Source organism: Oncorhynchus nerka, linkage group LG4, assembly GCF_034236695.1.
Source record: "Oncorhynchus nerka isolate Pitt River linkage group LG4, Oner_Uvic_2.0, whole genome shotgun sequence".
NCBI lineage: Eukaryota > Metazoa > Chordata > Actinopteri > Salmoniformes > Salmonidae > Oncorhynchus > Oncorhynchus nerka.
The window spans coordinates 45,271,317-45,342,672 of NC_088399.1; the positions used below are offsets into that span (position 1 = coordinate 45,271,317).

At 43.0% G+C, this 71,356-nt stretch overlaps 4 protein-coding genes and 1 pseudogene across 7 annotated transcripts in view; 1 reads left to right on the top strand and 4 right to left on the bottom strand.

The window, feature by feature from the left end:
- The window catches only part of LOC115116699 (uncharacterized), a 20,083-nt gene extending 11,215 nt beyond the window's left edge, over positions 1–8,868 (bottom strand). The window contains exons 1-6 of one of the 3 annotated variants that reach the window (XM_065017579.1): positions 8,782–8,857; positions 4,807–5,484; positions 4,149–4,224; positions 3,312–3,552; positions 2,837–3,180; positions 1–2,564 (exon numbers count right to left, since the gene is read on the bottom strand). The exon at positions 1–2,564 is cut by the window's left edge and continues 2,835 nt beyond it. In XM_065017579.1, the coding sequence (XP_064873651.1) occupies positions 1–1,556 (1,556 nt within the window). In that variant the 5' untranslated portion in view covers positions 1,557–2,564; positions 2,837–3,180; positions 3,312–3,552; ... (1 more) ...; positions 4,807–5,484; positions 8,782–8,857. Of the gene's footprint in view, positions 2,565–2,836; positions 3,181–3,311; positions 3,553–4,148; positions 5,485–8,781 lie in introns of all 3 variants that reach the window. The other 2 variants (XM_065017578.1, XM_065017580.1) reach the window with 2 other exon arrangements.
- Positions 8,869–13,291: 4,423 nt separating this feature from the next.
- Positions 13,292–21,732, top strand: LOC115126358 (B-cell CLL/lymphoma 7 protein family member A-like). The gene is made up of 6 exons (XM_029655969.2): positions 13,292–13,460; positions 16,601–16,685; positions 16,898–16,988; positions 18,220–18,369; positions 19,034–19,272; positions 19,696–21,732. Exons 1-6 carry the CDS (start codon positions 13,369–13,371, stop codon positions 19,759–19,761), a joined length of 723 nt encoding a protein of 240 aa, XP_029511829.2. The 5' UTR covers positions 13,292–13,368; the 3' UTR covers positions 19,762–21,732.
- A 2,670-nt stretch (positions 21,733–24,402) lies between these two features.
- On the bottom strand, positions 24,403–52,879 carry LOC115126367 (CAP-Gly domain-containing linker protein 1-like). Its single transcript, XM_029655976.2, has 19 exons — positions 52,777–52,879; positions 52,194–52,681; positions 51,954–52,078; positions 51,492–51,693; positions 51,161–51,358; positions 50,904–51,007; positions 50,603–50,663; positions 45,267–45,371; positions 44,626–44,787; positions 44,280–44,375; positions 43,994–44,051; positions 43,763–43,860; positions 43,138–43,212; positions 35,527–35,633; positions 31,589–31,645; positions 26,227–26,314; positions 25,857–26,075; positions 25,569–25,681; positions 24,403–25,424 (listed from the first exon to the last, which is right to left on the bottom strand). Exons 1-19 carry the CDS (start codon positions 52,862–52,864, stop codon positions 25,190–25,192), a joined length of 2,679 nt encoding a protein of 892 aa, XP_029511836.1. The 5' UTR covers positions 52,865–52,879; the 3' UTR covers positions 24,403–25,189.
- Positions 52,880–61,279: 8,400 nt separating this feature from the next.
- Positions 61,280–64,145, bottom strand: LOC135571411 (hydroxycarboxylic acid receptor 2-like; annotated as a pseudogene).
- Positions 64,146–65,552: 1,407 nt separating this feature from the next.
- Positions 65,553–71,356, bottom strand: part of LOC115126394 (density-regulated protein-like) — a 16,357-nt gene continuing 10,553 nt past the window's right edge. For both annotated transcript variants that reach the window (XM_065017592.1, XM_065017593.1), the window contains exons 5-7: positions 68,224–68,719; positions 67,996–68,076; positions 65,553–65,870 (exon numbers count right to left, since the gene is read on the bottom strand). In XM_065017592.1, the coding sequence (XP_064873664.1) occupies positions 68,709–68,719 (11 nt within the window). In that variant the 3' untranslated portion in view covers positions 65,553–65,870; positions 67,996–68,076; positions 68,224–68,708. The remainder of the gene's footprint in view (positions 65,871–67,995; positions 68,077–68,223; positions 68,720–71,356) is intronic.

The following is a 71,356-nucleotide window of genomic DNA, read 5'->3' on the forward strand; positions in this document are numbered from 1 at the left end:
ACCCTCATTGCTGTCTTACAGAGGATGTCCATCCACTGGGCTTGCCCACTGACCTGAATTGCTGGAAGCTCAACAACCTTCTTATGGCGATGAGCTGGTATTATGTAGCTGTCTGTTTCGTAATGCCTTGCAAGGAAATCTTTGTCGGCATCACCCCCTAATGTCCCAGACACACCAAATATCCCATTCCCTTTCAGGTACTTTTGAAAGTAATGGAAGTTTGAAAGGTAATTAGTCACATTGGACAAAGGAGTGGTTGCCAGCTGGTGTTTCATCTCCAGAAACTGCTGCAGGCCGTCCCCCCAGCGTTTGTTCTTCTCTAACACTCCACTGGCCTGGAAGTCCACTGGGATGATAGCATGGTAGAGATGCTTGTCTCCGACAGCTTCCAACGTCTGATCAATCATGTACTCTCTGCCTTGTGTCATCATGATGGCTTTCAGGGCGTTTTCCACAAAGACTGGTAACTGATTCTCAAGGTACTTCTCAAGGAAAGAGGGGATCACAAGAAACTCTGAGTTTGACTGAGAGCTGCCAGAATATTTGATTTTAGACTTCAGCTCAGAGACTGTTGCCTTAATGAGTTTGTCTTCAGGTATGATCTCGCTGGCTCGTCCATTCTCGAGGAGAAGCATTTTGATTTCCAGGATATCAGGGTTGTTGTGCAACTTTTTCTCCTCAACCAGCACGGCTTTATTGTTTGTCACAGAGTAACAGTCAATGGCCACATCATTCTCCAGTGCTTTCTCCATTATGGTGAGCAGATCACACTGTTGAGTAATTCCAACTTTGGCCAAGAATGTATCAACAGTTATCCTGTTCTCCATTGAATCGTCATTCTCTGTGTTCTCTAGAGCATGCATGAACATATCAAAATCTTCATCTGAATAGATACCCAACTCCACTCCGGCTTCCAAAATGTGAAATTCAGAGAATTCTTTAGATGTCGCTGGACCGATAACAGCTAACTTTGCAGCCTTGTGAAAATGCTGGATTCCAGTTGCCCACTCAATCTCTCCAGTATCTTCCATCTCAATTGGCTGACACATAGATACCATGGCCCATATGCTAGCAAGGACTTGTCCGAGGTGCCTCAGGCCACTTGCCTCGTGGGATAGAAACGTCACCTGAACTCCATTGTCCAAGGTCATGTAGTCCACTTCATCCACAATCACCATGTCGAACCTCCTCTCCCCACGTGTGGTGTCCTTCTCGAATTCCTGCCTCAAAGCGTCTGCTGCAAAGCTGCCAACGGTTCCGTAAACTAATTGTTTCCTGTAAGCCTCCTGTAGCATACTATCCCTGCTTTCAGGGGAGCTTCCCTGTATCTGTGGTGGTGGCACAACAGAGGATGTGACACCAAACATGTCATACAGTTTCTTCCACTCCTCTTGGTCTCGGCGAGCAAGGACTGGAGAACTGGTCACAACGTCAACCTTAGTGCCACGGATGGCCTGGATGGTGGCAAACATAGCCAAGATGCAAGATTTTCCTTCACCTGTGCCGATTTCCAGAAGGATACCTTTTTTCCCTGTTAACTTTGGTAGAAGGAGCATGAGCAGTGATGCCAACTGAGTGAGTCGGGAAAGTAGCCTTCTATTTTCTCAGCAGTGAGCAGTGATTCCAGCGGAGTGATGCTAGGAAAGTAGCCTTCTATGTTCTTACCGTTTTGAGTGTAAATGGTTGAGCAGTCTTGCACAGCAATAGACATCCTTATTAGGACCTCCTTGAGAACAGCAAGGTCAGGGTTAGTAAAATCCAGTGACTTGATCATCTGCTTTGCTTCCTCTATCTTTACCTGATCCAAGTCCTCCTTTGCATGTTTTGGAAGTTCCTCTGTCATATATCCTAGAATTTCCTTCATTATGGACAATATTTTTTCTGGGTACTTTTCATTTTGCATTTCATTCACAATGGTGTCGGCATCCTTGTCTCCTTCTGCCTCAGCATACCATTGTAGAGACTTGACAGGGTCTTTATCTTTCAGGGCAGAGAGAGTAGAGAGAAGATCCAGCTTGTTTGTCTGCACAGTATGAAGGATTGAGGTTGCTAACTCTTGGTTTATGCCTGAAACACCTCGCAAAAAGAGCAGAATTTCTGAAGGTGTCCAGATCATGTTGAAGAGAATTTGACTAAGGAGCCCCTTGTTTTTCTCTGACACCTCTGTGAACACGTCAAGAATGCTCAGAACAAGTTGTTGAGCCACTGTGGGATTTGTGCTGTACAGCTGTTCAAGAAGACGGATGAGAAAGTCATACTTCTGGTCACAGTCAGGTAGTTGGTCCTCTTTACTGTCTGTGTCCGAGTCATTGGTCAACGTTAGATCTGTCACAGCCGTGAGGATGCTAAAACTGCTCAGTGAGCGATTGCTCTCCTTGGCTGATAGCACGATCTATGGTCAACTGACACCAGATCGACAGTTGAGGCTCTCCAAAGTATTTAAAGGTTAGTTCATTCTGAAGATTTTTCATTCGGTTTTCAAGCTTGTCCTCTTGCATGCCTTTGTCTTCAGTGATCTCGTATTTCTTCAGAAGATCTTCAAACTTATTTTTCAAGTCCCCTGGCTAGAATGAAATGGTCCCAACGCAAAAAAATTGCAAAGAAAATGAATATTTTAGTACAGATGCACTAAAAGATGTATGTGTCATACTATAAACACTTTTTCTATTAGTGGTGTTTCCATGTAAATTGGCAACTGTATGTAAATATGAAAAAACGGTATTTTCAGAAATATATAATATGTTTATCATTAAGTTAACACAACATTTATGTGAAACACAAAATCATTCATGCGAAATAAAACCCATTCTACAACCCTTTATTTAATATCTCTTACCTCATCCCTTCTGATTGCTGCAGCGTCATCTTCTATCATCTGGTGTAGTACCTGTGTACGCTGGTGATGGCGCTGTTGTCCTTTTAGTCTCAGCTTCTGTCTCAGCTTTTCTCGTCCCTTTGACACCTTCTTACCCGAAAGTTCGCTCTCCCTTTCGATTTCTTGCTGGATCGTCCTCTCCCTCTCCAGTTGCTCCTGGCGCCTCCTCTCCTCCTGCTGTTGTCTTCGTTGCTCCTCCTGTCTTCGCCGCTCCATCTCCTCCTGCTGTCGCCTTTGTTGCTCCTCCTGTCTTCGCCGCTCCATCTCCTCCTGCTGCTGACGGATACGGTCTTCCTCTTGCTTCCCTGATGGATGAATACAAATGTTGCAAATACTAGTTGCTGATATACGATGTATTGAGGATATATGGTTTATTTAAAAAGGAACATTTCGAACATGATAATGTAGCTCAGCAGATTTGTAAGAATTTACTTACCATAGTTTGGACATGTTGGACTATTAGACTCTGTGTTGCACAACAGCTGAATGAGTGAACGGCCACTGGTTTCTATAATAGTGAATGTTTGACTTCCGTCCTGCTTGTGACTGTTGAACTCATATGAGAAGGAGTTGCTACTGTGATTGTCATATCTTAACTTTAGGTAGCAATGGATCCTCCTAGAGTTGAGTTTTCTTTGTACACTACCCATGCCATGCAACGTGCCACTGCCACCTCCCTGGAAAACAGAAAATCATTACCAGATATACATTTTAAATGTATAAATGTGTAAAGATTCATCTTCAGCGATCCAATTTAATGCTCAACCATTTTTGAGATTTGATCTCAAAATAAAATGTCCAGGTCTGATATTACACTGGTTTTCATTTTGACACAGGGACAATATTGATAAGCGCTCTGGCTTTTACTGCCAACAGCCACTTTCAGGTAGTCCACAATACTTAAAGGTAGTCTATACTCAGCAAAATGGCATTATCATACACACTGGGCGGACTTTATTCATTTTAACAACATCAACAGAGTTCAACTAGTTCAACTAACAACACTGCCATTATTAGTTCAGCTCTTCATAATGTTTACCTTGTGGCATGCCAGCATTGGGAAGAGACAATAATCTAGGTTTATAAATGTCATGATCAGGTATTTCACAGAGCACCTTACAAAATTACATTACTGCCGTTATCAATTACCTTGCCATATTTAAATTCTATTGATTTTGTTGTCTGTAAGAAAGTTTCCCATTCGCAACAGAAGTGTCACAACATTACATTACGTTTTTAACTATCATGATTTTACTGTGACTCAGATACTTACGTCTCCGACAAGTTCGTAGTGCCAAGTGTATGGGGTTTGGTTCCTTATAGACACCGAGGCCCCCATTATTCAAAATCTGAGAATATCAGAGAATATGAGGTAACACTTTAAAATACACAATGCAGACCTATTACTATTCCTACTTATTCATTGTTTATTCATTCTTATTAATAAAAGTTGTATTTATTTATTCATAATTTACCGTGGTTATCGACGGGATTATTTTGAATTTGCAGAGTACAAAAATTATCTTATAGGAAACATGAACTATCTAAATTTGTGTAGCTCCCCGCAGTCTCCGCAAGCATCATTTTTGGGACATAAACATGTCAAACATAAAGTAGCAATAAATGTTTTCTTGAAAATTCTGTTTTCAGATAACTATGATGTGTAATAATGATATACAGTATATCTAATAGCATGACATTTAATATTGCTAATAGTTGTTAACATTTGAACAAACATGACAAGTATGTGTATGTATTGGCCTATTTGATAACTTGTGGTGAAGTCGGCATTAGTGGGACATCAGGTGTAGTGGGACATTTGTGTTTGAGGGTGCTGTACTATAGTAACTTTGCAAGCCAATCACAACAACAATTATTGGGTTGGTTCTGCTTGTGTCCTGTGCATAAAACATTTCTGGTGTCAGCGTTACCTCACTTTAGCGTGTGTGGTCAGGTTTCCTAGATCAGGTGACCTGTTGAAAACAAAAAAACCTGCCATACTATGATACCTTGCGCTAGAATGATAAGTTTGTCATTCTGTCAATTATTATCATTGAACAATCTATCTTTTGGTGTTAAATGAATAGTGATTTGAAACATAATAACCAGTCATGTAAACAGCTTTTATATTTTATGAAAATGAGATTTATATTACTGTCCCACTTCCCGTGAATGGAGTTTGAGTAGTGGAACAGGTACCTTTTTTAACTATGCACAAAATAAACCTTTAATCATTTAAAATGTAATTTCCTTCATTAGATATTCTAAAGTACATTGGAATATGTTGTTGTAGTTGTTCATAATAACTCCAAATCTAGTCTAACTGCTAAATAGGCCAAGCACATAAACCGCATAGGATGAGTGTTATGCAGGTGAGTGAGGACCCAAAAGCGATTTAACAGAAACTTTTAATGTCCAAACAGGGAAAACATAAATCCTCAATCTTTACAGGAGATGTCCAAACAGGGAAAACATAAATCCTCTATCTTTACAGGAGAGTCCCCCTTCTAGTAGTAGAGGAGAATAGCAGGGCTAGCGGCAACAGACTGCTGGTCCCTCCGGGTAGGCGCGGGCCGTAGAGGACAGAGACACCTGCTCACACGCAGCATCTGATGAAGAGGCAGATTACGACAGGACGGGACAAGGGCAAAGCAAACAAGAATCCGACAAGGACAGAAGCAGAAACAGAGAGAGAAATAGAGACTTAATCAGAGGGCAAAAGAGGGGACAGGTGTGAGAGAGTAAACGAGGTCGTTAGGAGAATGAGGAACAGCTGGGAGCAGGAACGGAACGATAGAGAGAGAGAGAGATAGAGAGAGAGAAAGTAACCTAATACGACCAGCAGGGGGAAACGAAGAGAAGAGAAAGCACAGGGACAAGACATAACATGACAATACATGACAATGAGTGGAAGGAATTAAAGGGAAATAAAAAGGGGAGGGAAATAAAGGAAGGACTGGTTGACGGTATTTGCACCGTAATAATTCAATATTAGGCTAAACTGGTTATTGCAGAAGGCAGATTATGCAGTAGTCATGTAGGCCTAAACACCTTACCCTGTTTATCTTAATCAGGGTTAGGGTGAAGGTTAGGGTTACGTGAAGTGTTAGTTAAAAGGGTTAGGATTAGGGGAAGGGTTAGCTAACATGCTAAGTAGTTGCAAAGTAGCTAAAAAGTAGTAAGTAGGCTAGTTGAAAAGTTGCATATTAGCTAAATGTTGTCTGGGATGAAATTCGAACTTGCAACCTTTGGGTTTGCAACAACTTTTGTTTTTACCTTAAGTTAAACCATCTGTCTTATGTAACCATACTAAACATAACATATCATACTAATATCAGTGTCCCGGATTTGACATTGACTATGTTAGGCTAGTCTATGAGACCAGGCTGCCTGTAGAGGTGCTGTCTTTATCAGCACCATACAAGCTGATAGTATTTCAACCACATTAAATTAGCCTCCAAGTCGAACTGAAATATTATCAGAACCATGTTGAGTCGTTTCTATTTCCATAAGACCGGTCCAACTGATAACTTTTTTTTTAGATGTATTGCATTTTATCCCGGTCCCTAAACGTCTTTGATCCGCGAAAGTAGCAGCAATGACAGAGAACTTTACCGATAGAATAGATTGAAGCAATTATTCTATCGATTTGTGACATTATTCTGGTGAGCAAGGGTTTATATAGTCTTCTAGGTTAACACATATTGACAAAAGAGAAGCTGCATGTATCTAATTATAGACAAGTTAACTAACAAATAGTCTCCCAATATGTGGGAAATTATAGAGAGAAACATCTAAATTAGGCATAGATTCGTTCTGCCATCTCTGACTTTAGCCTACGGGCATTTTCTATATTAGTGGGTTAGGGTCGGGCCTCAGATTGTCACTTTATCACATATAGTCAGGCGGTTGCGGATGTGTACAGTTTGCTCACCTGCGCACCACCAATGTAAGCACCTTTATGCGGCGTTCTAGTGGTGTTTAATCTGCGCATGCGCTAGCACCAGCAGAAATGCCTCCCTCTTTCGTGCAAGTGAAGAGTTCGGAACAACTGAAGTAGTTTTCACATGCAAACTTTATATGTCCGAACTCAATCAAATATGCTTCCCAAAAATAACATGTTTTCGGTGGTAGAACGTTTATTTTGATTGGTAATTTTCGGCTGTTATCTGAGCGCCATCAGTTTGCCTGATTTCAGATGTGTCCATGTAAATCGTTCTTCTTGCAATATGCATGTAAACGTTTTATATTTTTTTTATATATTTTTTTTATAACTACTATATTAATCTGACTATCCATGTAACTGTAGCCTACTCACTGACATGTACACTGAACAAAAATATAAATGCAACATGCCACAATTTTAATAATTAGAGTTCAGGAAATCAGGAAATTTAAATGAATTAATTAGGTCCTAATCTACGGATTTCACATGACTGGGAATACAGAGTAAGCAGGCCATGGAAGAACTGGGACATTTTCAGCTTCCAGTAATTGTGTACAGATTCTTGTGACATGGGGCCATGCATTGCCATACTGAAACATGAGGTGATGGCAACTGATGAATGGCACGACAATGGGCCTCAGGATCTTGTCACGGTATCTCGCTGCATTCAAATTACCATCGAGTGTGCTTGTTGTCCATAGTTTAACTGCAACCATTGGGCACTCTGTTCACAATGTTGACATCAGCAAACCGCTTGCCCACACGGCTCCATACATGTGGTCTGCGGTTGTGAGGCCGGTTGGACATACTGCAATGTTGGAAGCGGCTTATGGTAGAGAAATTAACATTAAAATCTCTGGCAACAGCTCTGGTGGACATTCCTGCAGTCAGCATGCCAGTTGCACACTCCTTCAACTTGAGACATCTGTGGCATTGTGTTGTGTGACAAAACTGCACATTTTAGAGTGACCTTTTAATGTCCCCAGCAAAAGGTGCACCTGTGTAGTGATCATGCTGTTAAATCAGGTTCTTGATACGCCACACTTATCTGGTGGATGGATTATCTTGGCAAAGTAGAAATGCTCACTAACAGGGATGTTAACAAACTTGTGGACAAAATTTGAGAGAAATAAGCTTTTTGTGCATGTGGAAAATTTCCGGAATATTGTATTTCAGCTCATGAAACATGGGACCAACACTTTACATGTTGTGTTCATATTTTTGTTCAGTGTAAGAAACTGAGGAAAGAAATGAGGCTGAATTCATGAAAGGGGAATTTGGGGAATAATAGGTGTTTCAGGGTCAAGTAAAAGCTGTGCAGACTCCTTTCGATAGATTTTCACCCAGACTTTGGAATGTCCCCAAATACATTTCCCAATAGCATGGAGATGGTCTAGTAGAAGGTCATTGACACAAAATGGTAAAAACAGTGTGTTATATATAACCGTCGACAAAGTTACTAGTGCCAGGTGAAGTGGGACACTAATGTATTTATAATGAGAAAATAGTGTCCCACTTCATCTACTGAAGTGTCCCACTACAACTTCAAGCCACGCTTTAGCAAAAGTATGGGTCTGATGTTGTTTTAGTGGTTGTACATAATACATGATCAACTTGTTTCATCATAAAAATGAAACTGCATTGTTGGTTAGTTTCTCGTAAGTAAGCATTTCTCTGTAAGGTCTACACCAGTTGTATTCAGCGCATGTGACTATTAACATTTGATTTGAGATAAGACCTTAATGAAATAAACATCACTTCAGTAGGGGTAGACTGATTTTGATTGTGTACATAATCATCTACCAGAAAGTGTCCCACTCATGCATATATCACCCTACACATAAATAGCCCATTGAAAACAATCCCGTTTCATCCAGTTAGTTTTCAACATAAATCAAAGCCTAAAAAATGAGTTGTACTATGTAGAATAGTCTACACAGTGAACAAGATTTGAACTAACCTTTTCCTCTGCTTTCCCTCTTCTCTGTGTTCAGTCAGCGCTCTGAGAAGGTGAAAATAAGGACTAAAAACACCTCTAACACAGTGAACTTTGAGACACTGCACAGCTTCTTATGTACTTTTCTCTGAAGCTGATCTTGACCTGACACAGCCAATAGCCACAGTGGTTTCACTTTCACATTTCAAAGACCAGCCTCCTTGTTTTACTTTACCCATATACTTGAAGAGGAGAGATTACTGTATTTTTTTTTACAGCTGTTTATGCCCTCTTGCTCTCACCATATATAAGTTTAAAGGATAACATTTTATTAGAGGTTGTGAAAGGTATTGCTCAACTGAGACATTCCAACATGGCGTGTGTTGGTTATGAAAGAAAGAGTGAGGAAAAGGTGTGATGAGAGTCTGGTGTAATCAATATGATTTTTAAACAATTAGAGAACCTGTATATCTCACTTTTTAAATTCAAGTCTGCATTTCACTTCTGTGAAAGGGCCTCTTAAACACACAACGTGCTGAAAGTAAACAGAAGTAAACGGTCCAGAAAGACACTTTAGCACTGTGGTGTAACTTTGTGGTGTAAAACACAGGTGACATGTGACCGTGAACATGTGATGTGATGAGGCCTCAAATAAAAAGCTGTTTAAAATAACCCACTCTGTTCAAATAAATGAGTTGTCAGCAGTTGAAACAATAAGAAAGCTCTCTCCCTGCCACCGTTCAATTAAAAAGTTAAGGGACAGGGCTTGATAAATGTAATCACTCAAACTCAAAGACAAAACTATGGATGCAAACAGGCCATATCTAGCTTTTGGGGGGCCTTAAGCAAGATTTGGTTGCCCACATCTCGTAGGCAAAACGTTTTAGTGGCCCCCCTCTTGGCGGCAGAGAATAAATTGTGCAGTAATAAAGTTTATGTCCGCCAATTCCACACATTTTGCCATGGGGTGTAGAGAAAATGTTGCAGTTTTAAAGCACATATTTTGCAATTCTACATATTTTTCATGGGGCAGAGAGAACATGTCGCAGTTTTAAAACTAATTTCATACGATTCTTCTCATTTTGCCATGACTTATGCCATGTTCATATGATATCTGAGTGACTAACAAGATCAATGTGGGCCCCGTAGAGGTCAGGACCCGTGCCTTGTGTGCCCGGTCAGTAACTTGGCCGTGATTACTACAAGGTTTAGATAACCGACTAGACTAACTTACCTAGCAAATATCAATCTGTAAAATGTTACCTGACAAGGGCTAATTGAGTTACTGTCAGTGACTGACTTAATAGGAAAACTGCTGATGCACTACCAAATGTTGAAATTACAAGTTGTGTATTCTACTATCCCCCCCAAACAGTAAGCTGAGACCCTGACTGACTTCCTGGAGAGAAAAAATATATATGTTTGGGTTGGCACTGGATGCAAGGACTGACCATCCATGATGTCAGTTATAGTTAACCCTTTAAAGCCTAATGTTACATACTGTGTATGCAATATTGTGTTTAAATACCTGGTAAAGTGTCTGTACATGATCAATACATAAAAGGAAACCACTCTTCAAGAATAGATTGGAGATTGGCACTGAAAATTTTTTCTAAAGAATCTTCTCCTCCGAATGCATTCGTATGCTGTCAAAAAGGGGAGTTTCTGAAATTCAATGCATACAAAATGCTCATAAGTGATGCAAACCACACATTTGCATTGATTTGTTTTTGTACCAACATGTTGAGCTTTTTATATATATATATATATGTATACAGTGCATTCAGAAATTATTCAGACACCTTGACTTTTTCCACATTTTATTCTAAAATTGATTAAGTTGTTTTTGTTCCACTCATCAACCATTTTCTCAAATGTATAAATCACTGAAATATCAAATTTACACAAGTATTCAGACCCTTTACTCAGTGATTTGTTGAAACACCTTTGGCAGTGATTACAGCCTCAAGTCTTCCTGGGTAGGATGCTACAAGCTTGGCACACCTGTACTTGGGGAGTTTCTCCCATTCTTCTCTGCAGATCCTCTCAAGCTCTGTCAGGTTGGACGGGGTGCGTCGCTGCACAGTTATTTTGAGGTCTCTCCAGAGATGTTCGATTGGGTTTAAGTCCGGGCTCTGGCTGGGTCACTCAAGGACATTCAGAGACTTGCCCTGAAGCCACTCCTGCGTTGTCTTGGCTGTGTACTTAGAGTTGTTGTCCTGTTGGAAGGTGAAGTCTGAGGTCCTGAGCGCTCTAGAGCAGGTTTTCATCAAGGATCTCTCTGTATTTGCTCCGTTCATCTTTCCCTTGATCCTGACTAATCTCCCTGTCCCTGCCGCTGAAAAACATCCCCACAGCATGATGCTGTCACCACTATGCTTCACCGTAGGGATGGTGCCAGGTTTCCTCCAGACGTGACGTTTGGCATTCAAGCCAAAGAGTTCAATCTTGGTTTCATCAGACAAGATCATCTTGTTTCTCATGGTCTGAGAGTCCTTTAGGTGCCTTTTGGCAAACTCCAAGCGGGCTGTCATGTGCCTTTTACTGGGGAGTGGCTTCCGCATGGCCACTCTACCTTAAAGGTCTAATTGGTGGAGTGCTGCAGAGATGGTTGTCCTTCTGGAAGGTTCTCCCATCTCCACAGAGGGACTCTGGAGCTCTACCAGAGTGACCATTGGGTTCTTGGTCACCTCCCTGACCAAGGCCCTTCTCCCTCGATTGCTCAGTTTGGCTTGGCAGCCAGCTCTAGGAAGAGTATTGGTGGTTCCAAAGTTCTACCATTTAAGAATGATGGTGGCCACTGTGTTGTTGGGAACCTTCAATGCTGCAGACTTTTTTTTGTACACTTCCCCAGATCTGTGCCTCGACACAATCCTGTCTCCACACTCTACAGACAATTCCTTTGGCTTTTGCTCTGACATGCATTGTCAACAGGTGTGTGCCTTTCCAAATCATGTCCAATCAATTGAATTGACCACAGGTGGACTCCAATCAAGTTGTAGAAACATCTCAAGGATGATCAATGGAAACAGGATGCACCTGAGCTCAATTTCTAGTCTCATAACAAAGGGTCTGAATACTTATGTAAATAAGTTATTTATGTTTTTGCTTTGTCATTATGGGGTATTGTGTGTAGATTGATGAGAAGAAAAAACTATTTAATACATTTTTGAACAAGGCTGTAACGTTAAAAAAAATGTGGAAAAAGGGAAGGGGTCTGAATACTTTCGGAATGCACTTTTTATGCATTTTATTTTCCATAAATAAAATAAACAGTAAAGTATTTTTTTGTAGATCGTTGACTAAAAAAATGGCAATTAAATCAATTTTAATCCCACGTTGTAACACAAAAAATATGGAATAAGTGTGAATACTTTCTGAAGGCACTGTATACGTTGTATTCTTCAAGATGCAATGGGTACATATCATTAGTTTATAGGTCCAAACATTTGTAGCAACTGCAGATTGCCCCTTTAAACAGTGAGAACCTGCTGAAGTTGACAGCTGTGGTTGTTTGTGTGCTAATGAGGCTGAGGGGAAGTGAGAGGTGAAAAAGGAACACTTCAGCTTTGGGGTGTATGTTGTCATGGAGGTTATGAAAATAAAGTAGCGTAGGACCTTCACATTTGTATGTGCTGTAGACCTGTAGTTGACAGGAGGGTCATTTGTGTTATTATGACCTTATAAGGGAAGTTACAGGAACTTCAGCTGTGTGTTCTTAATGATACTTTGAAGTAAACACGATTGTTTTTCACTTCATGATCTTGATCTCATCTCTGACTTTATTCATTCCTCCATAAAATTCTGGAAATTCTAGCCGTAAAGAGACGTATGACATAGAAAACAAAATCAACATGAAATAAACTTACTGAATAATGGTCCCTATAACTGTGTACTAAGAAATATGTAAAGTCACAAGGATGAAATCACATTTTTTCTTTAAAGTCCAAGACATAAAACTTTACTAAACCCCCAATCTTGATCACCAACCCAACTTCTAACCATTTTTTTTATAACCTTCAATTTCCTTCACATTGTTCTCACTTTTTTACTATTAACTTGATTTACTACTGTGAGAAAACAGTTGCTTTGATTCTGTGAAAAACATAGGCAATTTGTTTCAAAAGGGTGCTCATTGGGTCCAATAGACTGAGAAGAAAATATTGTGCTGCTTATGTATCAAAAACGGTCTAATGGAAAGTCTGCATATAAACCAAGGCACTCATTTGGGATCTATGCAATTTTGTAAAGGATGCCTCAAATAATTGTGGTATTTTTAACCTCGTTTATTATCTAGCCTATGCATAGAAACACGTACATTTCGGCATATACCTATATTGCCACAACATGAGATTTACTTTGTTGTTATACCAAGAGTATTTTTTTTCCGGCAAATAAGTTTTAGGCATAGTTTTCCGCAGTTGAGTTTGTGTCGCTTTGTTCTCCTGTGTGGATCACAGCGGGGAAACAGAGCGACTCTCTGCAGCTGCGGCCTCTACTCGCGCCTCTCCTCTCCACTCGGCGCAGGCGCGCTGGCTCTGTACTGAGCATTTGCATTGTGTCTGAACTGCCGGTGAGCTTTAAAAACATTCTAGCCTACCAACCGCGGCAATGTCGGGCAGGTCGGTCCGAGCGGAGACCCGGAGCAGGGCAAAAGATGACATCAAGCGGGTTATGGCCGCGATTGAGAAAGTACGGAAATGGTAAGAAAGAGGGAAAAAACACTCGTTGTCTAACATGAGGAAAAGCCTTGCTTGTTGGGGGTGGGGGTGAGGGGAGAGAACGAGCGAGAATGCAATTGAAAGACGGCAAATATTTTAAGGGAATTTAGGACCGATTCTCTACTCAGGTGCGCTAGGGCGCACTCTTGGTGTGCGCGACTACGTATCTCTAATCGTCTACAAACCAGATCCCAATGATTTTAGAGAATTTTCCACCAAGGTTTAATGTGGGTCGAACCCAGAAGCCATTTCGTTGCAGTCACATGAAGCCATTCCTTTTTCCTGGCCGTTGTAGTAGCAGAGAGGGAAGAGAGTCGACCGTTTCAGAACACCGACTCGACGCAAATCATTCAAAAATATACTTCGGGACTATAGGCTAGTGCGCTCTAGAGTCGGAGTACTTTTTACACCGTCTGGAGTTTTAAATTAAGCGCTTCGAGTCGCCCTTTAGGTCAAATAGAGATTGCGCGTGAGGGCTGGGAGAGGGACTACTCATGTTTGACTGAACACGCAATGAGTCAGTCTCAGGGTTTTACAAATATAACATTTTCAAAGTTTAGCAATACCACTGGATTACCTTTTTTTATTTATTTAAAAATAATGTTAATGAATTGCTTTCTATCAAGGCACCATTTATTTTCAAAAGTGGATTAGATTGAGTCGTTTACTTTCTGAATAAAAATTGAGATTCTGCGCTAGTGTCTCCATTATTAAGTAAATCTGCTAAACAATTGAAAGCTCGCTGTTAAAAAGCGATAGGGACATATTGAAGGCTATTTGCAAATTACAATCATGAAACCTTCAAGATGGAAATAATTAAAACATTCTAATAGCCTACTAAAGTTTGTTTTCATATTTGTTTCAATTGTGTCTGTACCTGTTGAATCAAAATTATTTCGACTTTCAATTGTAATAGGCCCACATTCGTGTCGAACCACATACTAGTGCACAAATTCAATTACTGTTTTATTATTATTATGCAAAAAGGCCTCATTTGTTTTAACTAGGAGGGATGGGAACCATCAGTTGCGACCTGTCATTCAAGTGGGGTTTTGAGCCCTACATTTTATAACAAAAAAATAAGTCATATTTTTTTGGCATTAATACTTGTCACATATAATTTGCAAGCAATGTAAAATATATATCTTTGAGTTAATAAAGCCGCATACAAACATGGTCTCTTTTTGTTTTGTTTTCTTGATTAAGGCAGCTCCAAAATTCAAGTGTTTCAGCCTAGCTCAGTGCTTTCTGTGATGGCGGGGCAAGCCAGCAGAAAATATGGAGCATTACGCCGTGATTGGCTCAGTGTTCTGTCACTAATGGGGACACTACGTCACCGCCAAGTCTAAGGGTAGAGCTCTAAAATTCTAGCCCCTTGGGTGCAGCCATAGAGTTACATTAGAAGTGCCCAGCCAAGAAGGCTCAATGTCATTGGCCACAGATAAAATGATGTCAAATCACGTTATATCTACAGTAACTTTGGACTGATCATGTCAACATCATACTTTCAAAATCTTAGCTAGCAGTCATCATCATGAATCAAGTCGACAATCTACTGGCAAATCCTATTTAATCCCTGTCATATGAAGAGAAATAATGAAGAGAAATTATAGATAAAATGTATCGGTGCTCATCGGCCATTGGACATAAACATTACACAACAAGTTGGAATTCGCAAATTCAACAATGAGTGGTTTGGAAGGAATCCGTGGCTAACTGCAAGCATTGCAAATCAATCATTAGCCTGCTATTCAGTGGATTGGCTCTGTGGTCCCAAGTCTAAGATTAAGGGTCTCTTTTCCTAGTTTAAAATTATAAACATTCAACATTGCTGTCAATGAAGCATGATTTGTGCTGCGCTCAAAACAACTGTTAACTCAGAACTGCAAAATCTGACTTTAGTGAGTTCAAGACAACTGGGAACTCGGAAAAAATTAGCTAAAACTAGTCAAATACATTTTAAACTTTCATCCAACTCGGAATTGTAAATCGGGAACTCGGGCCTCTTTCTAGAGCTACGACCTGAAGATCACTGATGTCATCATGATTCAACCTTTTTTTTTTCTTCGAGTTCCCAGTTCTCTTGAAAGCACCATAAATCCAGAGAATGCCAGACTTTGATGACAAAGTTTGATGACAAATTTGCCCAGGAAGGACCGCCGTGCCACCTTCCTGTTCAAGTGAGCACAGCACAACAAGGTGAGTCTCAACATGTCTTGTATGCTGCTGCATAAATTATGTAATATGCCAGGGAGATATGTACACTGTAGCTAAGAAAGTAATACTACGTAATACTTTGTCTCGGGCCTAACAACACCCATGCCAATATATCCAGCAAACACTGGCTTCTCGGGCATTATCACTTAAGTTAGCCTTTAGTAGCCCATGTGCCTCAACCTAATAATCTGTTCTATTTTCACCTCTTAATTTTGCCCACTGTTCTGACTTGGTGGTCCACATGTAGCCTATAACCTGTTTTTGAGAAATGTAATCATTGAATATTGTAAGAGCTTTCATTGTCTGCTTATACGCCCCCTTTATTTATCCTACGGTTCTTACTTGGTGTACAGGGAGAACACTGGGGGAGCTCATGTTCTGAATTCTGTCATGTACATTTCAAAAGTGCTGAAAAAATAGTTATGTTGACTATGTTCATCCTAACTCGCTCATTAATGTCTTAATCGAAATGACGGATTGCCTCTTATCCGCTTGTTTGTACATCTCAATTGTCAGTAGAAATCACATTTGTTTAAGCAAGTCAGCCATATCAGCTATGTTTTTTTAAAGGCAGTAAATGAAGCTAAATCAACTGTTTAGCTGCCAGACAAGGCTCCGTTGATAGCCAGGTGTAGCAGTGGTATAGTGTTAATGTGTTGTTTACCCACCAAGATTTGCATGCTAAAATCACCATTGGGAAGCGTTATTCTATTAATCAATCAATCAAATTGTATTTACTTTTATTACTATCGTCTGTGACTGTATCCGTGTTCTTGTTTCTGTCTGACTTTTTTCTTTATGGTGTTTTGCGTGTACCACTGGTCCAGTTGATATCACTAAAGAAACATTGAATGTGAATTGAAGTGAACCATTCAATTAATTCTAATCCTGTGTGTGTCTATCAGGGAGAAGAAATGGGTGATCGTAGGAGACACATCCCTGAGGATCTTCAAGTGGGTTCCAGTGACTGAGCCCAAATCAGCAGATGATGTATGTAACCCCTCCTCCCTCCCTCCCACACACACACACACACACACACACACACACACACACACACACACACACACGTCAGCCGCATTGAAGTTCAGTAGATATGTCTTTTACAGGAATTCTCTAAGCACCTCTTCAAACTTCACAAACTCGCATCACGTCACTGTGTTGTATGTAACCAGTATTTCTGCCCCCCGTCTGTTGTCTTGCAGAAGAGTAAGAAGAAGGGGAAGGATGAGAAGTATGGGTCAGAATTGACCACACCTGAGAACAGCTCTTCTCCTGGGATGATGGACATGCATGGTGAGTAATGCTCAATTCAGAGTCCATAGCCGCCATACTCTGACGAACGGTCCATTATTACAGGTCTATAAAATGGGTGGGTCTAGTCCTGGATGCCGATTGGTTACAAAGGCATTCCAGACGGTGTCTATTCCACAAGTTACCACCAGCTAAATCTATGATGTTAAAATGCCTATTTTCTCTGTTCCATCTCACTGCGCAATCCATTGTCTCATCAGCCCAGCCAAGCAATTTATAAACTTGATCTCCACTATGAAAATTCTCACATTTCTTTTAGACTAGCATTTGGTTTTCACCACGGAGATTTGTATGAATCTTGCTGTCTGTCTCTCCGACATTTAAAATTCGATCTCTAGCTGTCCCATAGTAATGAATGTCGGGATGAGACAGACAGTCAGTCTTCTGAAGTGATTGTGTTAGCTGTGTTGTTGGCTAGCTCCTCTGAACAACAGTGTCCTGATGAGAGAGCACATTTTCTATGCCAGGTGAAATCGCGTGTCATTAGCTCATTCTTATGGATGTATCCAAATAAATGTCACTAGAAAGCTTAAACAAAGGCAAATGCAGCTACTTTGCTGTTCAAGCTGCACTGTTTGACGTGACCGTGAGTTAGCCGTAGTTGGCTGGCTAGCTAGCAAGCAACGGATAAAAATGTTGCCAGCCAGTATGGCAATGGAACATTTAGAACGTCCATAGATACAGAACAACAAAAAGACTTACCGACTGGGTCTCTCTGGCAACCGAACCAATAGAACAAACGACCAGCCGGCTTGGGTAGGAACCTTAGATTTGTGTCGGGACTATATCTCATGGAAGGATGAAATAGAGTGAATATATTCAGCAAATGAATGTTTTTATGAAAATATGTCTTTTTTTTTTTTTACTATGTTAGTAACCCATCGTATTAAAGTGATAATGCCTTCGAAGCCGGTGTTTGGATGATATATTGGCACGGCTAGACAGCCGTTTCGGGCCTAACTACCCCTGTGCCAATATATCCTCCAAGCACCGGCTTCTTGGGCATTATCACTTAATTACAAACCTCATTTCATTGGCTGATATTCAGTCACGGCTGTATCTCACAATAAACCATGTGGCTCTGCAGCTTTGAACTCTGTGGGACACTTAACACCCGGTGTGTGGGTTGGTGTATATGTCTGTGGACCCAGAATGGAATTGAAAGTTCAAACCAAATTAAAAGCCCATCTCTCTCTCTCCATCTCTCTCTCAGACGACAACAGTAACCAGAGTTCCATCGCCGACTCCTCCCCCGTCAAACAGGAAACCAGCTGCAGCACTAGCCCCGCCCCTGAACCCTCTACCGTATCCCACGGCGATAGCAGTGAGGCCAAGAGCGACCAGAGCCCTGGCAGCAAGAGGAGTGAGACTTGCGCACACACACCCACCACTACCACGGACAATTGCCATCCCTGAAATCCCCTCCTATTGTGGCCCTTTCCTTGACACTTCTAATACAACTGGATGGGTGAAGCTGATGGCAGGGTTTAGAAGAACAGTGTATATTCAATTCCTGTTTGGTCAGCTGGTTAGGCCTGAAGTCACAGGGCAGTACTCAGGGACTCATCACGCTGAGAGGGGGAGAGAGAAGGATGTAGAGAGAGAGAGTTCAGCTGTGACCAGACCCTCGGGGCTTCAACTGCCAGCTCTCCATCTTCACCCCCTACTAACAAGAGACCTCTCTCAGCCTGGTGCAAAATAGAACTCTCGCTCTACCCCTCCCTCTTTCTCTCTACCCCTCTCTCTTTCTCTCTACCCCTCTCTTTCTCTCTACCCCTCTCTCTAGTATCCCTACATGTAATGCTCCTCCCCAGTTATACCTTGGTTGCTGAACATTTGTAAATACTGCATATTACCAATAAGTGGCATCAATGGGTTTAGAATTCCTTTCCAGTATCCCATTAGACATTAGAATGTCTTGTAGCAGAATGTCTTGTAACTGATGGTCAAACGCAGTCGTTCAACAGTACAGATCTGACAGGTTTACCAGGTGATTCATGTCGTGTGTTAATGTGTTTGTGGTGCAGCGAAGAGCAACCTGTCCACTGAGGGCTCAGAGAGAGGACAGGGGGACAAGAGAGACAGCAGACCGACATCCTCAGGAGACAAGGACACCTCAGGAGACAAGGACACCTCAGGAGACAAGGACACCTCAGGAGACAAGGACACCTCAGGAGACAAGGACACCTCAGGAGACAAGGACACCTCAGGAGACAAGGACACCTCAGGAGACAAGGACACCTCAGACAGCTGCGAAGTCACTCAGGTAATCTGTTCTACTATACTGTATATTCTACTCTTCCTCCATGAAGAAGACGAGTGGCCTGAGGACCTCCAGATTATTCATTTAATTTTTATTCCGTCCACATTTCTAAATAAATAGATGAACCGATAACTTCATCAGCTGTAGTTGTTTGTGGGCGGCAGGTAGCCTGTCTGTTAAGTGTTGGGCCAGCAACCGAAAGTTCGCTGGTTCAAGTCCCTGAGCCGACTAGGGGAAAATACTGTCGATGTGCCCTTAAGCAAGGCACTTAACCCTAATTGATCTTGTAAGTCGCTCTGGAAAAGAGCGTCTGCTAAATGACTAAAATGTTTAAAAAAATATATGTTAGCAGAGACAAGCTGGTACAGCCTTGTTTTAGTTAAAACACCCTTATCTGACTGTGTGTTTGTGTTTCTGGGCTGGCAGGAACAGGAGGAAGAGGCTCCTCCCAGTAAGAAGAGCATGCAGGAGTCTCCATCTCAGGACTACTAGGAGAAATAGACGTGCTGCATCCTTTCTATCTTCTTCCTCACCTCCCTTTCTTCCTCCCCTGTAGCCCCTAACACTCCTCCGAGCAGAGGGAGAAAGGACTTTGTCTCCCTCCACTAAGCCTTCTTCCTTCCTTCCCTCCTCCTCTTCTTCCACACTCACTCCCTCACTAATGCCACGAGTAATTCTATGAACCAGCCTGTTATCCCCTCCATGGCCAGGGGTGGCGCTGTGAGCCCAGCTCTTCCCAGAAGAGAAACACTGACCTGCACCTGTGACACAAACCCACTGACAATATGGGACTTCACATTCTACGCTGGCACCACACGCTAACAGAGTAGGATGGAGTTTCCCCTAGACAGTGATCTAAGGTTTAGTTTCTATGTCCCCCCCCCCCCCGATGGTTAAAATTAGGATGCAAGGGAAGGTAAACTGATCCCAGATCTGTAGCTCTCATCTTCTATCCCAGGAGCCACGTCAAACCTCCCCCTAACTCACCTTCGGTTGTTTAGGACAGTTTCCAGGTTGTTTAGTTTAGGGGTTGTTGTTTAGCCCAGGAGGGTCAATGCGCTGTTAAGGTATAATGTCACAAAAACGGCACGCTATGGTTTTACTGCTGCTGTGCTGGGTGTGGATTTCTGTCAGTTTGTTATTTTAGCTTTATTTAACTTGCTTTTTTTTCCTAAAGGAAGAACAAGAGTGCTTCTGGTCACGTTTATTTTTTCGCGAGGACATGCTTGTAGGTTTTATCGAAGGGTGTTCTTTGATTATTGTGGTATAACGTACTTTGGTAGGTAAAACTGTTTTTAACTACTTTTTTATTGTACCATGTTTTTATTTGCCTTACGGTTTTAACATTGAGCTGACGCTAATGATTTTATTCAGCATTTACATTCAACTATAAACAGTTTCCGTTTCGCATTGGTTACTGTTAGAAAGACAACATGTACTGTACAAAACCGCATTCTGCAAATATCTCGAAAGAAGAATAGACTTTGAGGGAGTCAGCAGCTTCCCACGAGCCTGGGTGTCAGTCAGTTTCTCTTCCCAGCTTCTTTCCTGTCAAAAGGCATGACGACTACAAAAGAGTTGAGGAGTTACACAGAAACATGTGGGTGTCCGGGCTAAATTCCCACTTGGTCAACAGCAATGACCATTTTTCTATGAGTCTTCATTGCCATCGCGGTGGTTTAAATGTATTACTATATGTATCACCTTTCATAACCTCCCCTCAGTGTCCAGTCCGGCTTGTAGTTCAAACTGTGGCTCAGATTCTCATTCAAGGTGCTCAGATCCTCATTCAAGGTGCTCAGATCCTCATTCAAGGTGCTCTCTGTGGGTCGCAAACTAACTTCAGGATCGAGGAAGGAACGCATATTCGCACAAATCTGTCAACTCCACACACAAAAAAAAAAATCAGCCTCAAACCTATTTATGTATGTTTTTTTGTTCGGGTGACTTGATCAATCAATAACCATTGATTTCCCCCCCCCCCCCCCCCCATGTAGACATGGGTATCTCAAGAGCGTGAGCCTGTCTGACCGACTGTTTATCAGCGGATACACACATCCAAACATCAGTTCAATAGAGAGAAATGAAATGACATTTCAGTGGAGACAGAGGACTGCTTTAGCATATACCTCATTTACAGTCCAGCAGAGCTGGTACTAGTGATGCTATGTAATTGACATGAGAAGTATGTACAACATTCCGTTTTTTAGATATCTTTTATGTTTTAGCTTTCACTTGATTCTGATTGAACCGGTTAATGCTTCTAGTTTAACTCATATGAACTGTGTATATAAAGAGCTGAGGAAACATGTCAGATGCTTGTTTTCTTGGGACCATATTGTTTCAGTTTAGAATGATCTTGTACAGGTTGATGGTTTGGTTTGACTTATTTATTCCATCGCTAGTGCTCAGATTTGATCATGTCCAATGGTTTTGTTTTATTAATAAAAAAGCCCCAAAATATTTATTTTACCCAGAGTCTTTCCTGTTGCCCATTGATTTCAGACGCATTACCTCAAGTACTAGGTTAAAGAACTCTTCGACATAGGTCATTTTCTTCTGTTTGAATTATATGTCAAAAGAACCAATTCTTCCTACTCATTTATCTTTCTAATGCATATGTGCTTCTCATTGGAGTGCAACAAAGCATACGACTTAGAGGGAAGGCAATCTGAGGTAGCAACTGGTTTTCAGTTGGCACTCAAACACTTCCCTACAGACTTCCCCTTCTCTTTTAGGGGCCTGTTTTTCAGTGAAACTATTTTCCTTCTGTTGTATTTGAGGGGAACTCATGAAAAATGGAGAGGGTTATTTCAGTTCCCCTCGTCCTGTCAGGGGTAATGTATCTGGGGATGAATTAATTATGAGCAGTTCTTGTACTTATTGGTCGGTGAGATGGAAACAGCCTGGTGTGGTTCGTAGGTTTGGGGGCAGGGGCGGGCTGGTGGGGCTGAGCAGAGAGGAGTCTTGTCCAGAAACAATCTCTACTACCCACTGGACACACCGTGTAGATCTGAAAGGATGGATTGGATCGGCGTAAGCAATATGGTTGTTTGTTCCAGCACACAACTCCACTGATTTTTGGACTATGACTTACATCATCAGATGATAAGAGGAAATCAACATTCTACAGGTAGAGTATTTGTTTTTATTGTATTTTTTTTGTACACAACATAGAAAACCAGTACCGCTTTACAGTAGGGTCCTCATCTGTAAAGGGTTTATAACAGTCTACCGATTGAACAAACCCTTTATAAAGCCTTTATAGACGATGCCTTAACGCTATTTGAAACATAGAAAACAGTGCACTAAACAGTCACGTCACTTAGTAAAGAGTCCACAATGTGCTTATAGAGTTAATAACATCATTACAAGTGCGTTACGTTTGTTCCCTGGAGTCGGTACATCGTTATCGTCCAACGTGCAGAGCAGAAAAATAAAATACACGTAAAAGATCCTTTTTGTTTCCATGGCACATTGTGCACATTTAGTTTTTCAGAAAACTTCTGATGGTTATTTACAAAGGCCGGTGTCATTGGTTAGTCACATAGATCTATCATACGTAGCTTTGTTACACTGGGCGATTCAATATGATCCAAACTGTGTGCTTCAGTACATAGCTCTAGTACACGTATATCTATTACAGGACAGGTCGTTTTTAAAAAGACAATACATAAAATACACAGGCAGCACATACAAAGGTGACAGTAACTAGGTAGTTTTCTGTCTCGACATTTCTTATCAAATCAACACGTTTGTTTTTTTCATTTAGCATGGCAGTTTCTAAGTGGGTCCTGGATTCTAAGAGGGAGTTTTAAAGTGAGTAGTGCAACAACAAGTTAAGTGGCTGGCGTTCGGTTGCCTTAGTTCGGATGAGCGCCCGCCACAAGCACCAGGTTGATGTTCAGTAGGCATTAAAACAACATGTGCCTTTTTTTGTGGAGAATTTCCCAAAATACCTCCTCAGTTCCAAAATGTCCTCTATAATTTTGTGCCTGCTGAACACAACCTGGTAGTACAGGTAGACTGTGTGTCCTGTGGTATTACCCTGTTCCCTTTGTGGAGGGGACATCCATAGGGTCACCCCCCCCCCCCCCCCCCGTAACTATATTCCCCAGGTTGTTGCTGTAAATGAGAAAGTGTTCTCAGTCAACTCACCTGGTAAAATAAGGGTTAAATAAATAAATACACAGGTCAGGGTCTGGACACAGCACACTGACTCGGGAACGTGACATGTGAAAGAGGAATGTGTTGGAGAAACATTCATCATTAATTGTGCTATTAGCAGTGAACCACTCTGGTGCATCCAGGCCCTTCACATTCACGTACGTCTGCATCGTCAAATGCCTTCCCTCTTGCCCGGTTACATATGGGAAGTTTATTTCCTGTGAGAACTGAAGTCAAAACCCAACCCATGCTGTATGCAAAAAAACTGAAGAACTAACTAATAACAGAAGATGTTTCGTTTATGAACTAATAACAGAAGACTAATTCCTTTAGTTCCTAACATGGATATTACATGTCGGAGAGGGAGTTGGAGAGTTAGAGAGGGGGGAGAGGGAGGGGGGAGAGTTAGAGGGAGGAGAGTTAGAGAGGAGAGGGAGGGGGAGAGTTGGAGAGGGAGAGTTGGAGAGAGGGAGGGGGAGAGTTGGAGAGAGGGAGGGGGCGAGTTAGAGGGAGGAGAGTTAGAGAGGAGAGGGAGGGGGAGAGTTGGAGAGGGGGGGGGAGAGTTGGAGAGAGGGAGGGGGAGAGTTAGAGAGAGGAAGGGGGAGAGTTAGAGAGGGAGAGAGGGGGAGGGGAGGGGTAGAGTTGGAGAGAGGGAGGGGGAGAGTTAGAGGGAGGAGAGTTAGAGAGGAGAGGGAGGGGGAGAGTTGGAGAGTTGGAGAGGGAGAGTTGGAGAGAGGGAGGGGGAGAGTTGGAGAGAGGGAGGGGGCGAGTTAGAGGGAGGAGAGTTAGAGAGGAGAGGGAGGGGGAGAGTTGGAGAGAGGGAGGGGGAGAGTTAGAGAGAGGAAGGGGGAGAGTTAGAGAGGAGAGAGAGGGGGAGAGGGAGGGGTAGAGTTGGAGAGAGGGAGGGGGAGAGTTAGAGGGAGGAGAGTTAGAGAGGAGAGGGAGGGGGAGAGTTGGAGAGGGAGAGTTGGAGAGAGGGAGGGGGAGAGTTGGAGAGAGGGAGGGGGGGGCGAGTTAGAGGGAGGAGAGTTAGAGAGGAGAGGGAGGGGGAGAGTTGGAGAGAGGGAGGGGGAGAGTTAGAGAGAGGAAGGGGGAGAGTTAGAGAGAGGGAGGAGAGTAAGAGAGGAGAGGGAGGGGGAGAGTTAGAGAGAGGGAGAGAGTTAGAGAGAGGGAGAGAGTTAGAGAGAGGGAGAGGGGGAGAGTTAGAGAGAGGGAGGGGAGAGTTAGAGAGAGGGAGGGGAGAGTTAGAGAGAGGGAGGGGAGAGTTAGAGAGGAGAGGGGGTTAGAGGGAGGAGAGAGAGGAAAGGAGAGTTGGTGAGGGAGGAGGGAGAGTTGGTGAGGGAGGAGAGTTAGAAAGGAGAGGAGAGTTGGTGAGGAAGGAGAGTTAGAGAGGAGAGGAGAGTTGGTGAGGGAGGAGAGTTAGAGGAGAGCGAGGAAAGGAGAGTTGGTGAGGGAGGAGAGTTAGAGAGGAGAGTTGGTGGGGAAGGAGAGTTAGAGAGGAGAGCGAGGAAAGGTGAGTTGGTGAGGGAGGAGAGTTAGAGAGGAGAGGAGAGTTGGTGAGGGAGGAGAGAAACGTTTATGAGAGGAAGTAGTATAAGTCATAGGAGAGTCTTAGGTAGCGGGGGATTTTGAGTTACCTAAGGGGACTATGACAGTGAGTGACATACATAAATACGATATAAAAACCCAGAGGGAGTCTGGTCGGTGTTTGGCGGTCTGTGCAGGGCAGGGGTGGGATACTGTGGATGAGAGTCTAGAAGGTCTGATCATCTTGGCAGGACTCTGTAGAGTGACCAAAGGCCTCACAGATGTCACAGTACGGCCGCTGGTCGGCTGGCTTGCCCTTGAAGGAAGAGTGGGGCACTGAGTCAGGGCTCTGGGCCTGGGTCGGACAGTCTTCGGTGTCATGGAGGTCGAAACAGTCACAGATATCACAGAACAGACGAGGAGGAGCCTTCTTGTCCTTCTTAGATCCACACTCTTCCAAACTAGAGAGGGAGAGACCGAGAGAGAGGAAGAGAGAGAGTGATTAGGGAAATGCAAAATATTGCATGTTGACGGGTCTGTCAACAACTGTAATTGAGGGCTAAGTTTGGGGTTTGGGTTCAGAGGTTATATGTTATAAGACTGACCCGTCAGTGCCGTCATTGCCGTTGAACTCAGCCAGAACCATCTTCTTCAACTTCACCTTCAACTCCTCGTTCTTCCTCTGCAGGTCCACAATCACACTGTTCAGGAAGTTAATCTGAAGGAGGAAAATATATGGAGGGAGAGAAGCGAGACCACAGTCAAGTTTATATGAGAAAGAGTGAGGTGGACTGTGAGACAATGGTGGAAGTACAGATATCTATCTATGCAAATTATATACTGTATAAGTGACAAGCAAATGATGCAATTTGAATACTAATTGCGAATCATACCTGTCCCTCTGCAAACTCCTTCTCTTCTCTCAGCTGGTCCAGAACTGCATCACCTGAGGAAGGCATTCCACTGTCCCCTCCCTCGGAGGCCTGCTGTCCCATGAGCCTCTGCTCCAGGCTGGTGACACATCCCTGTAGTTGGGCCTTGTCTCTCTCCAGCGCCTCAACGGCAGACTGCAGCGTCTTGGCCATGACGTTCTCACCTCGCAGCACCACAATCTAGAGGGAGACAGAGAGACAGGTTTCAACGAATATAGAGATACAGCCGTTGTATGGCAGCCCAGAGAAAAAGCATAGGACCCAATGCAAGTTTTCTTGAATTTTTCATCAAAAGGCCCACAGTCTGCTAGAGTTGTGTGTGAATGTTTACCTCATTCCTCAGAGTCTCCAGCTCCTTGTCCTTATCTGTCTTCTGGAAGTTTCTCTCCTCCCCTGTCTCCTGGTTGGATAGAGTTTCCCTGGGGGGGAACAGAGGAAGAGAACTGCTAAATACAGAACTCACAGACCCACACTGGGACTGGCAGGAGCAGTGCAATACTGTGTGTGCACGCATACATTTCTCTTTGGGTAAAGTGAGAAACTTCTGCCTGATGAAGGTCTCTGACTGCAATTTTTTAACTTTTGATTTACAATAAATAATCAAATACTTCACACAATAGTTGTGATACTCAAGGCGTTGGAACAAGGATCACTAAAGACTAGTGGAGCTAGCTCTTTCTCAATAACAACATTGGGAAGTTTAGGGCCAAAGTTTGAAAGAACATCACAAATCCAGATGTTGAAATCCAACTTGACAAGAAAAGGCATTAGCAGGATTCAGAACACAGTGAATAATCTGTCTGTGGAACCCCAAGGTTGATGGCATTACCCTGCCTGGGTCTCATGATCCAATACATCCACATGGAACAACAACCTTAATCACATGCTGACCACACAGCTCGCGTCGCATGCGTTGCAAAATAAATGTATACATACATGTTATTCAATCATTTTGCGCACATCAACGAGCATCTGCGAAACCAGGCGCTAAAATAGAACTTGGTTATATTTGTGAAGCTTCACTCGCTGCAAGTCCTGCCTCTCCCATCTCCTCATTGGTTTTTAGGAACATATACCCACTTGGGAGATTGAACAATGAATTGAGGTCCACACTCGTCCAGTTGGTGGTGGTAATGCACCTTAAAGTTGGTTGCCAACCACCATATAAAGTCCAAAGAAGAAGACCACTGAAGGTGGAGAGATTACTAGAAACTAACTTTGACCCTTTTATCTGTGGATTAATTAACGGAGTAGAGGACCTTGTGCATTTCAGGTAAAATACCATCCCAATGTTTATATCCCAGGACAAATTAGCTAGCAACAGCATGCTAGCTAGCTAAATTGACATAAATGTTAAATGCTTTTCGACCTGTCCCCAAATGAATATAGTTGGTTCAGAGTTTGTTTTGATACTTCAACCTGCGTGTCCTGATGGCGTCTGGTGTGGTTGGACAGAATCAACATGCGCGCGAGCTCTCTGGTCAGCATGTTAATCACAAAAGATGTAGCTTGGATGTCTTCCCCTAAACAAAGTCTTTACTACAGATGCTAGTCTAGATATATAGCCTACTTTTCTAGGGATTAGTGCTGCTGAATAACGTCTCTTTTCTGACTGTCTGACTGCGAAACATTCACCTGAAAAGGTAGTTATCCCCTGATCTCTCCTGACTGATTAGTCCTGCTCCACATAACCCTTCCTAAGGCTTTCATCATCTCTCTCTTGGTTTAAATAACCTTTCTGATGCCAACCTCCCACCTCTTCTGCTCCTCTCGTCTCCTCCCATTTCCTCTCCTCTCTTCTCCACCCCCAACTTCTTCTCCTCTACCTCCTCTCCCCTTCAACATTCCTTTCCTTCCTTCCCTCCATCTCTCCTCTCATTACTAGTGTTAGTAAAGGGATGTACAGTGCCGTGAAAAAGTATTTGCCCCCTTTCTGATTTTCCCTATTTTTTGCATATTTTTGATACTGAATGTTATCAGATCTTCAACCAAAACCTCATATTAGATACAGGGAACTTGAGTTTACAAATAACAAAACAAATGGACACTTATTTTAGTTATTTAATTAAGAAAGTTATGCAACACACAATTCCCCTGTGTGAAAAAGTAATTGCCCACTTACACTCTATAACTGGATGTGCCACCTTTAGCTGCAATGACTGCAACCAAACACTTCCTGTAGTTGATGATCAGTCTCTCACATCGCTGTGGAGGAATTTCTGCTTTAACTCAGCAACATTTGTTGGTTTCCAAGCATGATTGGCTCGTTTGAAGTTATGCCACAACATCTCAATTGGGATTAGGTGTGGATTTTGACTAGGCCTGTCACGCCTGCGCTCGAGGGCGCCGGGCTCCCCAGCATTGCGCACTCCTGCCACCATCATTACGCACACCTGCCCCGTCACACACATCAGCGATTATTGGACTCAATCACCTGTTTATTACCTATAATATTATTATATTTGTCAGTTCCCCAGCTCTGTTCCCTGCTGCTGTGATTGTCGTTTGTCATTGTGTATCCGTGTGCTGACGCTGTTTCTGACATGCTCTCCCTGTACCTGCTTCTCGTCTCCGGTGTCTGTCCTTACAAGGCCATTACAAAACTTCTCATTTGTTGCTTTTTAGCCATTTTCATGTAGACTTGATTGTGTGTTTTGGATCATTGTCTTCCTGCATGACCCAGCTGCGCTTCAGCTTCAGCAGGACAATGGTTCTGTTCTAAAATAGATTAAATCGTTTTTTTCTTAATCAATCTACATACAATACCCCATAATGACAAAGCAAAAACAGATTTTTTAAAAAATGTTTTGAAATAACAGAAATACCTTATTTACATAAGTATTCAGACCCTTTTCTATGACACTCGAAATTGAGCTCAGGTGCATCCTGTTTCCATTGATCATCCTTGAGATGTTTCTACAACTTGATTGGAGTCTACCTGTGGTAAATTCAATTGATTGGACATGATTTGGAAAGGCACACACTGGTCTATATAAGGTCCCATAGTTGACGGTGCATATCATAGCAAAAACCAACCCATGAGGTCGAACAAATTGTTAGTAGAGCTCGAAGACAGGATTGTGTCGAGGCACAGATCTGGGGAAAGGTACCAGAAAATGTCTGCAGCATTGAAGGTCCCCAAGAACACAATGGCCGCCATCATTCTTAATTGGAAGAAGTTTGGAAACACCAATACTCTTCCTAGAAGTGTCTGTCAGGCCAAACTGAGCAATCGAGGGAGAAGGGCCTTAATCAGGGAGGTGACCAAGAACCCAATGGTCACTCTGACAGAGCTCAAGAGTTCCTCTGTGGAGATGGGAAACCTTCAGTGGTATTTCAGTTTGACATTTATATAGATTTGCAAACATTTCTAAAAACCTGTTTTTGCTTTATCATTTTGGGGTATTTTTTAATAAGGCTGTAACTTAACAAAACGTGGAAAAAGTCAAGGGGTCTGATTACTTTCCGAATGCACTGTATACACTATCCATACACTTCTACAGATGCACAATCGAGAGCATCCTGGTGGGCTGTATCACCGCCTGGTACGGCAACTGCTCCGCCCACAACCGTAAGGCTCTCCAGAGGGTAGTGAGGTCTGCACAACGCATCACCGGGGGCAAACTACCTGCCCTCCAGGACACCTACACCACCCGATGTTACAGGAAGGCCATAAAGATCATCAAGGACAACAACCACCCGAGCCACTGCCTGTTCACCCCGCTATCATCCAGAAGGCGAGGTCAGTACAGGTGCATCAAAGCTGGGACCGAGAGACTGAAAAACAGCTTCTATCTCAAGGCCATCAGACTGTTAAACAGCCACCACTAACATTGAGTGGCTGCTGCCAACACACTGACTCAACTCCAGCCACTTTAATAATGGGAATTGATGGGAAATGTAAAATATATCACTAGCCACTTTAAACAATGCTACCTAATATAATGTTTACATACCCTACATTATTCATCTCATATGTATACGAATATACTGTACTCTATATCATCTACTGCATCTTTATGTAATACATGTATCACTAGCCACTTTAACTATGCCACTTTGTTTACATACTCATCTCATATGTATATACTGTACTCAATACCATCTACTGTATCTTGCCTATGCCGCTCTGTACCATCACTCATTCATTTATCGTTATGTACATATTCTTTATCCCCTTACACTTGTGTGTATAAGACAGTAGTTTTGGAATTGTTAGTTAGATTACTTGTTGGTTATAACTGCATTGTCGGAACTAGAAGCACAAGCATTTCGCTACACTCGCATTAACATCTGCTAACCATGTGTATGTGACAAATAAATTGTGTTTTTCTTCCACTATCAGACACACTGAAGTCAATCATTAATGGATATAGAAAATAAACTGTACCAAGGCAGCAGATGCATGGTGCAATATGTTTACACTCAGTTATCTTCCCAAGGCAGCAGATGCATGGTGCAATATGTTTACACTCAGTTATCTTCCCAAGGCAGCAGATACATGGTGCAATATGTTTACACTCAGTTATCTTCCCAAGGCAGCAGATGCATGGTGCAGTATGTTTACACACAGTTATCTTCCCAAGGCAGCAGATACATGGTGCAATATGTTTACACTCAGTTATCTTCCCATGGCAGCAGATGCATGGTGCAGTATGTTTACACTCAGTTATCTTCCCAAGGCAGCAGATGTATGGTGCAGTATGTTTACACTCAGTTATCTTCCCAAGGCAGCAGATGCATGGTGCAATATGTTTACACTCAGTTATCTTCCCAAGGCAGCAGATGCATGGTGCAGTATGTTTACACTCAGTTATCTTCCCAAGGCAGCAGATGCATGGTGCAATATGTTTACACTCAGTTATCTTCCCAAGGCAGCAGATGCATGGTGCAATATGTTTACACTCAGTTATCTTCCCAAGGCAGCAGATGCATGGTGCAATATGTTTACACTCAGTTATCTTCCCAAGGCAGCAGATGCATGGTGCAATATGTTTACACTCAGTTATCTTCCCAAGGCAGCAGATGCATGGTGCAGTATGTTTACACTCAGTTATCTTCCCAAGGCAGCAGATGCATGGTGCAATATGTTTACACTCAGTTATCTTCCCAAGGCAGCAGATGCATGGTGCAATATGTTTACACTCAGTTATCTTCCCAAGGCAGCAGATGCATGGTGCAGTATGTTTACACTCAGTTATCTTCCCAAGGCAGCAGATGCATGGTGCAATATGTTTACACTCAGTTATCTTCCCAAGGCAGCAGATGCATGGTGCAGTATGTTTACACTCAGTTATCTTCCCAAGGCAGCAGATGCATGGTGCAATATGTTTACACTCAGTTATCTTCCCAAGGCAGCAGATGCATGGTGCAATATGTTTACACTCTGTTATCTTCCCAAGGCAGCAGATGCATGGTGCAATATGTTTACACTCAGTTATCTTCCCAAGGCAGCAGATGTATGGTGCAATATGTTTACACTCAGCTATCTTCCCAAGGCAGCAGCGAATAAATTGTGTTATAAATACTATAATGAATGTGTAATTAATTGTGTTATAAATACTATAATGAATGTGTAATAACTGTGTTATAAATACGATAATGAATGTGTAATAAATGTGTTATAAATACTATAATTAATGTGTAATAAATGTGTTATAAATATTATAATGAATGTGTAATAAATGTTTTACCTGTCTTTCATGTCTTGCTGGTACTGAGACTTATGTCTGTTCAGCTTCAGTTCCTCACTGAGAGAGATGGAAGGAGAGCAAGAGAGAGAGGGGAGAGAGAAAGAGAGAGAGAAAGAGAAGGGAGAGAGAGAAATGGAGGGAGGGCGAGAGAAGAAGAAGGGCGAGAGAGAGAGAGAGAGAGAGAGAGGGAGAAAGAGAGAAGGGCGAGAGAGAGAGAGAGAGAGGAAGAGAGAGAAATGGAGGGAGGGCGAGAGAAGAAGAAGGGCGAGAGAGAGAGAGAGAGAGAGAGAGGGAGAAAGAGAGAAGGGCGAGAGAGAGAGAGAGGGAGAGAGAGAGAGAGAAAGAGAAGGGAGAGAGAGAGAGAGGGAGAAAGAGAGAAGGGCGAGGGTGAGTTGCTTTTCAGTGTCAGTCAACATTTGTGAGACTCAATAACAATCAACATCATTCATGTCTAGAGGCACTTTCTAATAAAGGACCATCAGAATGTGTTCAACATCAATGATAACAAATGTATACATAAATAAAAAAGACATTTATAGCACAGAGTATCTCTGCTTGGCTGTGATGTTAGTATGGGTATAAAGGAAAGGTTGTCATGGCTAAGTAGTGATGAGTGTAAAGGTCATGTCCAACTCTCAGTATGTGTGGCAAATGGGCCAGTCTAAATCACCTTCTGTGTGTCCAACTAAGGCATAATCACATTGACCACACTCTAAAGCATCAGTCACAGACACACACACACATTTAAAAATACTTGATTTGAATCCACAAATAACATCACATCATAAAGGATTCAAATATTTCAAAGGTTGTTGATGCAAGGACAGTTAAGGAAACTAAAAGCACCTTCTCTTCCACACAGCTAGGCTGCCCATATCAGCTGAAACAGAGCAGTACCTTCTCCTCCACACAGCTAGGCTGCCCATATCAGCTGAAACAGAGCAGTACCTTCTCTTCCACACAGCTAGGCTGCCCATATCAGCTGAAACAGAGCAGTACCTTCTCCTCCACACAGCTAGGCTGCCCATATCAGCTGAAACGGAGCAGTACCTTCTCCTCCACACAGCTAGGCTGCCCATATCAGCTGAAACAGAGCAGTACCTTCTCTTCCACACAGCTAGGCTGCCCATATCAGCTGAAACAGAGCAGTACCTTCTCCTCCACACAGCTAGGCTGCCCATATCAGCTGAAACAGAGCAGTACCTTCTCCTCCACACAGCTAGGCTGCCCATATCGGCTAAAACAGAACAGTACCTTCTCCTCCACACAGCTAGGCTGCCCATATCGGCTAAAACAGAGCAGTACCTTCTCCTCCACACAGCTAGGCTGCCCATATCAGCTGAAACAGAGCAGTACCTTCTCTTCCACACAGCTAGGCTGCCCATATCAGCTGAAACAGAGCAGTACCTTCTCCTCCACACAGCTAGGCTGCCCATATCAGCTGAAACAGAGCAGTACCTTCTCCTCCACACAGCTAGGCTGCCCATATCAGCTGAAACAGAGCAGTACCTTCTCCTCCACACAGCTAGGCTGCCCATATCAGCTGAAACAGAGCAGTACCTTCTCTTCCACACAGCTAGGCTGCCCATATCAGCTGAAACAGAGCAGTACCTTCTCCTCCACACAGCTAGGCTGCCCATATCAGCTGAAACGGAGCAGTACCTTCTCCTCCACACAGCTAGGCTGCCCATATCAGCTGAAACAGAGCAGTACCTTCTCTTCCACACAGCTAGGCTGCCCATATCAGCTGAAACAGAGCAGTACCTTCTCCTCCACACAGCTAGGCTGCCCATATCAGCTGAAACAGAGCAGTACCTTCTTCTCCACACAGCTAGGCTGCCCATATCGGCTAAAACAGAACAGTACCTTCTCCTCCACACAGCTAGGCTGCCCATATCGGCTAAAACAGAGCAGTACCTTCTCCTCCACACAGCTAGGCTGCCCATATCAGCTGAAACAGAGCAGTACCTTCTCTTCCACACAGCTAGGCTGCCCATATCAGCTGAAACAGAGCAGTACCTTCTCCTCCACACAGCTAGGCTGCCCATATCAGCTGAAACAGAGCAGTACCTTCTCCTCCACACAGCTAGGCTGCCCATATCAGCTGAAACGGAGCAGTACCTTCTCCTCCACACAGCTAGGCTGCCCATATCAGCTGAAACAGAGCAGTACCTTCTCTTCCACACAGCTAGGCTGCCCATATCAGCTGAAACAGAGCAGTACCTTCTCCTCCACACAGCTAGGCTGCCCATATCAGCTGAAACAGAGCAGTACCTTCTCCTCCACACAGCTAGGCTGCCCATATCGGCTAAAACAGAACAGTACCTTCTCCTCCACACAGCTAGGCTGCCCATATCGGCTAAAACAGAGCAGTACCTTCTCCTCCACACAGCTAGGCTGCCCATATCGGCTAAAACAGAGCAGTACCTTCTCCTCCACACAGCTAGGCTGCCCATATCAGCTGAAACAGAACAGTACCTTCTCCTCCACACAGCTAGGCTGCCCATATCAGCTGAAACAGAGCAGTACCTAGCCAGTTGTTTTGCTATACTCTTGCAGGCCTGCAATCTGAAGGCCACGTACCGTAAGCCTATGTACGGCCCAGACTGCCAAATATCAAGCGTGATATGAGAGGCTGATATTTAACACGCGCACACACACACTCCCAAAGGTTGTAACCTGGGAGAAGTGAAAAGGCACTCTACTCCTTAGAGAGTATACAATAAAATAACCATAGACTATATAATACAGACCAATCTAGCCAAAACACACACAAAGAGATCAGAGAACTGACTGGGTCGGATGCAGCTGTTCTCCCAGACGAGATGTCTCCGGCAGCACAAAGCTGCTCCCACTCTCACACACACAAACACGCCAGCATACTCGCTCTTGCAGACACGCGCGAATGCACACGTCATGGAAGTTATGAGACCCATGGAGTGGCCATGTTAGAGGCAAGCGGGGTCGAGGAGAAGAGGCTGTGATTATGTAACACTCCCTAGTCTCTGATGGACGGAAGGAAAGAGGAACGCTTGTGTCTAAAAGGATGGAGGAAGATGCGCGAAGAAGAGGAGAGAATAGTGAAATCAGGACAAAGTGAATAATAAAGTAGCTGCTGTCATTCAGCCTGTCACGTCAATCCGACGTCAGAGACCGATGCTTTGATGACTCACACGGGGGGGTCACAACACACAAGTTAAACATGAAGGCATGCACACGCACATGTACACACACACATCCACTCATGCACACACACACAGACCTATAAATAGAACCCTAGGTCATGCATGACGCTCACCACAACAAAGAGAGGAGCCCAGTCTTTCTCCTGACATACTGCAGCTGTACTTAGCATACTGCTGTCTAATAAGAGGGACGTATTTCATCATCACTGGCTACTGGGTTTTAGGGATACATCAACAACCATTCTAATACCAGAAGACTACACTTCGCATATCATGATCCCACACAGGTGTCACAAACTGGCTTTAAGAGTGAACTGTACCCCTCTCTCTCTCTCTCTCTCTCTCTCTCTCTCTCTGACTAAGTGGCATGAGCGAGTTAAATATATAAGTCTATGTCTTATTTGAGTAAGACTTTGATTTGAGCCTCTCTCACGTTTCCCTGCACAGGCTTCTGATGTGCTGGTCTTTACACGCACGCTGAAACACCACAGAGCCACAGAGCATACAATCCTCCTGTGTCTTCTGGATCCAAAGAAGCTGACATGTTGGTCGACTGTCTATTTCGAGGGCCAGCTTGTAGTCAATGCATAATTTGAACGCTGAATAACACAGTATCAGCTGAGGAACCAACCATCAGCCATACTCACGTCCATGCATGGAATTCCCCTTTTCCCTTGAACATTCCCTCAGCCATTCACACACAGATTAGATCACACCCGAAGAGCAAGCACAATAACCTTCGGTCGCACTCACATTTCCTTGCACAGATTTCCGATGCGCTGGTTTTGCGTGCTGCTCCGCTCCTGCGAGAGACTGAGTTCTTCCTTGAATTTGGAATTCTGCTGTTTCAGCGCCTCGAGCTGGGAAATGATACACGGGTGGAAAAGAAGGATGAAAGGAGGGAGAGAGAGAGAGAGAAAAGAGAGACTTAGACACACAGTAAACAGTAAACAGATAAAGCCGTCTCTTCTTCACGCCTCTCTAACAGTCTTAGTCGCGAACATTAACAAGAAGACACTGCCGAGTTACACTGCTCCACTGAAACAGCCGTTTCCTCGGCGCACAAAGACCAACACCATTACTCATCGTATAAACTGTCTGCCAAACCTACGCACAGAGACATACGTGTGTGAGGGATTAAATCACTTCGCCTGGGCGGCAGGTAGCCTAGAAGTTAAGAGGGTTTGGTCAGTAACCGAATGGTCACTGGTTTGAATCCCCAAGCTGGAAGAATTGTCCGTTCTGCCCTTGAGCAAGGCAGTTAACCCACAAAACAACTGCTCCCAGATGTTGATTAAGGCAGTCCCCTGTACCTCTCTGATTCAGAGGAGTTGGGTTAAATGTGGAAGACACATTTCGGTTGAATGCATGCAGCTAACTAGATATCTCCGTTTCCCTACTTCTAGCGCCAATTGTCCATGACTAAGTATTATTTTGTTTCTTTATTCCCAGCTCATCAGAAAAAAAATCATGTGTAGATAAACTGTATGTGAGACTTGGCATCGCCACTTAAATCACCATTTGGGAGGAGATGGATCCTCTGAGGCATTAGAGACCATGCAGAGATGATGATAATGACTGAAAAGATAATGTTCATTTCTAAAGGGACAGCAGCAGGGGGGGGGTCAAAGGATGAGCGTCCAAATCATGAGTCAAACTTTAAATCCTTTTAAGCATTCTGTTTGTTCTTACTCCCACTCTTATTTCTAAACAATATGGCATAAAAATAGCTAATGGGATGCGAAATCTTTGTTTCTAGGATTTTTATTCAAATGAACTCTTGTACTTGTCAAAGACAACATATCACAGAAAAAAAATCTGGGCATCGTGACATCCGAAGGGGATGTTAGGTAAACAAGTGGAAACTTCCACCAGAGAAGGGAGGACATGTTGACTAGCAATGAACAACCCCTCTTCTGTTGCTATGCTTCCCCTGGACTAGAGTCCCATTGTGGCAGTGTACAGTATGTGTGTGCGTGTGACCATGTCAATAATTAATTTACTGGACAGAAACACGGCTTCGGAATCAATGTTTTTCTTTGCTAAAGTACTGCTGCCGGCACGGAATAAAAAAGGTTCCCTGATGGATTGCCATGGTAAGTCATGTGCTCACGTGCTGTCTGTTCGGTTGCGTTCTAACATAAAGTAGATATATTTCTAGTGTATTTTTTGTTTTTAATCTCCAATCATCTGGCTTTACATGTGAGTAACCGATCCATGGCAGATGCAGCGCAATCCTGAATGCAATCTCTTACTGTAAGTCATGTGCTGTGTGTCGTGTTGCATGTTAACATTTTGCCAAAGTTATTATCATCTCTACAGTATCTGTATCTGGTTGACATGTGAGTAACTGATCCAGGATGCTTTAAGAGTACAGATCTTCTCGGGTCCAAAAAGTTGACCCGGACCCGAACGGACCCGACGACAACCAGACCTAGACCCAACCCGATTGGACCCAAGTGCCAAAAAAAAATCATGTTTATCAGCCAAGTTCCTCTTCTGATTAAGAAATAGGTTTTTATATGTTGACTAGGCCTTCTGTAAGTCAATAAATGTACCTTATTAGCATAAAATAAATATGCTAAAGTCTTACGCAGAGCCGCGGTCGGGAGCTGTACTCCATGTCAATCAAACAGGACCCGAACCGGACCGGAGAGAAAAGCTATTTGGACATGTGAAGACCTCTACCTTAAAGTGAGTCGGTTTACATGACAGAACCCTGAACTAGTCCACGGAGGTGCCACATACTAACAAACACACAACACGCAGAGAAGTCGACCTCTGTACTCTTGTAGCCTGATTTGAAGCAGTCAGATTGAGGATGCTGCTCTGACACTGGGACATTTCACAGTTTGTTTGTGTTTGTGACAGATGTTCGACTAGTATCCTCAGAGGATACTAGTCGAACAAGAACACAGCAATGTTAGACCGGATAATCTAATAACATCCGTCTGAAGACAGACTCCATATCCATAGCATACTAGCATACACGCACACACACAGCCGACAGCATACAAATAACCAGACAGCAAACTTAAGCGCGCATCCTCAGTCCCAAAGGCCGCAAACGACCATCTCTCTTCCCTGAAATCAGTAACCTCCTGCACTTTCAGATTCAAATCGTCCTCACTCATCCTCAATTACCACTCAAGAACAAATCCTCCCCAAACAGCTGGAACACAGCTTGAAATACAGGCTCAAAAAGAAAATCAGCTAAAACATCCCCAGTCCATTTGAAAGATGACACAAACATGTAAGAAACCTGCTGTGCGAGGAACAGAACAGCTGTGTTTACCTGGTAGTGAGAGTAGATTGTGCCTGGATAGCCCCGGTGCAGAGCAGCCACATCCAGTGCTCTACCCTACAGCATGGTCCCTCTGTCAGAGTTCTCGCTCTCTCCCAGTACTGGTCTCTAGCCTGTCTGTCCCAGTGGCAGAGCAGTCCCTATCTCTCCTAGTGTCAATACTGTACCCTATCTTTCCCCAGTGGTCTCTCCCAGTAGCACACACACTAACGCAGACTCCCCATCAATAAACCATCAGCTCCCACCCCCTACAGTGCACGCCAGAGAGAGAGAGGGGGGAGAGGGAGAAGAGAGCGAGGGCATGTGTGTGTGTGTTGCCTGGGCACACGCTCACTAGCTAGCTCACACACACGTGGTCGCGTGTACTAAAGCGAGGAGCAGCGACTTCATTATGTAAATCCCAACAGGTTCCTACTCCCTCACCCACCCTCTGCTGCTCTCTCGCTCTCTCTATGACACACACACACACACAGTCACACACACACACTAGGGTTGGGCGGTATCCAGATTTTCATACCGTCATACTGTTTCTGTAAAATACCGGGATATACGGTATTACCGGAAGTGCACAACAGGGCAATATTTATTTAAACTATACAGTACCAGTCAAAAGTTTGGACACACCTACTCATTCCAGGGTTTTTCATCATTTTTGACTATTTTCTACAATTGTAGAATAATAATGAAGACAACATAACTATGAAATAACACATATGGAATCATGTAGTAACCAAAAAAGTGATCAACAAAACAAAATATATTTCAGATTTCAGATTCTTCAAAGTAGCCACCCTTTGCCTTGATGACTGCTTTGCACACTCTTGGCATTCTCTCAACCAGCTTCATGAGGTAGTCACCTGGAATGCATTTCAATCAACAGGTGTGCCTTGTTAAAAGTTAATTTGTGGAACTTCTTTCCTTGTTAATGCATTTGAGCCAATAAGTTGTGTTGTGACAAGGTATGGTTGGTATACAGAAGATAGCTCTATTTGGTAAAAGACCAAGTCCATAATATGGCAAGAACAGCTAAAATAAGCAAAGAGAAATGACAGTCCATCATTACTTTAAGGCATGAAGGTCAGTCAATCCGGAACATTTCAAAAACCTTGAAGGTTTCTTCAAGTGAAGTCGCAAAAACCATCAAGCGCTATGATGAAACTGGCTCTCATGAGGACCCCCACAGGAAAGGAAGACCCAAAGTTACCTCTGCTGCAGAGGATAAGTTCATTAGAGTTACCAGCCTCAGAAATTGCAGCCCAAATAAATGCTTCACAGAGTTCAAGTAACAGACACATTTCAGCATCAACTGTTCAGAGGAGACTGTGTGAATCAGGCCTTCATGGTTGAAACCACTTCTAAAGGACATCAATAAGAAGAGGAGACTTGCTTGGGCCAAGAAACATGAGCAATGGACATTAGACCAGGGGAAATATGTCTTTTGGTATGTGTGACGGAGAAGTCCGTCACTGGCCGTGGGCAGCGTTTGGTACACTAACACACACACACTCATCGCGCCTCCCTGCTCCATTATCAGCTATGTTAACTTGTGTGTCGACCCACATTGTTAACGTAGCTGATAACGGAGCAGGGAGGCACATTACCTTCCTCCTCTCCTGAAGCAACCAGGTTCGGGATAGGTAGTCTGCCGCGAAATGTTATTTTCCTGCCTCGTGACGGAAACAGAACCTGAAGGCTGGAGCTCAAGATACCACCTGGTCATGCGAGAATTCCGGTCCTTCATGGTCTGGATCCAGGTCAGGGCTCTGTGGTCCGTGTGCAGGTTAAATTCCCTCCCAAGAGAAGCTTAATTAATTAGTGCTTGGTATGTTCTGATGGGAGGAGTTAACCCACTGTTCCCCAGGAGCCAAAGAAGTGGATGTCGATTATGGCAGCCCCCCGCAACTCCACGATTCAGAGGGGTTGGGTTAAATGCGGAAGACACATTTCAATTGAAGGCATTCGGTGTTGCAACTGACTAGGTATCCCCCTTCATAAAGTTTCCCTCTCAGATATCAGCCAATCACAAAGGTTTCTTTTCAAAGCGATAAAATAGCCATCACTGGGTCTGTATGTTCAGACCAATACTGTTGTTTCATATAACTGACAAGCACATGCAGTATCCTAGTAGGGCTGTGAGAGTAATTGAATAACCGTGTAACTGACAGTTATGGTTGAAGCCCATCATGAAAATAAAATAACCATCAAAACCGTTTAAATAAGCCTACATTCATTTTAGGATTTAAAAAAAAAGTGTTTTATTTTCTTTATTTTAATGTAGATAAACTTGACTAATGTTTATAGGCAATTGTTTTGCTAACTTAGTCTGTGTATTAAATGTTATACATCTCCTCTTCTTTCCTACGGTCCTTTAATGCTCGAGCAGCTAAACTGCTACATGTGGGGGTGGGGGGTGGGGAGTGGAGAGCTATAGGCTTTGGCACTTAGAGAGTTAACTTAAGAGCTATAGAACGCACCCCGTAACTGCAATGATGAGATCGATGTTCTTCTTTGTTTTTTTGTTTCATTATCTCGCTGTCATACTGTGTTCAACCATGTACGATCTTTACCTAGCCACCTTGTTTCAAGAGGACCACAATGGAAACAAGACCCAGACTTTATGGTGTGTTATCCTCTATGATTTGACCAATTTACACATATGGTTTTTTGACGTTTTATGTGCGCTTGTGGTCGAATTTATAAACTAAATATTTTCAGGCCTTTAATTAGCTAATGTTGTGTAAAATGGCCGCCAATCCTCTTCAACCTGGCATGGTATAATTTGATAAGGAATCTTTTCTCAATTTATAGACTAATCAACCCTAATCAGGCCCGGCTGTAGCCGAAATGCCGCCATAAGCAAGACCCCCAAAATGGCCTGCTCCTATCCCTGCAAAGTAGAACAGTAGCCTAGGCTATACAGTTTCAGCCCCCAATGCACTTTTGTGAATGCCCATCTTCATACATAACATAGCTGTCCCTGTCATACTTTCCTTGTCAATTCATTATATTATAGCCTACTTTCAGTAATGCCTAAAGTAGGTCTAGTTTTTTAATACGTTTTAAGAAAATTTGAATATTTGCTAATGTCTGACATACGCTGGTGGCTTTGATTGACGAGTGCTTTTACGTGAGTTTCCAGAAAGTTTCCTAAAGTAGCATGTCTGGACTCCATCTCTTTAGTAAGTATCAAATGCTGTCATGATTTAATATTGTAAAAGGCCTGTCTTCAGTAGGCTACATTATTTCTCTCATTGCAGCGTCCTCTCTTTGAAGAATATATTCCAATGCTATCGAATGACCGCAGCAGCAGGGTTTGTGACGTTTTAGCAAAAATGTCGGGTAAAGTGGTATGAAACCCATAGGACTTCGTTTGAATGGTTTTGTGCATCGAAATAGGATCTGTACTAACTGTTTTTATATGCAGAAAGTCCAACAGACAAGAGCAAGGTAGGCTTATACTTTATTTGGACTCCGTTCATGTGTCAATACGAAAACGTGACAGATCCTCTCCAACCTGGCATTTCTTAATTGAATGATTAATATTTACCTTGAATAATTATACTGTAATACCATGATCATAAGGAAGTGTAATGACTTGTTTCAAATAGGTTTTTATCAATAAGCATATCCATGTAAACAAGTGTACAAACGGAATTAATGACCTCCCCTTTTCTGAATAGTTATATCAGTGACGTGCACATTGGCCTGGCCAATTACCATAACCTTAAATTCCAAGACGTCACAGCCCCAAATCCTACATATGAGTGTGTACAAGTAATGTAATGTTCTGGTCGGCCATGCATGGTCAACACACACCCAAACTGACTCTGTGACTCACACTAACATGTGCATGATTACATCACAGCCTGCGGATGCAGAGGAGAGGGAGGGGGAGGAGAGGCAGTAAGAGCATCGCAGCACTTAGAATAGCGTGTGTTAGAATAACATTGACTGTGAGTTTGAGTTTGAGAGAGTGTGTGTGCGTGGCTAAGCACCCTCCACAAAACTAAAACCACTCCACCAGCATCTCTATTCAAAGTGATTTTTAGAACATTTTTATAATCTCATCACATTGTAGCAGATGCTCTTATCCAGAGCGACTTATATGCATATATTGTCATACTGGTACACCATGGGAATCGAACCCACAACCCTGGCATTGCAAGTCCCAAACTCTACCAACTGAGCTACGGAAGCACCTCATCTGAGCCCTCTTCAAGAAGGACCTGTTTAACTTCTCCTTTTAGCCTCTGCCCGCCTTGCTAGACATCCCACCCTGCCTGGGTAGTTTTATTGGTAGGGCAAACACTAAGTGTGAGCGATAGGAATTAGGGAGGGTTACTAAGGGTTCATTACTAGATTAGGATAGTAGAACAGTAGGAATGGCTCAGTTCAGATCTAACTGGAAATTATACCCACAGTCACTCACACTCACAAAGCAATTCACTCCACAGATTAAGTGTGTGTGTGCCCCTCTAATCTGTTTCCCTACAGTCATCAGACTGACCATCTGGAGCATACAGACACAGCTTGCCTGGCTGGGTCACTATGTCCAGAGAGAAGGGGGAGCCAAAGGATGACAAAAAAAAGAAAGCTACATCGACAGAGAGAGAAAGAGGGGATGGATGAAGAGAGCGATGAGGAAGAGAGCGGTAAATACCAGAGATGTCCTGAAAGAGGGCAGTAGAGAGCGATGGATCGATTGGAAGAAAGAGAGTGAAACAGAGAGAGATGAATGAAGAGTAAACAGAGAAAGAGAGAGAGCAACAGAGGGACAGAGGTAGATGGATGGAGAGAGGGAAGAGTCCAACAAAGTGACCAAGGTACTGAGAAAAAGATGTAAGAGAGAGAGAGAACAAGAGATGACCAGGAGTATTTTATGCATGACTGGGTCTATGTGGTGACCAGTACTCATACATCCATGCTGTAATACTCAAGTGAATATGAAGTACAAGACCCTTGGGCTATACACACAAACACACACGTATGACCACATTAAAGCCTGCTTTGCATCGGCGACATGCCAAGCTGACTTTTCTTTTCTGCCCTCTTTTCCTCACCTGAGCCTCCAGCGCTGTCTTCTCATTGGTCAGCTGCTCCACGGAGTGGGTGGTCCTCTCTGATGACTCTGCAGTCTGGGGGAGGGGACATGTTTAGTAAACATATCAAAATTCTAGAATTTATTTTGATCGATAACTAACTTTTGATTAAAACTATCATTTCACATCTAAAATATTACTAAATCCACAAGAACAACTTTTAAAATATGTTACAAAAATTGAATTAAATAATGTGTCGGTGTTAATTAATTAAGCATTTTGGTATGTTAACGTATTTAATTACGTAAACATTACATGAAAGAGACACCCTGCTGCATTTTAAAGCCACACGGGTAAAAGTTAGTGACGTTCGTGTGCGTGTGCGTGTGTGTGTTAGTCATATATTCCTGTTGACATCGTTAAGCTACAGCTTCAGCCTCAGAGATGTAGCTCGGGTTCAGCGGGCCTGGATGAAAGAATATATTGTGGCCTTTGCGTGTCGCAGCTGCTGTTTTCATGCATACGTCACGCTACAAACATTGCATACACACGTTTCTTTACCTGTTCACATACAGGCACACACACATTGGACAGAAACACCATCATCATTATACACTCGAAAACACACACACACACGCACACACACCTGCGTCAGTCTATCCTGATGCTCTTTCTCTTTGCGTTGGTTCTCTTCTCTCTGTGCCTCCCTCTCTTTTCCCGCCTGCTCCACTCTCTTCTCCAGCTCTGCAACAAAAGCCGTAGAGAAAAGTTTCACCTTTCGTAATGAATCTTTACCAGCACCTCTCATAGGATTAAGCCTACTCCCAGATTAAGCCTACTCCTTTCAGTGGAAAGTTTCTATTTTATGTCTGTTTACCATGCATGGTTTGTGCCATCGTCTTGTTGTCTTTCTCTGCAGTGTCCAGTTTCTGTCTCTGAAATGGTCAAACAAACAAACAACTTCACAACAAACTTCACTAGAGAGCAATAACATTCTTTCTCCATGAGCTACACAGGGAAGGATAACGACTCTCATCATCATGACTGTGTGTGAGTGTGTCTGTCTCTCTCTCTGTGTGTGTGTGTGTGTGTGTGTGTGTGTGTGTGTGTGTGTGTGCGTGCGTACATGTATGTGTCCGTGTGTGCGTGTAAACGTGTCTCACCAGGCTGGTTAGCTGCTGTTCCAGGGAGATTTTGTCCTCCTCCACAGAGCGAAGCTGTTCCTGCCTGTTGTCCAGCTCCAAACTAATTTCGCAGATCTGGAAAGGGGAAGACAGATGGGAGACATTCTAATGTCAAAAGGGATGCAAAACCAGAAAAACCAGAGGACTGTAAATGCAAAGACTATGAGTATGACCGGGCTGGAACAAATGCCTGCACAGACAGGCTGGAACCAAAGCCGGGCTACAATCTAAAGCCTGGACAAACAGCAGGCCAAGACTGAAGTCGCCCATCCCTGGGAGAGGGTTTAAGGGGATGTTTTTTAACCAGTACTATACGACGCCCTACCTTCTTCTCCTGGGACTGGGACCGGGCCTTGAGGTCGCTGAGCTCCTCTGGTGACAGCGACACAGCGCCCTCTGTCTGCTGGGAGGACTGTAGTCTCAACTGCAGCTCCACTACCTCTCTCTCCAGCTCCATGATCCTAGACCGCTCAGACACTGTGGCCACCTGGGGAGGGAGGGAAGAGAGGAGGGAGAATGAAATTGGGGAATGAAGGGGCAGAGAGTGGAGAGAGGGCCAGCCCTAGCCCCTCCAGCTTCTTTGATGTAGGACTGGGCAATACAGACAAAAATACATATCAAAATGAATCCAGATCTAATTTATTTACGATATGAAAAACAGTATCAAGGCAATGTAAGAGTGTGCAGTTTAGACTCAGGCATTAGTGCAGCAGCATGAGAACAGCTTTTTGTTCCAGAGGGTTTGGGGCTTGCAGGAGAAACGTAGTGGAATGCTGTGGCCAGACGATTGTGGACATCGATATCGCAAAATAACTAGACAATATATCGCGCATAGCCATATCGCGATTAATGACTAATCCACACTACATATCGCCCAACCCTCCAGTGTCCAGAACGTAAAATACCGTTAGATCCAGAACTATTACCCGATGATGTCGGATATATGATGCCTATTGATGGTATTACCCTAGTGTCCTCTAAGTCCCTCTGCAGTTTGTCAGCTTTGGTCTTTTCAAACAGAAGGCTCTGCTCAAGCTCCTTAATGTGGGCATGCTCCAGTTTGGTCTGCGTCTGTTAGTCAGAGAGAGGAAGAGGAGAACACACCAACACCAGCATCACATGCCAGCTCCATGCCACACACAAGGATAGCAAACGATGATGTCATAGCAGAGACCAGAAAGTCGGAAGTGCATATGAGAGCCAAATGTTTTATCCCAGTGGGTTCTATTCTACTCCAATGATTCTATTAAGCCAAATCCTCAATGACCAGACCCATATAAAACGAGACATACAGGGAATACGGTTCCATTTGAGACCGCCTGAATCTTGTAAAAGGACTCGAACCCTCTAAAGTTCACCTCTATGAGACTGAGCCCCACCCTAACTACCTCTGTTTGGGTCTTTGGTTGGTTTAGTCACAGAAGTACAGAGTTTTGCTAACTAGCCTCCGTGGCGGCTCCACGAGTTACATGAAGATAACGTTCTAATCATTCTAAGCATTTGTCTGGCAACTATGGATCCATTGAGTTTGCCAAACTCTGTCCAGTGTCTTTATGGATCTGCCTGGATCTATTTTAAGGACCGCTCCATCTGGTGGATTCGGTTCTCTTCCCTTTGGTTCCCAGTGCTCGAACACTTTCTTGACAAGGTCTTGCAATCAGTGACATCATCGCTTTATCCTTCTTTCTCTTCTGTAAGCGCCAGAGGGAGGTAGAGAGAGAGAGAGAGAGAGAGAGAGAGAGAGAGAGAGAGACAGATGAAGGCTTTGTGACATCACCCTCTTCATGAGCAAGGGGAAGAGAGGGTGCGGAGGCGAGAGAAGATGAAAGGATGTGAAAAGTGAAAAGGCGTGCCAAGAAGAGATGAAAGAGCTCTTAATAAGAAGGTGATGGATGGGGGGGAAAAATGAAGTAAAAACAAGAAAGTAAAAATCAAATCAAATTTGATTGGTTGCGTAGACATATTTTTTGCAGATGTTATCGCGGGTGCAGCGAAACGCTTTTGTTCCCAGCTCCAACAGTGCAGTGATACCAAACAATAAACCAAAATCAAAACAATTTAAAGAAAGGAATTAAATATTACAATGAGCAATATCAGCATAGCCGTGGGAAGTAAGGGTTATATATATATCTATACACACACACTACATGACCAAAAGTATGTGGACGCCTGCTCGTGGAACATTCCAATTCGGCATTCCAATTCATCTCAAAGGTGTTCGATGGGGTTGAAGTCAGGGCTCTGTGCAGGCCTGTGAAGTTCTTCCACACTGATCTCGACAAACTATTTCTGTATGAACCTCGCTTTGTGCACGGGGGCATTTTCATGCTGAAACAGGAAAGGGCCTTCCCCAAACTGTTGCCACGAAGTTGGAAGCACAGAATCGTCTAGAATGTCATTGTATGCTGTAGCTTTAAGATTTCCCTTCACTGGAACTAAGGAGCCCGAACCATGAAAAACAGCCCCAGACCATTATTCCTCTTCCACCAAGCTTTACAGTTGGCACTACGCATTGGGGCAGGTAGCGTTCTCCTGGCATCCGCCAAACCCAGATTCGTCCGTCAGATTGCCAGATGGTGTAGCGTGATTCATCACTCCAGAGAACGCGTTTCCTCTGCTCCAGAGTCCAAATGCTGACATTGCTTCCAGAGGCAGTTTGAAACTCGGTAGTAAGTGTTGCAACCGAGGACAGGCAATTTTTAAGCGCTTACGGTCCTATTCTGTGAGCTTGTGTGGCCTACCACTTCGCGTCTGAGACGTTGTTGCTCCTAGACGTTTCCACTTCACAATAACAGCACTTACAGTTGACCCCTGCAGCTCTAGCAGGGCAGAAATTTGACAAACTGACTTGTTGGAAAGGTGGCATCCAGGTTGAAAGTCACTGAGCTCTTCAGTAAGGCCATTCTACTGCCAATGTTTGTCTATGGAGATTACATGGCTGTGTGCTCGATTTTCTACACCTGTCAGCAACGGGTGTAGCTGAAATAGCCGAATCCACTAATTTGAAGGGGTGTCCACATACTTTTCTAAATAGCATATATATATATATATATCACTAATTTTGTAAAATAATAAAAGATGTGTGTTTATATATACACACACATCTTTTATTTTACAAAATTAGTGAACTGGGCCTTTATTACTCCTGTATGAGCGGACAGAAATAGTCATCAGCAGCACGGGGAGAAAAGATTCTCTCAGCGGCCATGAATGTCAGAGTCCAGAATATAAATATAGATGTATATGATGGTGTGTATAGACATTATGGACAGTATATGAATAGAAAAGGTGTGTACAGCAGTAGTTATATAAGATGAGCCTTGACTAGAACACAGAATATACAGTGCTTTCAGAAAGTATTCACACCCCTTGACTTTTTCCACATTTTGTTGTGTTACAGCCTGAATTTAAAAGTGATTGAATTGAGATATTGTTTCACTGGCCTACACACAATACCCCATAATGTCAAAGTGGAATGATGTTTTTTTCAATTTTCTTTAACAAATTAATACAAATGAAAAGCTGAAATATCTCGAGTCAATAAGTATTCAACACCTTTGTTATGGCAAAGCCTAAATCATTTCAGGAATACACATTTGCTTAACACGTCACATAATAAGTTGCATAGACTCACTCTGTGTGCAATGCTTTTTGAATGACTACCTCATCTCTGTACCCCACACATACAGATAATTGTAAGGTCTCTCAGTCGAGCAGTGAATTTCAAATACAGATTCAACCACAAAGACCAGGGAGGTTTTCCAATGCATAGAAGGGCACCTATTGGAAGATGAGTAAAAAAAATAATCTGAGATTGAATATCCCTTTGACCATGGTGAAGTTATTAATTACACTTTGGATGGTGTATCAATACACCCAGTCACTACAAAGATAAAGACGTCCTTCCTAACTCAGTAGCCGGAGATGGATCAACAACATTGTAGTTACTCCACAATACTAACCTAATTGACAGAGTGAAAAGAAGCAAGCATATATGCATCCTTTTTGCAACAAGGCACTAAAATAATAAATACTGCACCAAATGTGGCAAAGCAATTCACTTTTTGCCTTGAATACGACGTGTTATGTTTGGGGAAAATCTAATACAACACAAAACAACACACTACTGAGTACCACTCTCCATATTGTCAAGCATAGTGGTGGCTGCCTCATGTTATCCGCATGCTTGGGGAGTTTTTCCGGATAAAAAGGAAGGGGAATAGAGCAAGCACAGGCAAAACCCGATGAGGAAAACCTGATCCGGTCTGCTTTCCACCAGACACTGGGAGATGAATTCACCTTTCAGTCGGACAATAACCTAAAACACAAGGCCAAATCTACACTGGAGTTGCTTACTGAGAAGACAGTGAATGTTCCTGAGTGGCAAAGTTACAGCTTTGAATTAAATCTGCTTGATAATCTATGGCAAGACCTGAAAATGGTTGTCTAGCAATGATCAACATCTAATTTGACAGAGCTTGAAGAATTTTGAAAAGAATAATGGGCAAATGTTGCACAATCCAGGTGTGGAAATCTCTTAACAGACTTACCCAGAAAGACTCACAGCTGTAATCGCTGCCAAAGGTCATTCTAACGTATTGACGCAGGGGGTTGAATACTTATCTAATTAAGATATATTAGTGTTTTGTTTTTCATGATTTCTGTTCCAAATTTTAGAATGTGTCTTCCACTTCGACAGTACAGAATATTTTTGTGTAGATCGTTGACAGAAAAAGTACAATTAAATCCCTTTTAATCCCACTTTGCAACAACAACATTGGCATAATAAGTGGGTAGGTATACGAAGTGGCATACAAAGTGGGTAAAACAGTATGTAAACATTATTCAAGTGACGAGTGTTGAATAACTATGTACACAGGGCAGCAGTCTCTAAGGTGCAGGGTTGAGTACCAGGTGTCTAGTAACAGTGGCTAAAGTTCAGGGTAGGGTACTGGGTGGAGGAAAGTGGCTGAAGAAATGATAATTGAGCAAGTGAGTGAATTAATGAGAGCTGAGAAATGAAAGACATTAAAGAAATATATGATCAGATGAATAATTGAATTTAATGAATGAATGAAACGAAAGAAAGATGTGTGGATAACTAAAATAATATCATCAGGCCCACTTGAATACTTTTATTAATGCAGCAGCAAAAGCCAATCAAAAGCAGAGTTTTGTGAGGACAAAGAACTCACCACAATGCCAACATATACACTGTAGTGGGTAGAGAATAAGGTTAAAAAAAAAAAAAAAAGCACATCCCCAAACTACTGGAGCTACTGAACCAGAACTTCGACAGAGTAGAGGAAATTTACCAAGTAGCTATATTGAGGAGAGACTATGAAAAAGATTTTCAGCTAACCAATCGGATGAGAACTTGAGCTAACCAATGAGAGATGACGAGAGAGCCCTGGTCAACTGGTGAAACTATATTTTATACTGATGGATTCTGGGTTCTGACTCCTAATCTTGGAATAGTGTTATTTATCAGGTATCCTATTGAAATATTGAGTGCTTATGGTCTTGAGAGGGTCTACACCAGAAGTGAATGGTTATCTGTAGGAGGAATGTATGTGGTGGCAGCAACTAAGCTTGGAATGTACTGAGTGAAGGAAAGACATTGGCAGGCACAGAAAAGGGTGGAGAGCTGTGGATTAGTAGGGAAGGGGGTTGAGGTCAGGTCACATCAAGGGAGAAGGAACCGTTTATTGCCCGTATCACTTAACTTGCTGCCTAGCAATAAAGATGTAATGTTTAGAGAGAAGGAGGAGACTCCACCCAAATTGGGCTATATATACTACCACTGGTGGAAATATGTCTTTGTCTTATGCAGCTGTATTGACCCAATGGGTGAATAAACTTGGTTTAAGCTTTACTAATCACCCGTGAGTTTTAATAGGTTCATTTAGAACCTAACAGTACACACCCAGCATTGTACTCTGAGTGTATAAAGGGTGTGGCATAGAACAAAACGTTGAGTCATGACAGTACAGATGAGGGAATGATGTATATGATGGACCAAAGGAAGTAGCTGATATGAAGGAATTCTGCATCAGTGTTTCATTCGGCGTTGAAATATGAAAGGTGGAATAACGGTGTAACACCATCACATCAGCTCTACGTGGTATTTCACCATCTCAAATAACACTGTCTGGATTCTGTTAGCAGGTGTGTGTGTGTGTGTGTGTGTGTGTGTGTGTGTGTGTGCGTGTGTGTGCGTGTGTGTGTGTGCGTGTGTGTGTGTGTGTGTGTGTGTGTGTGTGTGAGAGAGAGAGAATCAGAGTACTGGGTCATTTGTTTACCTCTAGGTCACCTTTAGTGATGCAAGCTTCCTCCACAGTGAACTGCAGGTCTTCCACTTTCCTGTCAGACAGATAGAAAGAGTCATCCTCTTCTCCTCTCCTCCAACATCCCAGGCTCTATCCCATACCAGGCATCGAAAAACAGCCATGCTTTCCAAACGATGCACTTAAAACTACTAACATAGAGAACAATATTGACATAACCAGCCCATAAAACCCCTCCATCTACTACAATTCTCATTTACCCTCCCTCCCTCACGCACGCACGCATACACACACACCCACCCACCCACCCACCCACCTCTTCTCTTCCTCCAGTTGGTTCAGCAGCTCCACCTTGTCTCTGTCTGCTGTCTCCACCAGTTCACGCAGTTGATCTAGCTTAGCCTCCATCTCCATAGCATACTAACACACACACACACACACGTGCCATATCAATGCATTGACATGGTTTGCTATAGGTCAACAACATAAAGCATGTGTGGGAGACAGATATTCCACGTGTATTGCATTTTTCTGTGTGTGTGTGTGTGTGTTGTCTGTGCTTTCTCCCCTCACCTGCCCCTGTACCTTTGTGAGCAGTGACAGTTCCTGCTGCACCTCCCCAGCATGGCTGGTTGCCTTGGCGACCTCCCCGCGTTCCATGTCCCTCTCGGCCAATAGCTGCTCGATGTGCTGCTGCTTCTCCTTCAGGGCTTCCTGTAGCGCTGTAGTGCCAGAGATCTTACGAGCATACCGCGACGAGGTCTCGGTCAGCTAGGGGGGGAAGAGATAGAGAGGACACATTCAGATAAGACAGACACAAGTGGAGAGAAGAGAGAGCAGGGAGAAGATAAAGAACGCTGTGTGTGCGTGTGTATTTTCAGTAGCGTGTTTGTATGTGTCTTACCAGGCCAGTGCGGCTGGGTTTCCCACTGACAGAGGAGGTGACAGAGCTCAGGGAGCTCAAGGAGGAGGCGCTGGGACTCCTCTTCATGGTGGAGCGTCTCCGCGAGGAGTCCTTGGCTTTAGCCAGGGTGCTGGGGAAGCCGATACGACTCACCTTGTGGACCGGCGCAAACAGGCCGTACCGCGGCAGACACTGGAAATACCTGGAGACATTTGAAAGGGATATCAGAGGATGTCAAAAATCCAGAACACACCTGAAACATATGAGAAGGACATATTCTTAATACGTATCATTTTTAAGACTTTCTCTATACGGGTCAAACTTTAAAACCACTGAAAATTTCATGACACTTGACTATTTAGAGAAGGACATCTTTTTAATCATTATCGTTGTTTTTAAAATACTTTTTCTATAGGTACAGCTTTAACCACTGATAATAAACCTGTGTGTCGCATATCTAACCTGGATCCAGCCACGGCTCCATCATTCTTCCCAAGTGGTTCGTCCAGCTCCACTCCACACCACTCCCCCTTGGCAAACTCTGTCTCCCCCATGAACCTCACCGCCCCCGACTTATTACCCCCCACCTGGAGAGAGAGAGAGAATGACGGAGAGACAGATAGAGAGGGAGGTAGTAGAGAAGGAACAAGAGCTGTGAGCTGACACACACACACGCACACAAACACACACACACAAACTCACCAGCACGCGGTCTCCCAGTCTCAATTCTCTTCTGGTCTTCTTGGCTGAGTCTGTCTCAGAGAGGTTGGACACTGACCCACTGCCCGTCATGGTTCTGCTCAGCGGTGTCTTGGTGCTGTTACCAGTGGTATTAGCAGCCCCAGCAGCAGCAGTGGTAGGGGAGTTTGCCCCTGTCTCGCCAGGGTTAGACTGCCCACAGTTGGCCTCCATCTCTGGCATAGCCGTCTTGGTCAGCTTGGAGGGGCGTGTGAATATTCCTCTGCCATCCTCGCACTGGAAGTACTGGACCCCCGCCACCGACCCGTCATTCTTTCCGATGGCCTCATCCAGGACGATGCCAGCCCACTGGCCTGGGGCAAACTGCGTTCCCCCCAGGAAGTGGACATATCCTGGCTTGTTGCCGTTGACCCACACCTTCTCCCCCACCTGGTAGTCCATTTCTCCATCCTGGGTGGGAGACTTCTCAGGAGGAACAGGCTTTGGAGCAGCTGGAAAAACAATCATCATCAGCAGTAGCAGCAACAACACACACACACACACAAAAATACACACACACACAATGAGCCCTGCGGCTGATTCTTACTAGAGGAAGGGGAGGTGCGTGTCGGTAATCCAGTTGACCTGCTTATCTTGCTGGGAGGCTTGATTCCACTGGGTTTGCCTGTGCTCATGGTCCCTGCTTGCTCCTCAAGAGGCTATGGGCTACTGGAGCAGAAGCTGGGGCTGGCCTCTTGTCAGGATGGGGGGGCTAGGCCTTCCTGCCCCACCACCTACTTTGTTCTGCCCCACCTTGAGGCCGAGGCCTGAAAGACACAAGACACGGAATAGTTCTTAATAGATTTCATTTGTATTTCATTAAGTTCACAAAAATGACATGTAATTCATTATGAAGTAGTTTAGGGTTAGGGAGAGAAGAGAAAGAAAGAAAGAAAGAAAGAAAGAAAGAAAGAAAGAAAGAAAGAAAGAAAGAAAGAAAGAAAGAAAGAAAGAAAGAAAGAAAGAAAGAAGACAGACAGACAGACAGACAGACTGACTGACTGACTGACTGACAGACAGACAGACAGGGTGAGAGAAAGAGAGAGAGAGAGAGAGAGAGAGAACAAGAGACAGAAAGAAAGAGGGTGTAAGCAAGAGAGGGGGAGAGGGGGTGAGAGAGAGAGAGAGAGAGAGAGAGAGTGAGAGGAAGAAAATGAAAGACCCCTGGCCTCTAGCCAGGAAGCAGCAAGTCAGTTTAGGGCCAAATACACAGTTGACAGGAAGTCAAGACATTCCAAACCCACCCAGCAGCACTTCACACGTACAGTGTACACACACACAGGACACAGCATCATTATAACTCCATTATAATTCAAGACTGGTGCTTGTTTCTGGACACTCCTGACTAGTGACTAAGAGCTCCAGAATGACATGACTAAATGGTCATAAAAAGAGCAGAGAAGAACAGCCATCCTCTATGTAGAGATACTCCCGCCCCATCCCTCATCCAGTCAGGGTGTAGCTGGGAAACATTGGCTACTTGTTCGTTGTCTTCCCTATAGGCGGGGACACTTGATAGGAATGGTTTGAATTTTTGGACGCAGCTCAACACGAGTTCGACCATCGTCATATCCAGTGGTGTAGAGGTTTTAGAAAAATGGAGGGTAAACTGATCGTCGTTTGCGATGAACAAAGTAACCTTGTACTTTCTAGGCCTTTTTCTGCAAAAGGTGGGTAAACCCTTGCCAAAGTAAAAAAAGGTGCATCAACTTTTATTATCAAGTTATCCATACATCTTCTAATGAACAGCACTCATTTGGTGCCAGAACACTCATCACACATCAGCTATGACTGTGGCGGGTGTGTGACTGTGTGTGAAGAGTGTGTGAAAGGAGTGACGGTGCACTTAATGGGGCCACATTATTCATTCATTATTACCCAGCCAGTATTACATGGTCATGGATGGTAGAATAAGGGAACAGCGGGAGACTCTAGGGATAGAATTGCCATCGGTACTTTCTGAATATTATCACAAAGTCTAGGTCTACCGGGTCTTTTGAACTGGCCCAATCAAATCAATTAATTTCTAAATTCAAGTCCTAATATCAAAATGCAGGTTGAACAACAAGGCCAGTCTGGTCTGGAGCCAGCCAGGTAAAAAAAAGAAGGCCTTGCCAGATGCGTGGTGACGTACCCAGGGACGCTCCTCCCCCTCGGGGTGTCAGTCCACAACAATGCGAGCATGATGCTGTCTCTGGCTGCTATTAAACTCTCTGTAAAAACGACTCTTTCCAGATCGTAATAAACGTATTATAACACATTAATATAGAAACGATGCCAAGTTAACTGTTGCTTTTAAGCGAATCTTGCTGATGACCATAAATAGTATATGTGTCTAAATCAAATAGATAGACCGGTTCAAGTAATGACTGAGGATTAAGGAATGGTTGCTATTATTGCTCGTCAAATATCTAGCTAGCTGACTAAAGCATCCGTTACAGGACAGCTTTACTGAGGATAAATGCAGCTTGCCTTTGCTGAGCTCACCTTTACACGAGTCAGTCTCTCCAAGTAGGTGAATTTCTCTCCACATCCCTGGCTTCCATAATACGATTAGTAAACCAGTCTTCATGGCTGGAAGCTATCAAGCTATATGGCTCTTGACTGATATAGCAGAAAGGATACTTCTAATAGTTTTCTATTATCTGGTTAGTTGCTGCTGGCTAACCAGCTGGTTAGAACAGGGGAGTAATGACAGATCCTGGTCTGAATGTGAAGCTTGCTTGTCTAGCTGAGCTCTGGCAAAATCAATTAAACTGACTCGCAGCAACTTGAACAGTTTAGCTTTATTGAAAGGACGTGATATGTTCTCATCCACTTATGTATTGTATTAGAGAATAAGAACGTAATTAGAGATAATAACCAGCTAGCTACATAACCCGCTAGGCATTTCTGCTTTGGACCAGTGGGTGTAATTCCCGATGCCTTCCTTCCCTGCTGTCCCTCCCTGTCGGAATTTCAGATAGTGACTAGCTATCTAGGTAGCTTTCCCTCGCATAAAAAGAAAATCAAATGGGGATAGGAGTGGTATATATAAAACAAATATTGCTTACCTGAAGTGTAGTCGATAAATCACTGTTTTGATCGAAGCGATTCAAATAACTGCAACAGTACGCCCGTTAATTCCCAAACCCTGCCCAGCACACTGATGATGTATAATAAGAACAGCCTAGCATTGTGAACATAGCGGCATTAAGGCCAGGTGATCATAGGGATAATTTCCAAAATAAAAGTTCCCCTGAAAATGGTTTTACTTATTAACTGCATTTAAAATCACAAACAATATTGTTGTAGACGATGGCCAGGTTTACTCATGTTGCCCAATGATATTTAAGTAAATAAGTCATTGTTTTAGTCAAAGTAAACGTATGATATATATGGGCTTTTAGTGATATTTCCAAACTGCCTACTTCCTGCAAATCCGTGTGAATGCAGTGTCTTTTCCTATGATATGAAATACACATTCTTTTCAGTTTACCTTTTGTTTTAGGGCTGGGTTTTATTTTAATGTTACCACCCACCAGCATGGAATTATTTATTAATCAGAAATAGCTGCAAAGTTATTCATATTTCTGAGCCAAACAGCCTTGTTGTTACGTCCGTTGTTGGAATGAGACCAAGGCGCAGCTTGGTACATCTTTCTTTCTTTCTTTCTTTCTTTCTTTCTTTCTTTCTTTCTTTCTTTCTTTCTTTCTTTCTTTGTTTTGATGAACACCAACAAAACACACACACACACACACTCCCTGTCATAAATCAACCAAGGTGCAGTGTGCATGTAGTTCCACATCTTTTAATGAAAGTGAAACCGAAATAACCCAAAAAAACAAACAGGTAAACAGCAAAGACCGTGATGCAACCGAGGTGCACACAAACACACACAGAAAAATAATTACCCACAAAACACAGGTGGGAAAAGGCTACCTAAGTATGGTTCTCAATCAGATACAACGATTGACAGCTGCCTCTGATTGGGAACCATGCCAGGCCAAACATAGAAAAAAACACATAGAATGCACACCCCAACTCACGCCCTGACCAAACCAAAATAGAGACATAAAAAAGGAACTACGGTCAGGACGTGACACAGATGGGATGGCGTATCGCTGTAGAATGCTGTGGTAGCCATGCAGGTTAAGTGTGCCTTGAATTCTAAATAAATCATAGACAGTGTCACCAGCAAAGCACCCTCACGCCATCACACCTCCTCCTCCATGCTTTACTGTGGGAACCACACATGCGGAGATCATCCGTTCACCTACTCTGCGTCTCACAAAGACACGCCGGTTGGAACCAAAAGTCTCAAATTTGGATTCATCAAACCAAACGACAGATTTCCACAGGTCTAATGTCCATTGCTCATATTTCTTGGCCAAGCAAGTCTCTTCTTCTCATTGGTGTCCTTTAGAGGTGGTTTCTAACTAGCAATTCAAAGGCCTGATTCACGCAATTGATGTTGAGATGTGTCTGTTACTTGAACTCCGTGAAGCATTTATTTGGGCTGCAGTCTGAGGTGCAGTTAATTGTTGATTTCTGAGGCTGGTAACACTAGTGAACTTATTGTCTGCATAAGAGGTAACTCTGGGTCTTCCTTTCCTGTGGCGGTCCTCACGAGAGCCAGTTTCATCATGGCACTTGATGGTTTTTGCGATTTCACTTGAAGAAACGTTCAAAGTTTTTTAGATTTTCCGTATTGACTGACCTTCATGTCTTAACGTAATGGTGGACTGTCGTTTCTCTTTGCTTATTTGACCTGTTCTTGCCGTAATATGGACTTGGTTTTTTACCAGATAGGGCTATCTTCTGTGTACCCCTCCTACCTTGTCACAACTGATTGGCTCAAATGCATTGAGAAGGAAAGAAATTCCACAAATACATTTTTAACAAGGAACACCTGTTATTTGAAATGGATTCTAGGTGACTACCTCCTGAAGCTGGTTGAGAGAATGCCAAGAGTCTGCGAAGCTGTCATCAAGGCAAAGGGTGGCTACTTTGAAGAATGTAAAATATGACATTTATTTTGATTTGTTTACCACTTTTTTGATTACTACATGATTCCATGTGTTATTTCAAAGTGTTGATGTCTTCACTATTATACCTACAATGTAGAAAATAGCAAAAATAAAGAAAATCGCTTGGATGAGTAGGTGTGTCCAAACTTTGACTGGCACTGTATATATATGACCACTTTAGAAATGGTATAATTGCATGATGTGATAGCCTTTTGCAAACTTGCCCCCCCTGTTGTCCCAATATGAATGTTTTTTTTTAGCACAAGGTTTTTCTTCACTATAAGCTCCATTGCTTTGATTGGTATATTGTTAGCTAGAAACCACAAGTGTCTATCCAGATAAAGAAAAGGCACTTGTGACAGAAAATTCAAGAAACGTATAAAGTTGAAGTCGGAAGTTACCATACGCTTAGGTTGGAGTCATTAAAACTCGTTTTTCAACCACTCCACAAATTAATTGTTAACAAATTATAGTTTTGTCTAGTCGGTTAGGACATCTACTTTGTGAATGACACAAGTAATTCTTCCAACAATTGTTTACAGACAAATTATTTCACTTATGAGTCACGTATCACAATTCCAGTGGGTCAGAAGTTTACATACACTAAATTGACTGTGCCTTTAAACAGCTTGGAAAATTCCAGAAAATTATGTCATGGCTTTAGAAGCTTCTGATCGGCTAATTAACATAATTTGAGTGAATTGAAGGTGTACCTGTGGATGTATTTCAAGGCATACCTTCAAACTCAGTGCCTCTTTGATTGACATCATTGGAAAAACAAAAGGAATCAGCCAATACCTCAGAACACAAATTGTAGACCTCCACAAGTCTGGTTCATCCATGGGAGCAATTTCCAAATGCCTGAAGGTACCACGTTCATCTGTACAAACAACAGTATGCAAGTATAAACACCATGGGACCACTCAGCCGTCACACTGCTAGGAAGAAGACACGTTCTGTCTCCTAGAGATGAACGTACTTTGTTGCGAAAAGTGCAAATCAATCCCAGGACAACAGGACCTTGTGAAGATTCTGGAGGAAACAGGTACAAAAGTATCTATATCCACAGTAAAATTAGTCCTATATAGACTTAACCTGAAAGGCCGCTCAGCAAGGAAGAAGCCACTGCTCCAAAACCGCCATAAAAAGCCAGACTACGGTTTGCAACTGCACATGGGGACAAAGATCGTACGTTTTGGAGATATGTCCGGTGGTCTGATGAAACAAAAATAGAACTGTTTGGCCATAATGTCCATCGTTATGTTTGGAAGAAAAATGGGGAGGCTTGCAAGCTGAAGAATACCATCCCAACCGTGAAGCACGTGGGTGGTAGCATCATGTTGAGGGGGTGCTTTGCTGCAGGAGGGACTGGTGCAATTCACAAAATAGATGGCATCATGAGGAAGGAAACTTATGTGGATATTTTGAAGCAACATCTCCAGACATCAGTCAGGAAGTTAAAGCTTGGTCACAAATGGGTCTTCCAAATGGACAATGACCCCAATTATACTTCCAAAATTGTGGCAAAATGGCCTAAGGACAACAAAGTCAAGGTATGTGCAAGCAAGGAGGCCTACAAACCTGACTCAGTGACACCAGCTCTGTCAGGAGGAATGGGCCAAAATTCACCCAACTTATGGGAAGCTTGTGGAAGGCTACCCAAAACGTTTGACCCAAGTTAAACAATTTAAAGGCAATGTTACCAAATACTAATTGAGTGTATGTAAACTTCTGACCCACTGGGAATGTGATGAAAGAAATAAAAGCTGAAATAAATAATTCTCTCTACTATTATTCTGACATGTCACATTCTTAAAATAAAGTGGTGATCCTAACTGGCTAAAGACAAGGACTTTTAACTAGGATTAAATGTCAGTAATTGTGAAAAACTGAGTTTAATTGTATTTGGCTAAGGTGTATGTAAACTTCTGATTTTAACTGTGGATTAAACAGTAGAGTAGGAAATCGCTGTATAGGGCTGTAATGTAGGCCTATATTGAATATATCAATTTTCATCAGCGGTGACAGTAGATTTCTGCCGAAAAAAGTAACTCATGCGGCCACTCTCTATGGTATGACACTGGAACTTATTAGTAAAGGGTCAGATGTTTCTGAAATGCCCCCTTTTATGGTGACAACTTTTTTGGTTTAAATAATACAGTAGAAATTATATGTGTAGAGTTATAATAATAAATCGATTTCGAGGGTGCAACAGTTCAAAACCTCAGGAGTCAATAGCCATGCATTCAGAGGTTGAAACAGGAGGTCTGGGAAAAAGAGACACGCAGAGAGAGAGACACACAGAGAGAGAGAGCGGGGGTCAAAACAGCATGTCCGGGACAAGTTGGCACATCTGTGAGTCAGGTCAGGGGTTCACAGCTGCAGGTAGAACACGATCATTCCTACTTTACAGTGCCTTTTGGACCTCATAACTTCAGAAAAAGGACATTTGACTTTCAGAAAAACATATTGGTCAAAGTCAGGCACTTAAATCCATTTTAGGTGCATAATCCCATACAGTTATTACATAATACTAACAGGTTGGAACCTAACAGGGTGAAAATGTGGAGCCTAAATTAGCCATAGCTCTGTGGGTGATTGAGATTCAACTAGAATAATTGTACACACCTAAGAGGATTTTAACTTAAATATTAAATGTATTTTATACATATATATTTTTTCATTCTTCTATTTTTACAGGGGGTGCTGCAGCACCCTTACTTACCGAGACTATGACCTCAATACTAGGCGGTGTCAGAGAAAGGCCCCAAGCCAGCTTCTACCCCCAAGCCATAAATAGTTCATTTACTAGTTAACCAAATAGGTGACCCTTTTTGCACAAACTTGTTTTACTCATCACACACGCTGCTGCTACTGTCTACTATCTGTCACTTTATTCCTAGCTATATGTACATATCTACCTCAATTACCTCATACCCCCGCACATCCACTCGGCACATCCACTCGGTACCCCTTTTGTATAGCCAAGTTATCATTCATTACTCATTGTGTTTTTATTTTATTACGTGTTTTACTTTTCTAATATTGCTCTATTTTCTTTCTCTCTTATTGTTAGGAAGGGCACTTTAGTAAGCATTTCAAGGTTAGTCCACACCTGTTGTTTACAAAGCATGTAACGAATACAATTTACATTTACATTTACATTTAAGTCATTTAGCAGACGCTCTTATCCAGAGCGACTTACAAATTGGTGCGTTCACCTTAAGACATCCAGTGGAACAGCCACTTTACAATAGTGCATCTAAATCTTTTAAGGGGGGTGAGAAGGATTACTTTATCCTATCCTAGGTATTCCTGAAAGAGGTGGGGTTTCAGGTGTCTCCGGAAGGTGGTGATTGACTCCGCTGTCCTGGCGTCGTGAGGGAGTTTGTTCCACCATTGGGGGGCCAGAGCAGCGAACAGTTTTGACTGGGCTGCGCGGGAACTGTACTTCCTCAGTGGTAGGGAGGCGAGCAGGCCAGAGGTGGATGAACGCAGTGCCCTTGTTTGGGTGTAGGGCCTGATCAGAGCCTGGAGGTACTGAGGTGCCGTTCCCCTCACAGCTCCGTAGGCAAGCACCATGGTCTTGTAGCGGATGCGAGCTTCAACTGGAAGCCAGTGGAGAGAGCAATTTGATTTGCTAGCTGCTCAACCAAAATATACTGTGCGGTATTGTTTTCAAGTAAAGGAATACTTTTATTTTGAAACGTTTTAGACCTGTTAATGCCGCTTAATGCCGCTAAAAGACGCTGATTTCACAGAGCTACCCTGCCCAGATAGTTTTCTCGAGCAGCCTGCCCTTCCCAGCGCCAGACTGTGACGTCATCTGCGAAGCATCCTCTCTTTCTCTCGTCTGTCTGAACGTTCTCCATCCACCCACCAAACTGCGGTATTGGCATAACTAAACATTGTTGTTTCCACTTCTGTTGAGAAGTCTGTTTTTACTGTCAGTTGCTGGTTTCAAAGAGTCCAAAAAGTGTAAAAAACCATTAACCTTTTAGCAATTTAACCTCCACAGAAACCATCTTTTAATATGCATTACCATTTCTCCCGACAGTGGAAGAACTGCTTTCTAAAACTTTTATCAAATATAATTTATTTTAATTTGCATACATTTGCATAAACTGTAATGTTTTTAAACAGCACAGTGGTAGACATTTTAAATGCTACTGCTCTTTCAGCATTTCAGCTACAAACATTGAAACAACTAACATTTTTTTACTTTATACATTATAACTATTTAAATCATTTTTCATTATCATAAAATAACCCACCAACAGTAATATTTACTCTTGAACTGTTAAAGCTAGAGACACTAAATTAACTTTCTGTTAAAGCTAGAGACACTAAATTAACATTCTCATGTTATCAATCAAAACAATCTTTCCACCTATCTATACTTTTTGAACTATAACAATAAAAAATATGCATAAATTAACATTGTTTTGAATGAGAAACATAGTAATACAGTGGTAGCTATTCAAAACGGTCCTGCTCCTAAACCAATGAAGCTACAACAGCTTTAAAACATTCAGGCTATCCTAACGTCAAATTTCCTATAACCCTTTATGAACTATTTTGATTTGCATAAATTAGCATAACACTTCATGTATTCAATGCCAACCATAAGAACACAGTGGTAGACAATTTAAAAGCTACTGCTTTTTAACAATTTCATCTACAAACATTAAAACAACTAACATTAGTATAAAATAACCACCAACACTAATAGTAACTCTTGAACTGTTCAAGCTAGAGACACCGAACCAACTTCACATGTTCAGGCTATCCTATTCTATCAAATAATCAAATCAAATCTGCCTACTTTTTCAACTATAACCAGTCACTATCACTACTATAACTTATTTCACAACCATAAATACGTTAAGACAAGCTAGCAAGCACACACATTTTCTTTAGGAAATGTACTTTTCTAGTTCACAATGAATTTACTTGAATCACCAGCAAATACATAAAACCCAAAGACAAAGGATTGTAAATATGAAATATTACATTAAAGATTCCACTGTTATACTGCAAACAAAATCTTAATTGAGCGAACCAATTAATGAATTTCTACTTTTAGCTATAGAACATCAACATAACATAAAAATGTTAAAATTCACATCTAACAGACAACTATCTCCACCTTCCTTGACTTCCTTCACATCTGGTTAATATTCTTTAGAACACACCATATTCCACTAGAGTAGAAGAAAAAAAATCATACAAAGTCAGATATTTTGTTCTCCTGGGTACCTTTTCATAAAAGCGTCTCAGAGTAAGCCTAGGACTGCTGATCTAGGATCAGTTTTGTATTTTACATCACAATGAATAAGTCTGAGACGCTTTGCGAGTACAGGCCCTCACCCTGGACCTGTGATTGGAAGTTACTACTCCTCCCTGACACTGTATTTGCACTGCTGATCTCGGTCCCAGTCTCAGGCGAGGCTGGCGGCACCTCCTCCTCTTTCCTCCCCAGCAGTCTGTTGAACAGCTTCTGGAAGTTCCCACTAAAGGCAGAGCTGGAGAAGTAGTACACGATGGGGTTCAGCACGCTGTTGAAGTAGGTGAAACACACAGAGGTGTAGAACGCCAAACTGGCCTCTTTGAAATAATGGCACTCGTTGTACCAGGCCTTGAGGATCCACACAGCGATCCGAGACACTGTACTGGGGAAGAAGCAAATGATGAAGATGAGTGCCACGGCCATGACGAACTGCACCGCACGTTTGATCTTCCCCCCGGAGTCGATCGTCTTGTTCTTCAGCTGCCAGGTGATGCAGACCGTGCAGAAGGTGACAATGGCAGTGGGCAAGAAGAACTGGGTCACGTATAAGGTGTTGTGCCACGTAGACAGCGGGCTGAAGCCCATGCAGATGTTGAAGCTCTCGCACTGTGTCTGGTTGTTGTGGTAGAAGAAGTGTTTGTTGGTCAGCAGGTACCCGGTTTTCAGCGATGATCATCCCCCACAGGCCCAGAGACACCCACAGAGCATAATTCAGGCCCATCCGGTTGATCTTGTTCATAGGGTGAACGATCTTGAGGTAATGGTCGACAGCCACTGCAGTGAGGAAGAAGATGCCAGCGCCGCGGTTGGCCGTCAACATGAACAGCATAATCCGGCACATGGCATCACCATGGATCCAGTGCTTGCCGCGTCGGTAGTAGTCGGCTCTGAATGGAAGACAGAACAGGACGATGGAGTCGGCAACGGCCAGCTGTGTGAGGTAGACAGAGTTGGGCTTCCAGGTGTCCATGTGGAAAATAAACATCCACAGAGACACAACATTCCCCATCAGCCCAAATGTGAACTCCAACACCAGGATGGGAGGCAGGACATGGTCCAGGATGGGAGACTCAAAGGCGCAGCAGTCATCTTCTGTAGTAGTGAAGTTTGCCATGGGTCAAACGATACGCTTTTAACAGGAGAGACCATCTGTGTGCTGCTTTGCTCCTCCTGAAAATAGTCAATATTGATAGTGTTGTCTAGGCACCTCCTGCATTTGACTAGGGATTTTATTGTTTGTGGTCATGCAAACGATCTTCCGGTGCCAACAATGTGGAGAGAGTGTGTGGGTGTGCAGTGTGTTATCTCTTATGGAGCTCTGTAGGCAGATGGCTCTGAGTGAGTACACCAACAGCCCAGGGATTATGGGGTGTAGGGTCCCAAAGACCCTCCCCCTTAAGATTCATATGCTTGTCTCACTACTGTGCTGTTGCTATGTGTCTGATCTCTGACACTATACTTTGCACAAGCTATCTACTTTCATCTTTGCGGTTAAGGCCTAGCAAGTGTGCCTGCAGGCTGGGTGTGAGTCAGACCGAAACTAGATAAAGAGAAGTAACAAGTGTCTGGTTTTGACATTTTGATCTTGTGAAAAGTGGTCAATGCTAATGAATTAAGAAAATGCTACTGTACTAGGTTACCTCAGCTTATTGCAGCACATATACCCTGAAGTAGATGATCACACCATCAGGGAAGTGATCAAAGTATATAATCAGCTGCGCCCTTTGGTTGGTTGCAGAACTTACTGTGAAACATGCATGCTGTGCTTCCATTGTTAACTTCTCTCTGCAATTGCATTAATAAAGGTTTGGTTTATTTAAAGAAGATAGTCTGACTGCTGATTTCACCAATAAGCCAATGATTGACAAGGAACAAGGAACCTACCCTGACAGGGGTCATTATAAAACTATTCTGCTGGTGGAAAGATCATACTCGTGGGTATATAAGGGAGCGCAAGGGTCCCCAGAATACAAAAATAATTGTAACATAGCAATTGCATTTAGAAGAAGTTTATCTTGCCATACATATGTAAAACATGCATATTTAGTCAAAGTTTATGATGTGTATTCCTTGTTAGCTGACGTTATCTGCCGGAGCTATTTATTTCTCCTGACATTGCAGTAGCATTTTTTGAACGATGCATAATTGTAAACAGAGATTTATGGATATATATTGCATATTATTGAAAAAAAAATGAATGTACTGTGTAACATGTTATATTACTGTCATCTGATGAAGATTTCAAAAGGTTAGTGAAATGATTTTTCTTTTAATCCTGCGTTTGTTGATTGCATATTTTTTCCTACTTGGCTAAGCTAATGAAGTATGTATGCAGTGGTGGTTGGACATAAATATGTGCTATGTTTTCGCCGTAAAACATTTTAGAAATCTGACTTGCTGGGTAGATAAATAACTTCTTTATCTTTCATTTGAGCCATTTTTCAAGCGATTCTGTGGAGGTTAAATATTTTTAGGATTATTTCTTGCGTTCCCTGAGCCACATTACAGCTCAGGGGGGGTGGGGTGAGTTCCCAAAGGGGAACTAGTAGCTCTAACAGGTTTTAACCTGGTCACGACACCTGGTCTGGTTCAGTAGACACAAATTGGAAGAAAATGTGCCAAACGAAGCAGTTTTAAAGGGAGGTCATCTCGGACTCTTATCTATTCTTTATCATTGTGCTAGGAGAGTCGCTGGTTTTGCATCCTGAGATGCCAGTGAGCCTTATCCAATAGTTAGACAAATAGATCCTGGTAAATGTGATATCTAATTCTTTCAGAAAATGTTAACTACCTGATTATGTGCAGCCCAATTTCCTATAATAATATCACCATAATGCATATTTCCAAGCATGTCCCTGGGTTCCATTGGCCCCATCCCTTTCCCACAGAATATAAATACCTTAAATGGGTCTCATTAAATGAAATAATACAATGGCAGTATGAACATACATTGCAGACAGTACAGTGAGATGTACTTACAGAGTGGGATGATGAAGAGAGAGGTCTGAAAGAAGGACTAAAGAATGAGCAAGTGAATGAGCGACATTTATTACCCTAAAATTTTGCTGATTGAAAAGCGTTTGGGAAGGAATCACATCAGACCAGACCTTTGGCGACTGAGAGAGACAGGCAGCAGCTATCAAGAACTGAAAAATGCCAAAAGGGAGTGGCCAAGTCCACAGTTTCTATACAGTAAATAAAATAGATATAAAACGACTCCTTTTTAATGTTAATGTGTACATTTGGCCAGGTTGTTACATGTTGCGTCCATTTTCAGTAAAAGTGCACGTCGGGTCTTCACTTCTTGACTTCTCCAAGATCTTCAATGATGTCGTCATCCACCTACAATGGAAAGACAGATGGTTAGTGTGTGTAATATATATCTCATTCAGGTACACACAGACTACTCGTCTATTTCCTGTAACTAACCTAGACTTGGCGCTCCGGTACCGCATGCCGTGCGGTAGCAGAGAGAACAGTCTATGACTAGGGTGACTGGGTCTTACACTGACTGCCTAGTATATAGGTCCTGGATGGCAGGAAGCTTGACCCCAGTGATGTATTGGACCGTACACACTACCCTCTGTAGCACCATACAATCAGATGCCGAGCAGTTGCCATACCAGGCAGTGATGCAACCAGTCAGGATGCTTTCAATGGTGCAGCTGTAGAACTTTGAGGATCTGGGGACTCATGCCAAATCTTTTCAGTCTCCTGAGGGGGAAAAGGTGTTGTCGTGCCCTCTTCATGATTGTCTTGGTGTGTTTGGACCATGAGCTTGTTGGTGATGTGGACACCAAAGAACTTGCAGCTCTCAACCTGCTCCTCTACAGCCCCGTTGATGTGAATGTGGTGTGTTCGGCCCTCCTTTTCCTGTATCCATGATCAGCTCCTTTGTCTTGCTCATGTTGAGGGAGAGGTTGTTGTCCTGGCACGCCACTGCCAGGTCTCTGACCTCCTCCCTATAGGCTGTATCATCGTTGGCGGTTATCAAGCCTACCACTGTTGTGTAGTCAGCAAACTTAATGATGGTGTTGGAGTCGTGCTTGAACTGGGAGTACAGGATGGGACTAAGCACGCACCCCTGATGGCTCCCCGTGTTCAGGATCAGCGTGACATGTGTTGTTGTCTACCCTTACCACCTGGGAGCGGCCCGTCAGGAAGTCCAGGATCCAGTTGCAGAGGGAGGATTTTAGTCCCATGGTCCTTTTTTAGTCATGAGCTTTGTGGGCACTGTGGTGTTGAACATTGAGCTGTAGTCAATGAACAGCATTATCACATAGGTGTTAATTTTGTCCATGTGGGAAAGGGCAGTGTGGAGTGCGATTGCGTCATCTGTGGATCTGTTAGGGCGGTATACGAATTGGGTCTAGGGTTTGGTGTTTATGTGAGCCATGACCAGCATTTCAAAGCACTACCGAAATGAGTGGTATGGCGGTAGTCATTTAGTTAGGTGACCTTCGCATTCTTGGGCTCAAGGACTATGGAGGTCTGCTAGAAGCATGTAGGTATTACAGATTGTCAGTGTCAGTGAAGACACTTGCCAGTTGGTCCGCGCATGCTGGTAGAAATGAGGTAAAACTGATTTAAGTTTCCCTGCATTAAAGTACCTGGCCACTAGGAGCACTGCTTCTGGATGAGCATTTTCTTGTTTTCTTATGGCCTTATACAGCTCGTTGAGTGCGGTCTTAGTGCCAGCATCAGTTTGTGGTGGTAAATAGATGGCTATGAAAAATATGAAAACTCTCGGTAGATAGAGTGGTCTACAGATTATCATGAGGTATTCTACCTCAAGCGAGCAATAGAAGTCGTGCACCAGCTGTTATTGACAAATAGACACACCCCCACCCCTTGTCTTACCAGATGTAGCTGTTCTGTCCTGCCGATGCACAGAAAACCCAGCCAATTGTATATTATCCATGTTGTCGTTCAACCACGACTCAGTGAAACATAAGATATTACAGTTTAATGTCCCGTTGCTCGGATAGTCTCGAACAAAAATCATCCTGTTTATTCTCCATTTCACGTTGAATAATAGAACGAATGGTAGAGGTGGGTTACCCACTCGCTGACAAAGGCACCCCAACCTCAGCTCCCTGTATTTCCGTATTTTCTTCACGCGAATGACGGGGATTTGTGCCTGGTCTCAAAGTAGTAGAAGTCGGACTCATTAAAGAAAAATCTTTGTCTAGTTCGAATTGAGTAATCGGGATTCTGATATCCAGAAGCTCTTTTTGGTCACAAGACACAGTAGCAGCAACATCATGTACAAAATACGTTAAACAATGCGAATAACAAAACAAATTAACACAGTTGGTTAGGAGCCTGTAAACGGCAGCCATCCCCTCCGGTGCCATTGAAGCAAATGTGTAAAGGCTGGGGGTCCCTGAAGGTTGTGCTGGGATACACTGGTTTAGGATTTGAGGAAGGTTGCATTCAAGAAATCAAAATGAAGAGGAACTCAGACCTCTCTTCTGCTTCTTCTTTTCATCCTCCTCTCCAACAAGGGGCACCTCTACACCGCCAGTGTCCTGCTTGGAAGCATTTCCTACCGGACCAGTAAGGCATAAGAAAAAAAGTGTTTTTAATAAGACATCATTCATTATTGCCCACCTCCAGAGTATTATTGCCCATCTTCCTGATAGGAAACAGAGAGAGAGATAGAAAGACCGAGAGACTGTCTGATGAAACTCACCTACACTCATCCTGGCAAACACATCTGGGAAGTTCTTCTCCAGCCACTGCCTGCATTTGGATGGCTCAGGCATGTACTCACAGTACTCTGTTGGCAAGGAGCACACTGGAAAACTAACAACAGAGGTGTTAGACCTTGACAATCATGTGATACCGCAAATCAATGTTTTAGGAATTGGCCATGAGCATGTATAGATCACTAGAATAGGGTGCCATTGGGCCTCCTGGGTGGGGCAGTGGTTAAGGGCGCTGTACTGCAGCGCCAGCTGTGCCACGAGAGACTCTGCGCCCAGGCTCTGTCGCAACCGGCCGTGACCGGGAGGTCCGTGAAGAATAGGGAATAGGGTGTCATTTCGGAAAATGCCCAGTAGTTCTTGCCGCCACAATACTGGACTTTCTTTGGGCACTGTGTGTCTGGGGCAGCACTCCCATGATGGCCTCCTTTGTTTTCTGATGAACACGTCTCTGCATTCTCAGTAGTAGCCATTACAGATGATCTGAACACAGAGGGAAAAAAGGTTAATTGGATAAAGTATACCTTCAAATCGAACAAAAAGTGAGAATCAGCCTTTCACCAGACAACATGGATCCTGGACCCTCGACAATGGATTGGTCTGAGGACAGCAAACTCGCATTGTCAAAGCACTAAAAACAGATCCTTGTCATGGCCTGCCATGTCACAGTGAACATGGACTGCCACTTTAATCAATGCATAACACCTAACTCACCATGAAAACTGCTGCAATATATTTGACTGATGATGCTACTCCTGCTGCTATTGTAGTTACTTTGCACTCAATACATTTTTATTTATATTACCTTTATTTAACTAGGCAAGTCAGTTAAGAACAAATTCTTATTTTCAATGACAGCCTAGGAACAGTAGGTTAACAGCCTTGTTCAGGGGCAGAAGGCCAGTAAGTTATTATAATGTTCAGAGTAAATACTTGAATTTATGGGGGGAAATACCCAACCGATGTGCAGTACGAAAAACTAGGCAGCCATTTCCTAAGTTGCGTCAACGGAAGCCCTTTCCAACAGTCTTGAAGAAGTTCCCACATATGTTGAGCACATGTTGGCTGGTTAGTTTGCTTTGGGTCATTGTCCTGTTGAAAAACAAATGATAGTCCCACTAAGCACAACCAGATGGGATGGCGTATCGCTGTAGAATGCTGTGGTATCCATGCTGGTTAAGTGTGCCTTGAATTCTAAATAAATCATAGACAGTGTCACAAGCAAAGCACCCCCACACCATCACAACTCCTCCTCCATGCTTTACTGTGGGAACCACACATGCGGAGATCATCCGTTCACCTACTCTACATCTCACAAAGACACGCCGGTTGGAACCAAAAGTCTCCAATTTGGACTAATCAAACTTAACCACAGATTTCCACCGGTCTAATGTCCATTGCTCATATTTCTTGGCCAAGCAAGTCTCTTCTTCTCATTGGTGTCCTTTAGAGGTGGTTTCGAAGTTTGCAATTCGACCATGAAGGCCTGATTCACGCAGTCTCCTCTCAACAGTTGATGTTGAGATGTGTCTGTTACTTGAACTCTGTAAAGCATTTATTTGGGCAGCAAATTGAGGTGCAGTTAATTGTCGATTTCTGAGGCTGGTAACACTAATGAACTTATTGTCTGCAAGGTTCCTCCTTTCCTGTAGCGGTCCTCATGAGAGCCAGTTTCATCATGGCGCTTGATGGGTTTTGCGACTTCACTTGAAGAAACTTTCAAAGTTTTATAGATTTTCCATATTGACTGACATTCATGTCTTAAAGTAATGGTGGACTGTCATTATTCTTAGCTTATTTGAGCTGTTCTTGCCGTAATATGGACTTGATCTTTTACCAGATAGGGCTATCTTCTGTGTACCCCTCCTACCTTGTCACAACTGATTGGCTCAAATGCATTAAGAAGGAAAGAAATTCCACAAATACATTTTTAACAAGGAACACCTGTTATTTGAAATACATTCCAGGTGACTACCTCCTGAAGCTGGTTGAGAGAATGCCAAGAGTCTGCGAAGCTGTATCCTCATATCCCCGCACACCTCATACCCCCGCACATCCACTCGGAACTGGTACCCCTTTTGTATAGCCAAGTCATCATTCATTACTCATTGTGTTTTTATTATTACGTGTTTTACTTTTCTAATATTGCTCTATTTTCTTTCTCTCTGCATTGTTGGGAAGGGCCCATTAGTAAGCATTTCACGGTTAGTCCACACCTGTTGTCTACAAAGCATGTAACAAATACAATTTGATTTGCTAGCTGCTCAACCAAAATATACTGTGCGGTATTGTGTTCAAGTAAACGGAATACTTTTATTTTGAAACGTTTTTAGACATGTTAATGCCGCTTAATGCCGCTAAAAGACGCTGATTTCACAGAGCTACCCTGCCCAGCCAGTTTTCTCGAGCAGCCTGCCCTTCTCAGCGCCAGACTGTGACGTCACCTGCGAAGCATCCTCTCTTTCTCTCGTCTGTCTGAACGTTCTCCATCCACCCACCAACTGAGGTATTGGCATAACTAAACATTGGCCAAATATAATCAAACGTTTATATATATATATATACAGTGATAATTCAAATCATATTGTAAATGTTATAGAACAACATGTATTCACATTTGCTTTTATGCAAACACATTGCCAGTGAACTTACTAAACCATAGACAACCTCACAAAACACATTTGTCTCACTTGGAAAATCAGTGTATTTGACATCTTTCAATGAAAATAATCTCTCTGGAAATAATCTACTTGAATCATTGGTTTGTGGAAATCACAATGAATTAGTGTGCTTGCTGAAGGAAAGACCACTCTAGATGTATTATGCACAGTTCAGACACAAAACTTATGGCAAGTCAAACTGAATAAAAATTAAGAGCGGGCTGGCAAGGTTGAGTTATTCTTGACATGGGATTGGTTTCATCCAACCGCTCCTCAACACTGCAGGCTGCCTAGTTGGATTTGGGTCAAATTCAGGCATAGCAGTGAAATAACAAAAAAAGCCAATAAAGACGATTCACACACCTGTTCAGTGATGAAGTTAATGTTTTAAACAGTGAATATGATTGCTTTAATGTGTCTTGGCTAATGTAACGTGTCTTCAGATTTCATGACTCCCTTA

What these genes read in the sequence shown, in the direction of transcription:
- LOC115126358 (XM_029655969.2), top strand. Translation starts at nt 13,369, where the DNA reads ATGTCGGGCAGGTCGGTCCGAGCGGAGACCCGGAGCAGGGCAAAAGAT. An exon ending in ATTGAGAAAGTACGGAAATG is followed by an intron (nt 13,461 to 16,600) that starts GTAAGAAAGAGG and finishes TGTGTCTATCAG; the next exon opens with GGAGAAGAAATGGGTGATCG. An exon ending in ACAGCTGCGAAGTCACTCAG is followed by an intron (nt 19,273 to 19,695) that starts GTAATCTGTTCT and finishes CTGGGCTGGCAG; the next exon opens with GAACAGGAGGAAGAGGCTCC.
- LOC115126367 (XM_029655976.2), bottom strand. Translation starts at nt 52,864, where the DNA reads ATGAGCACAGGCAAACCCAGTGGAATCAAGCCTCCCAGCAAGATAAGC. An exon ending in TCACAAAGGTACAGGGGCAG is followed by an intron (nt 51,008 to 51,160) that starts GTGAGGGGAGAA and finishes TGTGTGTGTTAG; the next exon opens with TATGCTATGGAGATGGAGGC. An exon ending in CAACTGGAGGAAGAGAAGAG is followed by an intron (nt 50,664 to 50,903) that starts GTGGGTGGGTGG and finishes TCTGTCTGACAG; the next exon opens with GAAAGTGGAAGACCTGCAGT.